The following is a 68,651-nucleotide window of genomic DNA, read 5'->3' as shown; positions in this document are numbered from 1 at the left end:
AGCTCATGAATCATCGAGAAAAATCCAGACAGCAAAGAGGGAGCAGCTCTGTTTTCATGTTTCCTCAGCTCAGACTGAAGGAGGCTGCTGAGCTGTGGTCGCACGGCGCCACCTGCTGGCCGCCTGCTGCTTCCTGTTTCTCAGACAGCTCAGTGAAATGATTGTTGGTGTTTTTATGGTTTAAAGCTGTTGAAATGTTTGAGACTCTTCAAACATTGTTTGGCAGCTGATGAAAAAAATAAACTAGAAGAAGAAGCTGAAGTGACAGGAAGTGCTGAGGAGGTCAGGTTTAGAGGCTGTCACTCAAACTGAACTTCCTGTCTCACCTGAGTCACACGTGAAGCGCTGAGGAGACGATCAGCTGGTCCGTCCTGATGATCAGTTTGAAGACATTCTGTGAGTCAATCAATGAAGTGATGAGCCGAGAAAGTCAGCAGATCAGTTGATGAAGATGAAGATGAAGGTTAGCTGTGACTGAGCGAAGCTGCACCTGAAGTGAAACTGACCTTGCTCAGCTGATGAAGTGTTGTTGATCAGCCTGATTGACGAGCGCCATCTCTCCCCCTCCACAGGAAACATCCTCCTGAACATCGCCGTGCAGCCGTCCATGCCGTGCTCTCGGGTCGGGAAGAACAACGTGATGGTGGTCTGCGTCCCCAACCCGCCCGTGGACGACAAGAACCCCGGCGGCCCCGTCCCCCTGCTGATCCGGGTCAAGACCGCCGAGGACGCCGACGAGCTCCACAAGACGCTGGAGGAGAGGAAGGGCTGAGGGCGGGGCTTTGAGCGGACTGCGCCCGGTGATGTCACGGCGCCGGGTTTCTCCACACACACACTCACCTGAACACACCTGTTCTTAATCGAATCACGTCTCCCTCAGTCTGTCACACGATTGGTCGTCATACTGTGAAATGTTTGTTGATTCTGAATCACGTCGTCGTCGTCGCTCCTCGCCCGGCTACATTCCTCCGGCTCGACGCTGCTGCTGCTGTTTTTATTAGAAGCTGAACGATGTTTCATCAGTGTCAGTGTTTGATTTACTGTTTTAATTTGGTCGTCGAGTGACTGAAAGTGCGAATCCTCTCCGATCGCTCTGCTTTCCAAACGAAGCCCCTGCAGTCGCGGCGCGCGGAGGACGAGCGTTTCTGCTCCGGAGTCTATTTATTGTGTGTGCGGGACTCGGACCCTCGCCCAGGTGTGAACGTTCCCCCTGAAGAGCGTCTGAAGCGGTGTGAAGCAGACCGCGTGTCTTTCTTTCTGTAAACATGGACTCTGTGGTTTTAAGTGTCCTTTGTGTGGCCTTGGGTTCAGCCTCGGAGAAGAGGCGCGCTGTCATCGTCTGACAACATTTGTTAAGACTTCAATTGGGGAATAAAAGGAAACAAAGCACCTCGCCTGCTGCGTCTTCATGTTCTGTGTTTCTCTTACTGCAGAGTTAAAGGTTCACCTCAGAATGTCCTGTAGAAACCAGCCTCACTCAAAGGTTTCAGGCTGTAGACTGTGACAGGTCAAAGGTCAGGGCCGGAGACATGACTGAGACTGAAAGTAGGAGCTGATTGGTCAGTTCAGAGGAGGGAAAACAAACGCGATTGACAGGTTCACGTTCTCCTCAGGATGAACTGAGATGACTGACCCGACTTTGATTTCCGGTCGGAGAATCGTCCCGCGAGCCTCGGCTGAGCTCGCCGGTCTTACTGCAGCACAGGTCAAAATGGACAGTTCGTCCTCATGGTGGCGCCACAGGAAGAGGCTTAGAGCATGGGGGGTTTTTCCTCTGTACAGTGGAAACATGACCTGAGGGGGGCGCTGCTGGAGGAGGAGTCATTTTACAGGAAGTGCAGCCTGAAAACAGACGAGCTTCAGTTCAATCAGAGTGATCAGAAAAGAGGAAGAAGCCACAGCGTCAGTTTTCTGTTAACGTGTATTTCAATAAATAAAAGGAAAGTTTGAGACGAAGCGACAGAAAGATGGAAACATGCTCATGAAGCGTGTGTGTGTGTGTGTGTGTGTGTGTGTGTGTGTGTGTGTGTGTGTGTGTGTGTGTGTGTGTGTGTGTGTACAAAAAGCTTTACAGAGCAAACTGTCCAAAGGTCAAAGGTTTCTGCTATTGATCAGTGTGGATACATTCAGCTGGAGATCTACCAACTACATCATCATCATCACCTTCATCACCGAGGAGACGAGCTGCCGTCGACTCGTCAGACTGAGAGAAAAAGTTCAATCGACAGACGGAGACACTGCGGAGCGACTTTGATCGACGATGGCTTCATCTGAGTGCAAATCAATCACCGATAACGATCAATAACAGCTGACTGTCAGATCAAAGCTCTCACATCATGAAGACACGAAACACAAAATTGATCTTCTGATCAATCAGCTTCATCTGACCAGTATGGATCCTGAACTCTTCAGAACTGATTTCTGATCTGAGAACAGTCGATCAATGACGTGACTGAAGGAAGAGCTGATCGATCAGAATGATCAATAATGAACAGAATTATTGGCTGCAGCTCAGTTAGATCCATAAAATCAATAAATTTAACATCAACGTGAATCTGATCAGTTTGAGTTAAAATCAATAATGGATCCGTTTGAGTTTCATGCACCAACAGAAAACAAACACTCGTCACAGGTTCAGAGTTCAGACAGAAAAAGTCAAACTGGCTTCATTCGTTCGTCGTCTTCTGCTCAGATCTGTTTCCTCACGTTCACCAAAATCAAACTTTATTCGAAAACCCACATTTTTTCCCAAACGTCAAAAAATCTTTAGCAATAAATTCAGAATTCGTTCAGAAGTTTGAAGTTTGTTTGATTCTCTGAGGTCGATTTTCAGACTAACCAACAAACCTGTTCGACGGAGACTGATGGACGTCTCCGATGGACGTCTCTTTGTGGAACTTGTGATGGCCGTTTGTTGGTCTCCAGACGTTCCAGACGTTGGTTCCAGACGTTGGTTCCAGACGTTCCTCCGTGTGGCCGCTGTGGTTGTGATCAGATGAAAAGTGAGCGTTGATCCTCGGCCGCTGGTTTCCGGACAGATCGAACGTTTCTCAGTCAGGTTTAAGGCTTCGGGAGCTCACAGAGAAACGAGGACATCGAACGTCTTTCGCTCCACATCTGGATCCAATCAGATCGCTTCCTTCAGTTTTCAAGTCACTTCCAGTTTGTGAGTCGCAGTTTTTAAAGAAAAGCCGTAAAAAGTCGAAGCTGGATCATTGTGATTTTCTGTGGTGAGTCGACTCGAGTCCTTCAGACTAAAACCAGGACCTGAACCTCCGACAGATCCCACTGAGCTCACGCTCCGGCAGGCTGGACCTGGACCTGGACCTGGACCTGGACTCAGACCGTGGAGACACTGAACATTTTAAAGCTGTTTTTAGACGAACTCTGGATTTAACGTCTGTCCTTCGGTCGTTCAGCTCGAGTCCTCTGAACCTGGTCTGTGGACAAACTGCAGGAAAACCTTGTCTGCAGGTTTGGAGCGTTTCATTAATGTCAAAGGTGGTCCCTGCGGGGCGGGTGGAGACGTGATGTGGAATCAAATCAAAGCAAGAATCAGCTGCGTGACCTCCGACCTGCGACCTTTAAAACACGTCACGTTTAGACTGATGCTGATAAAGAGGCTGCCAGCCAGCTGATCACCAGTCAGCTGATCACCAGCCAGCTGATCATCAGTCAGCTGATCACCAGCCAGCTGATCACCAGTCAGCTGATCACCAGCTGGGCGACAGGAAAGAATCCATTCATCATTTGAGGACAGCGACAGTTTGAATGTTTGGAGCTTCAGCAGGTTCAACTTGTTAAATGTTAATTGTTGAAATGAAAGTTTGTAATTAACGTTTTGGCCGTTTTGTGATTCATCACTGAAGTGATCGGTTAGTGATTAATAATGATCAATAATCAGTCAATAATGTCTCGGTCTGAAACGTTTTCTGGCAGAATTCATCAAATCAAAGTCGAGGTTTTTCTGAAACGGTTCCTCATTGGTCACCTGTTTCTGTGTCTGGATAAAGTCGCTGTGAGCTCGTCTGAGTGACGCCGTCTGTGTCCCGCCTCCTCCGTTCACGTGGCGACAGTGAAAAAGAAAAACATGGCGGCGAGTCGAACGGAATGTGTGGTAACAGCAGAAGCTTCGAGGCGTCTCAGTGAGGAAAGCAGCAGGATATTTACAAGAAAACGCACATTCTTCACTTCCTCCTTCCCGGTCAGAGTTCAGCCAATGCCTTTTCACACCGAGGTCATGTGATCTCGACGCCGGGCCCGTGTCCGTGGAGACGAGCTCGGACTCAGCGGGAACTGAAAAGAAGAAGAGGCACTTCTCGATTGGCTGGTTTGTGCTCGCCGCTCTCTGACTCGTCTCCGGCTGAAGCGGGTGTTCGGTTGTGGTCTCGCTGTGGACGGCGGGGGGCGCCGCTGTCGTCTCAGTGGCCCGATGCAGGAGGCACTTGGTAGTGATGCTCTGAGGGGCTCCGCCGCCACCGCCGCCGCTATGTCATCAGGATGGGCTTCTGCCGCACCTCCAGGATGTCTGACAGACACACGAAGGAGAGCCACAGTGACTACGACTGACTGCGGCCTGTGTGTGTGTGTGTGTGACCTCTGACCTGTGGTGACACTGTGTGTGTGTGTGACCTCTGACCTGTGGTGACACTGTGTGTGTGTGTGTGTGACCTCTGACCTGTGGTGACACTGTGTGTGTGTGTGACCTCTGACCTGTGGTGACACTGTGTGTGTGTGTGTGTGTGAGACCTCTGACCTGTGGTGACACTGTGTGTGTGTGTGACCTCTGACCTGTGGTGACACTGTGTGTGTGTGTGTGTGTGTGTGACCTCTGACCTGTGGTGACACTGTGTGTGTGTGTGACCTCTGACCTGTGGTGACACTGTGTGTGTGTGTGTGTGTGACCTCTGACCTGTGGTGACACTGTGTGTGTGTGTGTGTGTGTGTGACCTCTGACCTGTGGTGACACTGTGTGTGTGTGTGACCTCTGACCTGTGGTGACACTGTGTGTGTGTGTGTGTGTGTGTGTGTGTATGTGTGTGACCTCTGACCTGTGGTGACACTGTGTGTGTGTGTGTGTGTGTGTGAGACCTCTGACCTCTGTGTGTGTGTGTGTGTGTGTGACCTCTGACCTGTGGTGACACTGTGTGTGTGTGTGTGTGTGTGTGTGAGTGTGACCTCTGACCTGTGGTGACACTGTGTGTGTGTGTGTGTGTGTGTGTGTGTGACCTCTGACCTGTGGTGACACTGTGTGTGTGTGTGTGTGTGACCTCTGACCTGTGGTGACACTGTGTGTGTGTGTGTGTGTGTGTGTGAGACCTCTGACCTCTGTGTGTGTGTGTGTGTGACCTCTGACCTGTGGTGACACTGTGTGTGTGTGTGTGCGTGTGTGCGACCTCTGACCTGTGGTGACGCTGTGTGTGTGTGTGTGTGTGTGTGTGTGTGTGCGACCTCTGACCTGTGGTGACACTGTGTGTGTGTGTGTGTGTGTGTGTGTGTGTGTGTGTGTGTGACCTCTGACCTGTGGTGACGCTGTGTGTGTGTGTGTGTGTGTGTGTGTGTGTGACCTCTGACCTGTGGTGACGCCGTGTGTGTGTGTGTGTGTGTATGTGTGTGCGACCTCTGACCTGTGGTGACACTGTGTGTGTGTATGTGTGTGTGTGTGCGACCTCTGACCTGTGGTGACACTGTGTGTGTGTATGTGTGTGTGTGTGCGACCTCTGACCTGTGGTGACGCTGTGTGTGTGTGTGTGTGTGTGTGTGTGCGACCTCTGACCTGTGGTGACGCTGTGTGTGTGTGTGTGTGTATGTGTGTGTGTGTGTGTGTGACCTCTGACCTGTGGTGACGCTGTGTGTGTGTGTGACCTCTGACCTGTGGTGACACTGTGTGTGTGTGTGTGTGTGTGTGTGTGTGACCTCTGACCTGTGGTGACGCTGTGTGTGTGTGTGTGTGTGTGTGTGTGTGCGACCTCTGACCTGTGGTGACACTGTGTGTGTGTGTGTGTGTGTGACCTCTGACCTGTGGTGACACTGTGTGTGTGTGTGTGCGACCTCTGACCTGTGGTGATGCGGTGCAGCGGCAGGGTGACGTAGGTCAGGTGGGAGTAGAGCAGGAAGTAGTCTTCGGCTCGGTTGAGTTTGAGCCAGGAGCCGACGAGCGAGCGGCCGGTGCCCGACAGAGAGCGGGAGCGCAGGTTGGTGGTGGAGTGAAGGTCTGAAACAGGTGAGCACAGACTGACGGTCACACCTGACTCACCTGAACCTGTGAATCGTGCTGTGGCCCTACAGGCCGCCGTGTCGGCTACATCACAGCACCCCCCCACACCTGACTGAAACCAGTGAGACCAGCTCGTACCTTCATCCTCCTCCTCCCTGAAGAACTCCTCGCTGTCATTGGCTGAGTGAGACTTCTTCATCTCTGCGATTCGGTTTCGAGGAACTTTTCGTCTCAGAGACGGAGAGAAGAAGGAGGGACGGTTCCTCTCTGGAGTCGGGGGGGTGCTGAAGGACGTCACCTGGAGGGAGACCGCCACAGTGAAAAGCACGTATCTCCAGTGTGAGGCTGAAGGAACACGAGATCTGACAGAACGTGATGACCAGCTGTTTTTCTAACTGAGCCGATCAGCTGACGCACGCTGACTCTCCGCTTTGCTAAACGTGAAGTGTGTTTTTTCCGTGACAGAAACGAACGAAGGCGTTGTTTCTTTGTGACCTGTGAGGATCCGTCACGACAGACATCTTAAATGATGCATCATCCAGAGCAGCTCATCCATTATTGATCCTGACCTGATTTCAGCTCCGAGGCGTTCGCTGGCGGCTCGGAGCTGCTGAGCTGAAGCTTTCTTCACTTTAGTTTTACATTACGACTTCATGACTTCATTTCTGATTTCTGATTTCTGATTTCATGAACGTTTTACGTTTATTTTGTATTCAGGTTACAGGGCGTTGGTGTGTGTTTGTTGTCCTCACCCTCTCGTGCATTGGGGACACCTGGTCCTCCTCGGTGCCACAGGGGGAGGTGTCGCCCGTCGGCACCCTGCTGACGGCCATCTCGGCGTGACCTTTGCCCTGCGGACCCTTCATCCTCACAAACTCCATGTTGTTGTATTTGTAGAAGCCGAAAGACATCCTCTGAGCCATCTTAGCAGCCACGCTCACCTGCAGCACGCACACACGACAGCGTGCAGTCAAACACACTCTGTGTACAGCCGGGACAGGTCACAGGAAGTCCTGCATGACATTAGCTTCATGCTAACATGAACGAGACAATGCTAACAGTACTAATATATGTATGTTGACATGCTAATGTTAGCATGTTAGCCTACCTTGGGTTTTTCTCATGCTACTGCATCTTTAACATGTTACTGTTAGCATGTAATAGTCAGGAAGCTAACATACATATGTTTAACATGCACATTAGCTTTTCAGGTTTCAGCGTGTTAATCTTCTGGTGTTAGCATGCTGCTGTTAGCACTTGGCTCAAAGCCCTGCTGTAGCACACAGGCTGCAGCTTCTCACCCGGTTGTCGTAGACCTTCTTGAGGGCCTCGTAGCGGATGGAGCCCTGGAAGATGACGCCCTGGAAGGTGTTGCTCTTGTCGCTCGCCACCAGCTCCACACATACCATCTCGCCCTCGCCCACCGTCATGTCACTGAACACCTACACGAAGAAAACAGTAACCTTCACTGTCAAAATGTCCTCGTCTCTGTATGAGGACCTTTGGCTCTTCAGCTGGCGCTGACTTCTCTGTCCGAGTCTACAAACTGGTTTTCTCTCCTCTGAGCACCAAAACACCTTCATTGATTTCCTCTTCGGAGAGAAACATCTGAGCTGATGTTTTTCCCTCCAGTCGACCGATAAAACGAGCCGTTAATGCAGCTCGTTTTAAAAAAGCATCAAGTCACACTTTGTTAAAGCAGCAGCAGCTGATGGATCTGCTCGCCGGGCAGAGCAGGAACCAATCAGCTGCTGACGGGACGCCGCCGTTCACACCTGATCCACTTCAACGATCCTCCTTTGATCCCTTTTTCACAAGCTGACGGACGACATTTCAATTCTCACAGGAAATACCAGCAGCAGAAGAAGTATTCACATCTTTTACTGAAGTAAAACTACTACAGTGTAGAAGTACAAGTGCAGTAAAAGTACAAAGTAAAAGCACAGAAGTACGAGCATCAAAATGACCACAGTACCACAGTTAAAGGTTAAGTGGCAGGTGTGAGTCTGAGTGCGATCACCTCCTCAAAGTTGTCGATCATGAAGAAGATGTTGGGGTAGCTCATCTTGGACTCCTCTCCTTTGCTGTCCATGGCGTGTTTGCTGGGAGACGCGAACACTTCCTGTGAATCACCGCAGACAGACTGAGTGAAGATCAACGAGCCTGAGAGCACGGAGCGAAGGTGAGCGGCTGACAGGTGTGCTGGCCTACCTGACACTTCTTCCTGTGGATGTGGATGTCTCCTGCGTCTGAGCGCGTGCAGACGGCGCACGTCACCACGTAGTCCAGCTGAGGACGGCAGAGTTTCAGGTCACTGAGGTCAACAACCAGCCATCCTCGTCGTGTTTTTGACTCGTTTACTACAGTACGACAGAGCGTGAAGTACTCTGGTCTGCCCCACTGCTTTATGTTTCTTTACCCACCAGGACGGCTTCATGTTGAATCAGTGTGATTCACAGACTTTCACACCACATCGTTAATCCTAATTATTCGGGGTGTCACAGGATTGATAATGAGGTTTGAAGCCATGAGATGAAACGTCCTCTAGCGCCACCATGAGGTCATCGCATTCCTAACGAATCACACTGAGGCTCTGCAGAGGATGAAGCTCGAGCACGCCGGGCTGCGTCATGAGCTCATGTCAGGCAGTATTTGTTCATGAGGTATTAGTACTTCTGAGTACTAGTTTTCAGAGCGGCTCACCTTCTGCAGGATGAGGTTCAGGTAGACGCTCTCCTCCCAGTCGATGTCCGGGTCTCCGAGGCCGGGCAGCTTCTTGGAGTCTCTCCTGTACACCTCCACCTCCACCTGAAACACAGCACACACGCTCCATCAGAGGCAGCTACAGGACGGGAACCGGGACTCCGGAGACTTCCTGTCACGTGGGTTTGACTTCAGAGCGCAGAGACGTGGAGGACGAGCTGCTGCGGGTCGATCCGGAGACGCCGTCTCGGGTCTCCTGCCAACCAAACCCCATTCAGTTTAGGCCTAATTTAATGGACGTACTGTAGTACCAACATCAGCTCTGTGATTCAGTGAGTAGTGTTTGTTTACTAACGTCTGTAAATCGCGCAGCGTCAAGCCGACCTCCATGTTTTCTGCTTGTTTGCAGTCAGCAGCTTCACTTCTGCCGTGTTTCTGCTCACTTCCTGTTAATGGAGCAGGAGGACCTGACTTCCTCTGGACGCGGCCTGTTTAAGACGTTCTGTTAATTTACTTTCCTCCACGAGGGGCGTTTCCCACTCGCAGTGTAACCATGGCAACCATTCACGCGCTCTAAAAGGCTTGTGAGTGAAATGAAAGCTGGCGCGCAGAGACCTCGTATCTCCCTGCAGACCGAACCGCGGTCAGGCCTGTTTAAATAAGGATGTGGAGGGCTGAACGTGCAGTCGGTGACAGTCAGAGACGAAGCGTCCCACCTGACCGACAGACAGCGAAGACAAAAAGAACCACAGAGGAAGAAAACGACGCAGCCTGACGTGAATGGACGAAGGACGACGATGAAGCTGAAGGTCCGCTGTCTGTTTCAGCCGGACCTCACTGAACGACTTTATATCCCGTCGGTGCTTTAATCTACAGCGAAGCATCATATTCTAGAAGATCATCGTGTGTGTGCAGCGTCCTGTGAGAAGCACGTATGTGTGAAAAACAGCCCAATGTGTACGTCAACGTGGACGTGGAGCAGCCACAGACTGAGTGCTTTTACTGGAGAGAGACGCTTTAATGAAGGTTTTCACTTCCTGTTTCACTTCATCTTTCTGTTTGAGCGCGCACACACACATGCACGCATACGCGCACACACACGCACGCACGCGCGCACACACACACACACACACATGCACGCACACACACACACGCACACGCGCGCGCGCACACACACACACACACACACACACACACACTCCAGTCTCTCACGCAGCCGTCTGTGATGCGTTCGTTTTTCTACACGTCTGTGTTTGTATTTACATTTTAGATTTATTTTATTTAAACATTTGAGGGTTTTTAATTGGTCAGAAAAATGGTTAAAAACAGAAATCTGAATGATAAATTGGCTTTATTTTAGTTGTTGACTCGTTGAAATGATTCAGGGAACAAGAAAGTTTGACGAGAGTTTTCCAGGTGTGTGTTTTTTCTGTTTTTTCTTGGTTTTTATTGACGACCTCCCTGTTTGTCTCTCCGTCCTTTCTTGGCTCTTTATTGATCCTGACTTCTTTTCTCACGTGCTGGAAGAGTTTGACGTGCAAACTAAAGGAAGTGACACTGAGCGGGTCGACGTGCACTGAAGGATCTGTGGCGTCGATCCACTGATCGACTGATCGATTGATCCACCGATCGGCTGATCACCTGACGGCTGCAGCTCTACCTGTAGAGCGTAAACGTCTGCTCGTCACCTTTTTGCCCTCCGTGTTGTCGGCGCTGACGTAGGCGAGCTTCCTGCGGACGTAGAACAGCATGTCGTCCTGCCGAGGCGCCCACTTCTCCATGAAGTACGTGGAGAACATCCAGGTCCAGAAGACGATGCGGTCATCCTTAAAACAGCCTGCCAGCACACACACACGCACACGCGCACACACACACACACACACAGAAAGAAAAATAAGATTTAAATGGCTGACGGACAGGAGGAGGAATAGAAACCTTCAGACACATGAATCAGCCTCTCGTGAGCTCGTCACCCGTCTGTCGGTGTGAGTTTGGATGGAAACAGGAAGTGAAGCTTCTCGTCCTGCTCTGAAGACGTCGCGTGACGCTGCTGTGGTCAGACGGCTTCATCGCACTTTAATCACACAGTAATCTGCCCTCATGGTCAATAAAACGCCTGATAAATGATTCACACACTTTTATTTTGAAAAGCGATCGCCGGCACACTGACGGCGAGTGCTTCAGGCGTCGGCGCCCTCAGTCTCCTCAGGGGGCGGAGGATGACAAAGCCCTTAGTTAATACGAAATAAAGACAGACGGCGACTTCAGGACGTCTGATGAACCTGATCCAAGTGAAGCTTCAACAAAAACTTGCTGATCCACCTGTCTGATTGGCTGCCTGCAGGGTTGATCCTGGCTGTGATTGGTTTGTGTGGACACTCCAGTCATCATCGAGCTGGCCAGTTTAAACCTCCTGTAAGAGGACGTATGTCTTTTCTGTCAGATCTTCATCACCCTCATCAGCAAGGCAGCCTGAGACTTCCTGCAGCTCTTCACAATGAAAGCCTTCATTCTTCCCGTTGGAGTGTTTGTCAGAGTGTTGAGCCGTCATCCTGACCGTTGGTGTCCATCTTTAAGACGCGCTGAACGCTCACCGTCCACCCTTTGATCAGGATTAGCTGCAGCGTTTCAGGGTTAATTGACTTGGTCAGACTCACAAACGGCAGCTCAGCTGAGACCCGATGAGCATTAAACAGCTCTGGACCGCCAGGATTTATACTCCCGTTTACGTTTACTGCGGCTGAACAGGCATAAGGTTTGATTATGACGAGACGAACGAAGGGACGTGAGCTCTGCGATGGACACAAAAACAGAAACACTGTGCTGGCATTTGATTGATTTCACAGGCAGAAATGAAATCAGGTTAGTTTAATGTTGGACTTTGAGGATTAATCTCGTTTGCTTTGACCTGCTCAGACTCTGATCTCGTTTAAACACCTGAGCTGGAACAGAAGACGTCCTCTCGTCCAGCTTTCACTAAGACCTTGAAGACACAGTGGCGGTGAGTCCAGAGAACACTGTGCTTCAATATTTCCTCGTTACTTCTGTCGCTGCAGGCTAACGACGACGCTCGCTGCTCTCGTCCTGCTCCTGCTGACGGTTCATTGGGTCTGACGGTGTCCTTTAAAGAGGTGAAGTTTGGTTTTTGGCTGCACATCTGCGAGTGTTGGTGTTTCCAGAGTGAAGCAGCTCTGCAGCCTCCGACACGTTCATGAAAGTCCTGCTCTATTTATAGCTGCGGATCCCATTTTAAAAATACATCACTGTGTTGTGAAGCCGGCGCACCATCGCTCATCATCTGATGAAAGTGAGCTGAATCACCCAAAATCCACCTCTGCTGGCAGAGATGAGAGAATATCAGCAGCCATGTTCGGCCTGTTGTATTTTTCATGACGGTTATGTAAGAGTTGGTGGGAGCTCGCTGACGCTCTGTCAAAGCTCCAGTGACCTGGATGAGAGGATGAACTGAAGGATGGCTGGATGGACTGGTGATGGATGGATGAACAGAAACCCTCAGTGCTGACTGAGCCATCAGGGTTAAAGGTTTAAGGTCTGTCACCGTCAGAAATGAGACAGAAACACAAATTCAATCTCTAACTTTGTCAAAGTGAACTAAAACCAGCTAAGAACCACTAGAGCCTCCTCAGTGAGCCCCTACAAACTGCTGAAGGACTACTAGAACCTCGCAAAGGAACCCTCAAACCTTCTCACTGGCCACTAAAACCTCCCCACGAGCACTACAACCACCCACAGAGAACCTGCTGTGAGCAGAGCCTCCTCCATTATCACCAGAACCTCTTACAGAACCACAAGAGAACCCACTCAGTGATCACTAGAGCAACTGGAAGGCTCTAGAACCACTGCAGTGACCACCAGAACCTCCGAAAGGACCACTGAACTTCCTAAAAGATCACAAGAAAAACCTCAAAGACCTTTAGAATGACCACAGGAAGAACCTAAAACAGTGGTTCCCAACCTGGAGGTCACGACCCCTCGCAGAGGTCGTCTGAGAGGTTTAACCTGGAGACGTCACAGGGCTCAAGACGAGCTCTGAAAGCGTCCAGCAGAGGACATGAAAGACTTAAAGTCCTAAATGGACACGAGGACTCAGAAATACACTGAAGACTAAACAACATGGAGCCAAAAACAAGAACGTTTGTTTCACCCTCACTCAAATTCAAAGACGACTCGGATCAGTTTGATCATTGTTCAGTTCTGTTTACTCTCTGAATGTAGAAATAAATCCAGGCTCCACAGAGCAGACGTGTGCTCCCTAAAGACACCACTGACTGACGGTGAAGCACGGCGCAGGTGAGGCTCAGCTCAGGTGAGCAGGGTTTGATCTGAAGCGTCTCAGGAAGTCTGCAAAGACTCACTTAGCCGAGAGGAACCAGAGAGGAGACGCACAAAGGCAGTGACCATGAAGGCCTCACGGGGCCCGCTTGGATCTGAAGGTGTGACTTCAGTTATGGATCTCTGTGCTGATTGGCTGCTTCCAGAGGCCTGAATCTACACTTCATTTCCAAACAGCGTGAACACATGAGTGTTATCCACACACAGACAGCACAATGTAAACAGATGGGAGGCGTCCCGCCGCGGTCTCCGTCTGTCCGAGACGTCCTGCAGTCCCACACACACACTGTGTGTTTATAGGCTGAAGTCAGGAAGCATCGACTCCCGTTTCACTGAATCACGCTGCATTAAATATTCAGCAGGGTTTGTAACCCTCGTCTGAGAGCGAGTCACACACGGTTATTTTTACCGTACAGTCACACGGCACTCTTCAGCTTGATGAAGAGCACATCTCAGCGTCCACCCACCCATCCATCGATCTGCGTCTCTGAACCACGAGCGGCTCCACGTTACAGACCGATGCCAGAGTATTTATAGCCGAGCCGCAGCTCGCTGTGGAGGACACGCCGGCGTGTTGGGAGGTAATTAAACCTGAATCATTGATGCTGCTGTGTCTCGCCTCCCTGCTGCCTGACGTCACAGGACGTGTTTGATAGTTCAGACAGAGAAAACGCTGAGCCGTGAGAGGAGTCACCTGCAGCCCATGTTTACTGTTTGACCTCATTCACTGAGCTCTGAGAGCACACACCTCAGCTCACTGCCAACAGGTGAAGGTGTCAGGACTTCCTGGAAAGGCTCGCCGCTCTGTGAACACGCCTGGGCTCAGGAGCACTTCAGAAAAACTTCTTTCTTCATGTCTCAGAGTGCAGACGTCATGAAAACATGTTAATGACAAGTGAGCACATGGATTAGATGCTGTGTGGCGTTCAGGTGCCATCTTTATTTCCATGTATCTCAAACGCCCTGGGCTCCTGACACCTGGACTTCTGTGAGGCGTCAGAATAAAGAATGAAGTCAATTTTTGTTGTTTTTTGCTGTTTCCTGTCGTTTCAGAGGTTTCGTTTGCAGCATCGGCTGCCTGCCAACATTCAGACACAGAAGAATCAGTTCTTCAAGCTTCCCGTATCTTTAACACTTTCAGCTCCAGGTCGATTCGCTTCAAACGTGGACGTATGACACCCCCGAACAAAGTGTTTAAGATGCATTTCATCAGATGTGTGTTTGATCACAGACGAGAGACGCAGCCGAGCAGCGACAGGTTTCAGTCAAAGTGACACCACCTGTGAGCTCGTAATCAATCGATAACCCAGAGAACATCGATTGAGTGAAACAGCAGCGATTTAGTCAAAGAACTCAAATTACAGCTGTCGTAAGAATCAATACTTGGATCCTTGTGTTTGAAACGATACGATCTCTGTTACATTCAACAGATCTGAAGCTAGAAAAGTAAAATCTGATCTACAGTCAGATTTTCAGCCCAGCGACGCACAGATGAAACAGCCGGGATGATCAGCTGATGCTCCCGTTTTACTTTCAGCAGGAACACAAACATGTTGGTGTGTTCAGGGACCTCCTCGCTGTGTGAAAACCACCGTCTACTTTCTGCTCACCCTGTTCTTTCTGCTGGGCGACACAAACAGGCAGCGAGTGTCTGTAAAGCTGGTGTTGCCACGTTAACTGAAACACCGATCTCTCTGACTTCATGGGGTCAAAGGTCAACTACAAGGATGTCAACACCTCACTGAAGCATCGTAACCAATGAATATCATCCGTTCATTGAACTGCGTACACGCTCGTTTCCTTTAAGGAGAACGATCAACAGCGGGCACAGAGACGCTACGACAGCACAGCGTCCTCATCCTCCATCGCCATCACCGGAGCCCCACAGGGTTGTGTCCTGAGCCGCTTCCTGTTTACCCTCAACACCAGTGACTGTGTCAGCCCCTCACCCGTCATCACACGCCTCAAATACTGGGACGATGATAACACTGGGACTCGATGATAACAACTCGGCTGCACGCTGCCACGACTCCGCGTCACGCGTCTGTGTCCGTAAAGTCTGAGAACGCGCTGGTTGAGGCTGTACGTTGCTGGATTCATGTATGTATTCTGTCCAGTTTGACAGAGTGGACGGTTCATGACCGAGCTTCATGTGAACTGACGCAAACATCTGGCATCGATAAAAAGACAGACGAAATGACCACAGTAAGACGGAGGTGAGACAAACGCAGGAAAGACCTGAGTCACTGTGGACGCTCTCAGACCAGACTCACTCAGCAGCTGGTAGAGGACCATCAAGGACGGACGACAGAGTCTGAATAAAGAAGCAGCAGCCAGACGCAACAGAGCACCTGAGAGGGGACAAGATGGACTGAGACTGAGACGCACCCGCTCGTCCTGCTTCAAATGTGAAGCTGACGCCCACTCTCCCACCGCCGTGAGGTCACCACAAACTTTAAGCTTCAGCCACAGACGTCATGAACGTCCTGAAACCGGCCAATCACCAGCTGACAGGCCGGCGTGTCTCTGCTCTTCACTGAGGCTGCGACAACGAAGCTGAAGAAGATGAGCGACAAACAGAAGCACGTGTGCTGCGATGAAGTCATGAGTCGTGAACAGAGCGCCATTGATTTCCCCATCAGAACAAAAGAGCCACCACACACACACACACACACACACACACACACACACACACACACACACCAGAGGCCGGAGTTTTCTGTCTGTGGTCTTCTTCATGTGTGTTTCGGATCCAGCAGATTTGACTGATTGATTGAATCAGGACTCATCATTGAGATCAATCATCAGAGTGAATTGATCCACAGTTTCAGCTCTGAAATGAACTTTAAGACGTCATTTAGAAACCGAAGCATCAAACAGATTCTCCCACACAAACATCTGAAGAGTTTCTAAAATCTGTTTTGTTAGAAATTAAACTCCAGCAGTTTATATGAGTTCAGCTGAAACTGATCAGTCCATCGATCAATGATCGATCATCTGTTGTTTAAATGGTTTCAGTGATCTTTGCTGTGGAATCATCTGAAGTTTGATCTCCTCACATGTTTGATTTGCTGCTTTTCCTCTCAGTGATCTCAATGATCTGAATGTGTTTGGAGTCATGTGGATGTTTGGATGATGGATGGATGGATGGAGAAACTGATCAGCAGATTGATCCAGAATGAAAAGAATCATTAGTTTCAGTCCTTTATAAAACAGTTGAGATCAGAGAGAACAGTCACTTTCCTGCACTGAATACTTTTACTTTCAATACTTGAGGTACATTTTCCTCATTAAACTGACGTACTTTTACTTTCAATGCAGGACTTGTACTTGTGACAGAGTATTTTTACAGTGTGGTGTTAGTAGTTTTACTGCAGTAAAGTGTCAGTGTACTGCCTCAATCAGTGGCTCTAAAGGACCAAACAGGCCTTCATCATGTCAGGTGACACTCAGCTTCACTGCTGCAGGTACAAACTGTTCAGTTCAACCAGCAGAAACCAGGTGAGACAGAGCGGATCTGGATCAGTGCGGCCCCTCTTTACCTGCCCGGTAACCGCAGGCGCAACACTAAAGTCCCGATCCTGGCGCGTTCATGAAGCCAGAAAACAGAAATAAAAGAGCTGAGCTGAACGTGAGAGAGCAGACAGCGGCGGGGAAGCACCACGCCGCTCAGCACTAACTGGGCCACGGAGGAGAAAGGACGGACTCACCCAGTCCGCTGATCTCCTGTCGGATGTTCAGTCGGTTCCTCTCGTCGGCGATGGCCTTCAGCATCTGCTGCAGAGAGCCGTCCAGCTCTCCGTTCTCCTCCTCCGCTGGCCCGACAGCCTTACACAAACCGGGGAAGGACGCCATCTCCGAGCTGGGATCATGACAGTCCGGGCTAACAGCTACCGACGGCACCGGTTCACGGCAGCTAACAGACGGCTAAAGGGAGCGCGGAGCAGGGAGGGAGGGGGGAACACCTGAATCTAATCCCGAATTAGACCTTTACTGTGCCGCTGCAGACCTGCCGGTGGCCGGTGCGGGTCTGCTCTGCTGTGGTAGCCCAGAGAGGAGCGGGGACGTCGGTCTGCTGAGGGAGACTCTGGTCCTTCTGTTGTGCAGATCAGCTGGAAACACCCCTCACACTTCCTGTAACAACACGAGGCATTTAAAGAGACAGAGCACCAAATACTGCTCACATGACGGGGCTGGAGCACAGACAGGTGACAAGGAGCACAGACACAGACAGGTGAACCAGAGCACAGACAGGTGACAAGGAGCACAGACACAGACAGGTGAACCAGAGCACAGACAGGTGACAAGGAGCACAGACACTGACAGGTGAACCAGAGCACAGACAGGTGACACAGACAGGTAAACCAGAGCACAGACAGGTGACAAGGAGCACAGACACAGACAGGTGAACCAGAGCACAGACAGGTGACACAGACAGGTAAACCAGAGCACAGACAGGTGACACAGACACAGACAGATGAACCAGAGCACAGACAGGTGACACAGACAGGTGACCCAGGTGACTCAGATTATTTGGTGATTGTTTTTGTTTTCCTGGCTGAAATGAGCCTCCATACTTGCTGTTACTTTCTGACAGGGTCTGTGTTGGAGTATTTGGGTTGAAGGAGTGTGCCAGTTGTAGTATCAGTACCAGTAGAACACCAGTACTGATGCTTCCATGTGGGTAGCTGCTCTATTCTGCATATGTTCACTTCTCCTCCAACCTAAGGCCTCGATAAATGTTTGGATTCTGTCTGTAATAACTTCATGGAATCAACTCGTTACTAAATGTTATCACACTTCAGATCTGTTTAAAGTTGTAGCCAGTAGTTAGCATTGTTGCTGGTCATTATTTTATTTTGTCATATTTATTTTTCAATATGCGTCTTAGTGAGAAATAATTGTATTTGTTAAAAAAAAAAGAATAAAAAAAAAAAATCAGAATTTACCCAGTGTTTCTTTATACAGTAAGATGGATTTGAGTCTGCTTGCCTACTCCGGTGCTTCGCGGGTCATGAATCAGGCGCACCCCTGTTCGAATAGCTGCCAGGCGGTCGGAGTAAGTTGGAGTCCCCGCCCGCCCGGCGGAGTAAAGAGGACATAAATGACAGAAAACAGGGACCAGAGTGTGGAACACCTGCTCACCTGTTCATTGACTGAAGTCTTGGCTCGTTCACCGCACTGTCTTTAGTGTCACAGTCGAGTTTAGCAAGTTAGCACCTGGCTAAGCAGCTAGCTAGCGACGGTTAAAGCTAACTGATGTTAGTTAAACTTCCTTTCGAATTCTTGAAATTAGTAAACGCCGCTTAAATAAACTTAACATCGCGGAGGGTCACACAGGAATCGCTGAGAGGGACATTTTAACCGTATTTGCTGGGCTGGTACTTTGTTTACGTACCCTCTGGTTACGCTTCACCGGTTGAAACGGGATACAGTGAAATGCGTCAAATTCTACGACGGTACAGAAATGAACGGAACCAGACGTGACGGTCTGGTGACTTCCGGGATTATCATCGAAAGTAAATAGAATAAAAGGGCAGTTTAGATTGTGATAAAGGCGTAGAGGGGACACATGAGGAAGAGTCAGCTCACACAATCTGCCTAACGCCGCTGTGGAGCCGCATCAGACACCGCCCGCCCAGGCGGGACCTCGTTGCTGGTGAAACGGGCGTTAAACGAGTGCACCCTTTGTTTGGAGACAAAGGATGACGTCATTGTCTCACGAGCTCCTGGCTGCAGGCGTTTGACGGAAACAAAACGTATTTCACGTTTTTTCTCCGTGATAACTTCCTGCCGTCAGTCTCCTCGAGCTGAACAAACAATATGAAGTAAACTTAATGTCTTAGATTAACCGTTTTCAAAGGATTTAATGTGAGATTAACAGTTTTACGGCCTAGAAATCCTCAAAATACATATAATAACGTAACATTTGACTCTTGTTTTGCAACCTTTTCACTTACTTTTTTTTTATCGTGTCTGACTCAGTTATCTGATGAGGAAACCACAATTTGTACCTTCACTTTTGCGCAAATTGGGGTTAACTATCATCTTGAATTATGACATATCATGCATTACATTAAGGTCAATCAGAAAACTTTCACTTGTTCAAAGTTGTATTTATCAGATAAGTCAAAGTTTTTACCGTTTAAGTCAGATTCATGACACAGGAAGGCAAAATTTTGATTTTAGTGTCACATAATTTTGATTTATTAAAGTCATAATGAATCCCAAACTTGAGGGGAAACCCCTGAATCTGCACCTCAACTGAAAACTTTACCTGTCATGACTTGTACCTGTTACAAAATCTTTACTACTTAAAAAAGTGACAAAAAGCTAAATTATGACTTCAAATGTCAAAATCACTATTAAAGCATAAAAATGCAAACTAAAACAAAACTAACACAGAGAAATAGACAGAAGACAGACGTGATTGACCACAGACGTCCCAACAGTTCAGATTATTTCTGTTGTTAAAGCAGGAAACATGGAGTCTGTCTCCGTCCTTTTGACACAATCATCATGAGTCTTCATTTAAGACAAACGCTGAAGTCTGACTTTTTAAGGACAACATAATGACAAAGTGAAAAGGATGAAATACCAAGTCAAAACTTTGACTTACTTTTTTTGGGCCTACACAGGCTTCCGTAGTCAGTGCTCACGCTGACTTCAAACTGCTGATTATTACGATGGACGCAGACGGAGGATCAGCAGCGACCTTTGCTGTGTTTATTTTGTTAAACATGTTACTTCACGAACATGTGAGCAGATTAAACTCTGACTTTAAGAAAGCAGCTCAGAGTTCAGAACCTCGTTCTGACCTGAAGATGAAATGTTAAAGCAGGAAACTCTGCTGACTCTCAAACACATCGTCTGTGATAAAACCACCTCAAACTGAACCACAGTGAACTCTGACCTCCGTCTCTCCATCAATCAACTCTCCTGTTGTTCACGCTTGTTTTATTACTGCAGAAGAAGAAAAGAAGAGCAACCGGTGATCAGATGAAACCTCGCCGGACGTCCACAGATCGCCGTCCCAGCGGTCCCGCTCTGTGTAGGTCGTTCAGAAGTCGGCCATCTTGATTCCGAGGCGGGTGGATGGGGTCGTGGCGAGGGCGAGGGAGGAGGCCACGGGGGAGGTTTGGTCTCTGATCGTACTCCCCCCCGATGATGCCGGGCAGCGGCGGGAAGGTGGGCAGGGGGGCGGGGTTGAAGATGTCCCGGGGGTAGAAAGGAGGGACGGGGACGTTACGGGCAGATCGCTGAGCGCAGCGACGCTTATAAAGCTGTTTGTAAAGCTGAAGACAGAAACCATGACGTGATGTTAGAACGTGAAAAACCTGAAACGTGTTCAAGTAAGCTGAAGAGAATATTTTAATATTCACGTCACAGCTGCTCAGAGAAGACAAAGACAGAAGGTCAAAGGTCACTTCTGACAGACTTCCTGTGAGGATGCAATGCAGTGACTTTATCTTTGTAGTTAATATCTGCTCACCTCCCTCCAGTCTGTGTGTCTGAGTCCGCCGGGATCGGAACCTGAACCACAACACAGAGGACTTTGTTAACCACCTCACCCACAAACACCAGCAGAGGTCAAACTGGGAGCTTCCCACTCTGACTGGGACTGGTCACCTGTCTGGAGTTACCTGTCTCACCTCTGAAGTCTCTGCGGTACAGGTGTCTCCACAGCATGGAGTCAGCCACCGACGCGTTCAGGTGTCTGCAGACTGAAGACACTCTGACCACAGAGCAGACGTCCAGCAGTCTGAGGACTCTGAGGAGGAGCTCATGAGGAAGAGCAGCCAGACCGAACGCCGCCGGCAGAGCCATCGCTGCAAAGACCACAGACATCACATCACCTGAGGACACGTCTACCTGAGCTCTGGATCTCATGTCAAACTGTCTGTGTTAATCAGCGTCTGTGGGAAATATTTCAGACTGTTGATTTACTCACTCAGTTTAGCTTCATGCTAACCTCAGTGTTCAGGTCAGACTTAGCTTCATGCTAACCTCAGTGTTCAGGTCAGACTTAGCTTCATGCTAACCTCAGTGTTTAGGTCAGACTTAGCTTCATGCTAACCTCAGTGTTCAGGTCAGACTTAGCTTCATTCTAACCTCAGTGTTCAGGTCAGACTTAGCTTCATGCTAACCTCAGTGTTCAGGTCAGACTTAGCTTCATGCTAACCTCAGTGTTCACGCAGGTCACATTCATCATCTCTACATGAAAACAGGCCAAAGCTCAAACTGGTTCTTACGTGCAGATTAGTTTATATCTGGTAACTGCAGTTGTAGCTAACTGGCAAAGTTAATGTTAGCATGCTAACATCTGAGTCGTTCAGAGTGGAAAAGGTTACCTTGAGTACTGTCGACATATCGTTTAGTGAAACTAGTTCCTGAGAACTGACGAACTCCATTAAAGCTGCTCATGGCTCAATATAACATCTGCACGCTGTTAACAAGCGATTCGTTTCACTTGGACCCTCAACTGACTTTCAAACTGAATGTATCCCGTTTCCTTCTGAAGCTACAGTCCAGTTTGAAGCCAACGCTGCACTGAAGGTAACAGACACTTTCATCCAATCAGACATCCACCTGTCGAGGGGGCAGGTGAGTCTTTACCTTCTCTGGCTGCGGCGATCAGCGGGTAGGCCAGCTGGTCTTTGAAGACCCGGGACAGTTTCTTCAGGTCTCTGAAAGCCGCTGCAGCACTTCGTCCTGAACACAACACAGACGAGACATTTTATCGGTTACTCGTGGACGCTCACGCTCGTTTGGTGTCAAACGGACCAATCAGAGCTCTACCTGGCCACTCGGAGGTCACGTAGGTGGAGGCGTTCAGGCACAGTTTGCGGACCAGGTCGACCGTTTCCTTCACGTTCAGAGTCACTGCAGACGGAAGGAGCAGGTTCAGGTTTATGGCCCACAGTCTCAAGGTTTGGATCACGTGTGAACAGCTGGTGTTCAGATCCTTTCCTCCAGTAAGCAGCAACATAAATACTCCAATACAATAAAAAGTACTGCATTCACAGTACTGACTGTACTTCGTTACCTTGCATCACTGCCATTCTCTCATTTTAATGTGCACTCAGCGATGATAGACTCACCGTTGATGACGAGCATGGCGCCCATAGACACAGCCGCCACCACGGCCCGGCTGCCGTCGCACAGAGGATGAGAGTACTGCAGCCTGTAGACTCCAGGTACCGACCTCCAGCCTGCAGGCATGTGAGCGGCCTGCAGCTCGCAGCCCTGAACACACACAGTACATGATACACACAGTACACGCACAGTGCCTTCCTCCTCCTCCTGCAAGGTTTCAGGTCACACCGTCCCTCAGTCAAACCCCCCCCCACTCACTCACCTGAGGAACAAATCCAGTCTCCAGCATCAGCAGGTGTCCGGCCACCATGACGGCGTCACTGGGACTCGTCGTTTCAGCCGAGCCGTAGAGGAGCTCCAGAGAGGGAGGAGCCTGACCCTCCTCTGCCTCGCTGCACAGCATCGGCTCCCAGCCGGAGGACGAGGGTTCAGAGTCCAGCGTGTCGGTGGGCTCCTCGGACTCCGTCGGCGTCGCAGCGCTGCTGCTGCTGCCGCTGGGCTGTTTGTGACAGAGACGATCAAACAGAAGAAAAGTGTGAGAAACAGCTGCTTCAACGAGACACATCGTCCTCCAGCAGCTGGACTGGAGGACGTCACAGAGGACACGAGGTGTGCGTGATATATTCTCCTCCTCCTCCTCCTCCTTCTTCTTCTTGTCCTCCTCTCTCTTCTTCTTCTCTGTGTTTGTTGACGGGTTGCTAACCGACTGGAACAGAGCACAGCACCACCTGCTGTCACAGTGTTTACCTGCTGAGTCAGTGAAAGTAGTTCAGGTTCGTACCATCGTCTCTGATCAGGTTACACTTTCATTCTGAGAGTAATACATAATGAAATCAATGATCAGCCTGATAATCGATCAGTCTGAACGGAGTCCAGCTCTGCGGTGTCAGTGGTGGATTGTGACGCGGTGAGTTCAGTCAGACATGACTCAGCAGAAACACGCTAGCTTCACTGGCAGATGCTGACGACGATGAAAGGATCATTTTCACCTGAAGGCGTCAGTTTGAATTTCAGAGTCCAAACACATTCAAGAACTCGTGTCAGCGTTTCACTGACAAACTCTTTCACTCTCATCCTTAATGTGTTCATCACACCACACACAACCAGTGACTGACTGCACACACTGCATTGTGGGTAATGCTAAGATAGCTGCTTTAGCAGGAGTTTAGCTCATTTCTTTGTCTTCATTGATTTAACTGGATAAACAAACTTCATCAATATGGATGTTTTTCATTCACAGAGAAGGAAAATCAGTGGCTTCACTTAGCTTTCATTTCAGCTAACAGCTAATTTTGCTAAAGTGAGTGTCTGGCAGAGAGCAAAGTAATACACAGGCAGACTGTAGTAGTACACAGGCAGACTGCAGTAGTACACAGGCAGACTGCAGTAGTACACAGGCAGACTGCAGTAGTACACAGGCAGACTGCAGTAACACAAAGCCTTAGTACAGGTAAAACAGATGTCAGTGAGTCAGATATAAGCTCTGACTCACTTCTGACCAAATGTTACTGTTATTTTGTTTTTTAACATGTTTGTTAATGAAGATCTGAGGCTGCAGAATCAGTCACAGCTTTTAAATTACTCCTCAAAACACTTTTACTCGTGTCAGAGTATTTCTACACTGTGTATTACTGCATTCAGTGGCAGTAAGGAAACGATGTGAGCTCTTCTTCCAGCATTTTAATCACACGGTTCCACAGGTGATTCACGCACCTGGTTGGACGTCATGGCAGCAGCCTGTCGGGTCTGTTGGTTCTCTGAGCTGCTGGTCCGGGTGTTGGTGTTGGTGTTGGTGGAGGAGGTGGCGGCGGCGCCGGCGGCTGCTGCAGGTTCAGGCAGGACAATGCAGATCAAGTCTCCGGAGACGATGCCGCAGGCTGACAGCGTCTGACCGGTGTCTGACAGAAGCTCTGAGCCGTTCAGAGACAAACTGAACTCTGTCTCTGCTCTGAGAGAAAAAAAGAAAGTTTCACATCACAGAAACCGTCTACAAAAATCTTCTGAGTAGTAAATAAGAAAATAAACACACATGAATGTGTCCAGACACAGAATGAAAACCTCAACATAAGACACAGAAAGAAAGCGAAGAAACATAAAACATTATCCTGAAACATACGCTGAGGACAGTGTCATATTACATTAAAAAAAGGTAGAAGAAGAAACTGATGACAGCGTTCTTCTTCTGTGCCTTTCTGTTCATGATCATTATTTTAAGTGTGGAGGATGTAAGATATAAGATATTCCTTTAGTAGTCTCCACTGTGGGACTAATAAAGGAATATCTTATCTTATCTTATCTTATTTAGTGACATCTAGTGGCGACTCTGCAGATTAGAACCAGCTAAAAACCTGAAAGTCTCTCTGTGCAGTCAGTGCCTGGTTTGTCTGTTCTGGGCTCCTGTAGAAACATGGCGGCCTGAGGACGAGGAGCTGCTTTCTCTGGAGATATAAAGAACTTATTCTAAGGTAATTATTATCATCGGGTGATTGAACACTAATGAAAACAGATCTGTGATTATTACATCACATTTCTGCCGACGGATCCTCTGAATCCTCCACACTGGACCTTTAATAAGACGCTGTCTTTGTTCGTGAAGTATCTGGTTCCTTGTCTCACAGCTGGTATCTCACCCGAGTCCATGCAAAGGCAAAACCGTCTCCTTGATGTGGTCTATGAGCTCCTTCAGACTGGGTTCTTCTCCCAGCACCTCCACCCTGCTGGTCTGCCGGTTGAGCCGAATCCGGAGCTTCATGCTGGAGACGACAAATGAACGTGAATAGACTTCAGAAGAACATCAGCCATCTTTTCCTCATATATCAAAGCCTGTTTTTGTTTGCTTTTCGTACGCCAACACAAAACCTGACTGAGATTCACTAAAATGTGGTGGAACGTTAATGTAGTTTGGCAGACAGGTGTAGGTGTCGAGTATCTCTGAACATTTTTGAGACTCTGGTGTCCACACACAGAATAATCATCTGGTTTTATGAACTGTAATTTTTAGCAGAACAGCTCAGAAACATGCTAATACACATCACTAAAATGATGGAGTTTGGTGGACAGATGTTTATTTCTACAACAGAACATGTCTGAACATCTTCTTCTGCTCATTGACAGCAATGTCCACATACTTTTGGCCATATGGCATACCTGATATTCTACCTTCATTTGTTTTTACACACAGGACTGACTTCAGTGTTTTTAGCCGGAAGCTCAAATAAGGAGCGCAGGTTTCTCTAAAATTCGGTGAAAAGTCAATGGAGTTTGGTGGAAGATTTCCATTTCCGAAGCAGAGCAGCTGTAGCGATTTGAGTGTTTTTCTCAATAATTATTTTGAGTGAAAACAATCTGCTGGCTGACAATTATTGAGCTGATGGGACATAAATGAAAAAAAAAAAAATCACTAATTTACTCTCTTTTTGGATGAAAGCTACAATGCTGAAAGTACAAAGTTCCTTCAGAAAAGTCCGCTTTCAGTTTTCTGATGAGTCATGGACGTCGTTCTGCAGTTTTGTGTTCGTCTGAATTCAGTTAACAGTTAATCTGTTCTGTAATTCATCGTAAAATTCACATTCAGACATCTTTAATTTAACGTTCGTTCACGTTTCAAAGACAAAATTCGCACAAGACAAAACCATCAACACATGAGCTAAATGTTATAAATACAACAAGAGAAGCAGACTGAAGAAATGTGACTTATCTCAGAGGAAATGGGCCGTTTCGTTTTCGTTTCTTGAACACTGACGTTAGCTAACGTTTAAATGAAGCTGCTGCGTAACAGTGAAGCTAACGTTACTTAACTTCTGCGTTAACTGTTCGACTAGTTTAAAAACGTTTGGAGCAGAAAGACAAACAGAAACAAACTTACATGAGAAATTAAATCACAGTGAATTACATCCAGGCCGTTTGATGGTGGTCCTCTGAAACATCACACACTCTGGAGGTAAACACCGAGAAACTACGACAATATGACTTGTCAAACAAGCACAGCGAAACACACTAGTTCCGCTTTGCGATGTTTCTCTCTCTCTCTCTCTCTCTCTCTCTCTCTCTCTCTCTCTCTCTCTCTCTCTCTCTCTCTCTCTCTCTCTCTCTCACACACACACACACACACGCAAACGGTGGACAAAAAATCTTTTGTTTTGAAGGCCACTTGCCAAACATCCGGCTCCACTCGGCCTTGCTAACTAATTTGACTATAACTACGGCAAGCATTAAGTTTAGTAGTTATTTAACACTCAAACTTGCGAATACAGCATGAAGTTCAGCAAAACTTTGGACACTTTGAAATAAGTAGTTGCAGATAAACAGTAACACAGTGGATAGACGAACTTTTCCCGTTCTGAGTAAATATTCATGCGTCACGCCTAATTATTAACCGCGTTTTGCTGTCAAAATGCTTGCGAGCTTCCGTACTGACTGCTCGTACTTCGCATTAGACAGCCGGTGAAACGCAGCAGTAAATTCCTTAAAGTTAAACCTTTTCTTGTCACAGTAATGAGTCGAAGTTACAACGATGAGCTGCAGTACCTGGATAAGATCGGCACTAACTGCTGGAGGATCAAAAAGGGTTTTGTTCCCAACATGCAGGTGAGACTCTGGATTCACTTTTAGCTGTTAACGTGGCTAGCTGGTTAGCTTCCAGAGCCACAGTTACACACAGTCAGTCCGCACATGTTGGAGGACTTGAACCAGACAGACTCCAGACTCCATTCAGAAAACATGACAATAATAAATAACATGTGTCAAGGCAAGAATCGATAAAATGATCCTGGAAGTCAAGCACACACCAAAGCTCAAACCTGCTGACGTAGCTCTGCGGTGTTACTGTTAGCTACAGAATGTAAGCCGAATGAAAGGGTGGATCCCTCCGATGTAAACAATGTAGAATATATCAAACTACAGTCTACAGTTTGGATAAATAGACATTATAAATCACAATGACTTATTTTTATAATTGAAATCAGCACGATGAATGAGACTGGATGTCGTTTTGAAGCAGATGAGAGACGAAAACACGTTTATAACATTAAATGACATTAACTTGGTTGTTAAATTGTTGTGACCAAAACGTGAAAATACTTTCTACATGGCCTGACCATGAACTCACCACCTCATCGTAGTTTTTCCGTGTATTGACTGATTTTACTGAAGCTTCAGTTTTGATCAGCGTGATCATGAAAATGAAAATGTTTTCCTCGTCAGGTTGAAGGAAACTTCTACGTGAACGACTCGCTGGAGAAGCTGATGTTCGAGGAGCTTCGTAACGCCTGTCGAGGAGGAGGTCAGCTGCTGCTCACCTGTTCGAGCCGCTCACTTCACCTTCAGGTGTGACCTCAGGTTTTCATCTGCTTTCAGGTGTCGGTGGATTCCTTCCGGCCATGAAGCAGATCGGGAACGTGGCGGCGCTGCCGGGCATCGTACACGTGAGTGACAGATTCATGATTCAGGGCTCTTTACGAGCTCTCGGGGGGATTTGATCGTGGAGACGCCTTGAGGGCTTGAAGCCGTGCGTGTTCTGAGCTCTGATCGTCCACAGAGGTCCATCGGTCTCCCAGACGTTCACTCCGGATATGGATTTGCGATCGGAAACATGGCGGCCTTCGACATGAACGACCCGGACGCCGTGGTGTCTCCAGGTTCTAACTTCAGTTCTGATGTTCGTCTTTGAGGTGGAACGTCTCTGTGGGGTTCTCTTGTCCACCCGATGACTCAGCGGCCATCTTTCATTTGTCCTGCAGGCGGCGTCGGCTTTGACATAAACTGCGGCGTCCGTCTGCTGAGGACCAACCTGGACGAGGGAGACGTGCAGCCGGTGAAGGAGCAGCTGGCCCAGTCGCTGTTCGACCACATCCCAGTGGGAGTGGGATCCAAGGGGGTCATCCCCATGGGGGCCAAGTAAGGAGGGGTCCCTCAGGACTGAGCATGGACCACAACGCAGACCTGGTCCACCTGTTTACCTGTTTACCTGTGCTAACCGTGTTACCTGTGTGTGCTCAGGGACCTGGAGGAGGCTCTGGAGATGGGGGTGGACTGGTCTCTGAGGGAGGGTTACGCCTGGGCCGAGGACAAAGAGCACTGCGAGGAGTACGGCAGGATGCTGCAGGCCGACCCCAACAAGGTCTCGTCCAAGGCCAAGAAGAGGGGCCTGCCGCAGGTATCCCATCAGCCCCGGAGCTCACTGTCAAACGCTGCCGTCACTGTGACTCTGATGTCTGTGGATGCTGACGAAGGCAAACTCTGTGTGTGTGTGTGCGTGTGTGTGTGTGTGTGTGTGTGCGTGTGTGCGTGTGTGCGTGTGTGTGTGTGTGTTGAAGCTGGGGACTCTGGGAGCAGGAAACCACTACGCTGAGATCCAGGTGGTGGATGAGATCTACAACGACTACGCCGCCAAGAAGATGGGCATCGACCACAAAGGTCAGGTGTGTGTGATGATCCACAGCGGCAGCAGAGGCCTCGGACACCAGGTGGCCACAGGTAGGACAGCCGCACACACACCTGAGACTTTAGTCCAGCTGGTCGATTTCACTGACAGCCTGTAAATCAAAGTGTTAATAAGTTAATGAAATAGCTCCAGTCACTTTGATCCAGACGTGACAAAATGTCCTGAACGCCGTTGGCAGACGCGCTGGTTGCCATGGAGAAGGCGATGAAGAGAGATAAGATCACGGTGAACGACCGTCAGCTGGCCTGCGCTCGCATCACGTCGCAGGAGGGACAGGACTACCTGAAGGGGATGGCCGCGGCGGGAAACTACGCCTGGGTCAACCGCTCGTCCATGACCTTCCTCACCCGACAGGTAAATCCACCTGGAGCCTCAGAGGACTGCTGAGCGTCAGTGTGTTGATGAAAACTGGTCCAGGAACAGATCTTCACTGAGTCTGAAAAACTTGCTTTCAGGCCTTTTCCAAAGTGTTCGGCACGACGCCGGACGACCTGGACATGCACGTCATCTACGACGTTTCCCACAACATCGCCAAGGTGGAGGAGCACGTGGTGGACGGGAAGCAGAGGACTCTGCTGGTCCACCGCAAAGGATCCACCCGAGCGTTCCCCCCACACCACCCTCTCATCCCCGTGGACTACCAGGTACAGAGCTCCTCCCGCCGTTCGGTTCGTGTCATCAGACTTTAAACTGCTGCTGCAGGTGCGACTCGTTCTTCTTCGTGTGTTTCCAGCTCACAGGTCAGCCGGTGCTGATCGGAGGGACGATGGGAACCTGCAGCTACGTCCTCACAGGGACGGAACAGGGCATGATGGAGACGTTCGGCACCACCTGTCACGGAGCGGTACGAGTCTGTCGGTTCACGTCATGTTTAAAGTCGCAGACGGACAGAAAGTAAAAACTACTTCCTGGACGTTGTCACTTGTGTCCTGTAAGAAGCTCATGTCTCCTCCCGTCTCTCGTCTCAGGGTCGCGCTCTGTCCCGGGCCAAGTCCCGCAGGAACCTGGACTTCCAGGACGTCCTGGACAAACTGGCCGACATGGGCATCGCCATCCGAGTGGCGTCGCCCAAACTGGTCATGGAGGAGGTGAAATCTCTTTGGTCCAGCTTGAAATGCTTGAAACGTTCATCAACACAGATGTTATTATTTAAATATCTGAAAGTTACAGGAAGCAGAAGAACCTTTTGACGTGGCACTAAACGCCTTCCGTACACAGACGATGAAGAAACGTTGTTGGTTTGAACTTCAGTCAATGTTTTTCTGTTTTTTTTTGTTTTCAGGCTCCTGAATCGTACAAAAACGTGACGGACGTCGTCAACACGTGTCACGACGCTGGAATCAGCAAGAAGGCGATCAAACTGAGGCCGATCGCTGTGATCAAAGGCTGAAGCCGCACGACTTCGCCCTTAAAGACAGTTTACAGAGAAGGTTGTCACGAAGAACACGAGAGCCTTCAGGAGCACGAGGCGTTCGCTCAGTCATTCAGTTTCTTTGCTTGTTTTGGTATGAGACGACTTTATGTTGAACGAACTGGAGACAAAGTGAAGAAAATCAGATTGAAAGTTTAATTTCTGACCTGAGAAAACTTTATTTTTTTTGTGTGCGTTCAAGCCAAATCTGTGATGAAATAAAAGTGACCTGTTCAAACTGAAGCCACGACTCGAAGCTTCAGTTCAGTGCTTGAATACCTGAACCTTCACCGTCACGCTCTCATGGACATGAAGCCACACTCAGGTGTTTCCGGTTGAACAGACAAAGCTGGAGTTTGATTTGTGATGATTCGTAAACACTTTATTGGTTCTAACAGAAGGTTTATTACCATATCAAAAGTAAAGCAACACATTTCACCATCGATGGACAAAAGGTTCATTTGGCAAGTTTTTCTTGGATATGAACAAACCTGTTCTGCCCTCGTCTGCTGCAGGTGAGTGAAGCCAATAAGAACTGCCTGTAATCATCTGAATATTGATCAGTAACATCTGATGTTCAGGAGGTCGGTTTGATTCTACTTCAGTGGGTTGACTGAAGGACCAACAGAGCCGACTGCTCATCTGAAAACTGACGTCTGGCAGACAAAGACGTGAGGGTTCGTTCAGGTGGACGAGGTTCAGAGACGTCGCTGAAAGGTGACCCAACGGCACATCCTGAACGTGTTTTAGTGGTCGGCATCAAACAGACTTTAGAAGCAGTAGTTCACTTTCCGAAGGCAGGGAAACACGTTCGCTCAGCTCCATCAAACAGAAATCCAACCTCCGAAAGGTGGAAAACTGTTTGACGCTGTGATTTAGGAGCGTTGGCCTGGAGATACGAGAAGGTCAGAAAACACATCTTCGGCAGCCTCTGGAAATGACTGACAGCACAGACGCAGGTCCAGGATGCTTTAGCCTAGCGTAGCTGCTAACCAGTCCAGCCACAAATCCCCAAATATTTCTCATTTTAATGAATTTTAATCCAATAATTTTGTTTGAGACATTGTTGTTTTAGTAGCAGTTAGCATTGAAGCTTCTTGTTGACCAACAACCACAGAACGAACTCTTCCATGTATCTGCTTCCATTAGCTTGTTCGCTAATGACACATCATAAAACTGAAAACCGGTTCAGAGTTATCAGGTTTATTTTTCTCTTTGATGTCGCTAAGCTAACAGTTTCCCTCACTTCCGGTACAGGGAGCCCTTTAGCCTAGCTTAGCACAGAGTTGTTGATAGTCGCTAACATGCATGTCAAAAACTTTCAGTTAACAGAAACATAAAATAAACCTGTTGGAGACAAATGTCTGGCCTGAATGTCCCTTTGTTAGCGCTTTCCAGAGCTTTAGCGACTCAGTGGACGCTGACTTTTCTTTTGTCAGACTAGTTTTGAGGTCAAGATTAAAGATTATCTGAAATATTTTACATGTAAACGCATTTTATTTGTCAAATATCAGGTTAATGTCAGATTTTGGTTTCGATGCCTCCGGTTCTTTTTACCGACGCCGTAAATGTCGTGGCTCAGTAATTTAAAAAAGTCCACTTCCATCCTGATGGGCTGAATTTTAAGAAACGCTTCATTATGAAATTATCTGAAGGATAAATTTGGTGATATTCTGTTTATTGTGGTTAACAATTCTGGTTACACAACAAACAATGAACTGAACTGATGCTTCGATCAAAAAGTCCAAGTGTGGATTCATCCGGCGCTGAAAATAGTCCCCAACAAAAAACAGATATTTAAGAGCTGGTTTTCACCTTTTCATGGGATTTGATGACGGTCAGAATCATGTGGAGTAACACCTGACTGGTACTTTAAACTAACTTTATTTATATGCCTGTATGATGACAATGCAGCACTTTCAGGCACTTTCTCTGGAGGCAAACAGAAGAATTTTAAAGCAGATGAACGAAACGAGCAGGAAGCCCAAAACATCACAACCTGATCTGAAGAGAGGACACATGAGGGGGGGGGGGGGGGGGGGGTAATATCCAGAGTTTTAAAGAACAGAAGCATCTGAACAGAGTCAGCAGTTAAAATGGATTTGACTTTTTCTCGTCGGTGAAATTGATCCGACGGAGCTCTCATCCAGCTCTGATTGGTTTCCTTTCTGTCTGTCTGAAAGCTCCTTCACAGTAAAGCGTTGCATAATCAATAAGTTGATCACCCTGAATTGTCACAAATGCTTGAATATAAAATCCATCCAGCTGCTTCTGTACATGATCAAACATTAATGAGCTGTACATGAACGAGTCCTATCAAAGACTTCATGGTCTACGGAAGCTCAACAGCGCCAAGAAAAAAAAGATTAAATGTTAGAAAAGAAAAAAAATAAAAATACTAATAAATCAGATTTATGGTAAAACAAAATCAGTTTTTAGACAGAAGTTTGAGATTTACAGGAGAAAGTTCCAAGTTAAACCTTTGACTTAAGTCACAATGAGATTTTCAATGCAAGTCGGTCAACATTTTGAGATACCAAATCAAAATAATGAGATTTACTTATTAATTCAGCAGTAGAAATATTAGTTTAAGTCACAGTGATGAGACACAAAGTCAAAAATAATACTACTCATCGTCGGTAACAGCAGCTTCAGATTTAGGTTTCTCAGTAAAAGTGACAAGACTTCAAATTTATGAGATTTACTGAGTCAAAAGTGTAATAAATAAAAATCAGGATAAATTAAAAAAAAAACCTCACAGCAAGTTATTATGACAGGAAATAAAACTTATGACTTTAGTCAAAATGAGATTTACAAGTTCAAAATGCAAAAGTCTGAAATGAAATTATGGGATTTACAGTTTTACAAAAGTTTATCTTTTGAAGTCATAATTATGAGATCTTTAAGGCAAAATCAACAAGTCGACAACATAAATTAAAATCTGATAAACGAGAATACTACCAAGGAAAACGATGACGTTTTAAGTAACAAATGTTAAAACTGTCAGAACGTTGACTTCGTGCCTCATCGCTGATGTTCTACCAGAGTTTTATCATCTCTAACTTTTAATCCTTTTTATCCCAGTTTTGGTACTGAAGTGCTTCCGTATTCAGGTTCCAGGTGGGCATGAAGATTTAAAAAAAATAAAATAAAAATAAACCCAGGAAATTTATTTACATTTTCTAACATCTCATTGTTTTATTTACACTTTGTTCCTCCATTTTCGGTTCATTTCCATCTGAAGTTCAAACATTTCCAGGAAACTAACATATTCGGTGGATTATAATCCAAAAACTCAGCACGAGGAGCTGATTTAACTGAAACTTGAGTATCTACATCCCATCAGGTGACATAACAAATAAGCTTGAGTGTTTGTTTTTAAATGGAGATTCAGGAGAATCGAGTGTGGATGTTTGCAGATCGAGTCGGGCTCGAAGAACTGAATGTTTCACCTCAAACTGAAAATCAACCTTCATCCAATCAACGCTTCCAAAAACAAAAGCCACATTTTGAATGAAAATAATAAACTCAGCCCTTATTCGTGTCCATTCTGTGGCAGCAGCGACCAAACGAGCTCCGAGCCGACGTGCTGAAGTTTGACTAAAGCTACGGTTTGAACATATTTACCGGGTGTTTGCAGACAGGTCGTCGCCTCCTCTCGCTCATCTAAAAGCCCTTTTCCACACCGCCTTCCTCAAAGCGCTCCACAGTTCCGGTCGTCAGTCGAGCTCCTTGTCCTCTCGAGTCCACGTGGACAGCTCGTCTCGGCGGCGGCTGGAGGGATTGATCCGTCCACCGACCTTCTGTCCACGTCGACGGACTGGGCGTAGTTATGTTCACTTTGTGAGTGCAGAAGCAGCTCCTATGCTAAGGTCCTTGTTTTGTTGTAAGTGGCGTGTTCGGCCGCTTCCTGTGAAGTGTTTCAGTCCTCGTGAACTTCCAGTTTTATTTCCTACAGTTTGGCTCGCTGAAAGAACGCCTGCAGACGAGAAGCAGAGAACGATCAGCTGATCAGTGAATCCCACACCCAGCCGGCCTCGTTACAGGAAGCACACCTGAACGTACCTTAATGTAGTTTTTCAGGACTTTGACGTCCGGCTGCTGGATCACTTGACAAAGTTCCTGTAACATCAAATTCAAAAGGTGAGAAACTGTATCAGAAAAAGACGAGACGGACGAGAGACGGGAAGCAAAGCTTTCACTGCGGTGAGTGTGAGTGAGTCTCACTGAAAGGAAACGCTGCAGGACAGGCGTACCTGTGAGATCTCAGGTGACACCTGAAGGGAGGGCAGATACTCCTGCTGCAAGAACTGGATGAACTCGGGCCCCTGAAACAACAGACGACACAAATATTGACAGTGAACGACAGAAAACACTCCTCTGAAAGTCGAACGTGAAGAACTTCACTTCTTACCCTCTTGAGATGAATCATTTTCAGCGTGAGCGAACACTCCGACAGCGTCTGGAAAACAAAGAGTTCAGTTCATCAGCTGCTAAAATCTCACGTTTGTCAGCCGGACTCTGGCGCAGAGACGTACCAGGACTGTCTGAGCGTCCGAGAGGTCAAAGGTGGGCTTGAGAGGAGCCAGGAAACACGCGGGGACGATGTGTTTGTAGATGAAGTCTGGGAAACCCACCATGCCGTCTTTACCTCCTGCAGGTCGGAGCAGAAGACACCGAACATGAAAGACCAGAGAGACGCTGAGCGGGACAAACAGCAGTGATCTGAGAGGACAGTTAATGGACGTTCTTCCTGTTTCTCACCCCACAGCTCCACCAGCTTGGAGAGGATGATGAAGCAGGTTTTCTGAGCGATGGGGTCGGGGAAGTCCACGGCGCCCTGGATGATGGTGAACACGACTCGCTCGATGTTTTCTGGCCCTGAAAACAAGAACCCAACTCCAACTGTGCTTCAAAGGAAAGTCTGACTTTGACTCATTCAGAAGATCTTCTGCGGTTTCATCAGAGGGAAACACTTAAAAGAGGTCACAGCTTCACTCAGTTCAGGTCTTTGAGGAGAACCAGACTCCATTTAAAAATCTGCAGAATTATAAAATTAATAAATATGAAGCTGGTTAGCTTAGCTTAGCATAAAGACTGGAAACAGGGGGAAACAGCTAGCCTGGCTGACCTCCCAGCAGCTCCTGATCACTCATCAACATGTCTGATCCTCCGGCGCGGCGTCCGCTGATGTCAGTGTGAACACGTCAGAGTGAAACCACGAGAACTTCACCACAAACGGACACTCGTCTCATCTGTGACTCACCCTGATTGGCCATCACCTCGTTCATTCCGCTTCCTGTGACGGTCTGGATGAAGGTGAAGTAGCTCCTCCTCAGCATCTGCTTCTCCAGAGCGGCCGCCTGGTCGTTGTCTTCCGCCGGCCGGCCCAACACCTCGAAGATGGCGAGCACCAGCGGCATGAAGACCTGCTGCAGGAAGGGAGACACCTGCCGCTGCCGTGGCAAGGGGACAAGAAGCCGGCGATTCAGCCTGGGTATCGCTTCGTGAACGTTTAACTTTAGCTGCAATCTGAGCTTGCAGGTTTCGGCCCGTCGTGGGTTTCCCGCCTACCTTGAACTTGGCGGTCATCTGGCTGATGAGCGGGATGAACTCCTGCAGGTCTTTGGCCTCGCAGTCCTTCAACATGTGTTCAGAGGCGGCGGGGATGAAGGGCAGCACCTCCTCCTCCAGGCAGATGATCATTCGGTGCAGGAAGGAGCGCACGGAGCTGCGCAGCACCCCCCGCTGGACGGGACAGCTCAGTGCGGGCAGGAAGGTCTGCATGCAGTCCCTGTAGACCTCCGTGCAGCCGCACTGCTTCACCGTCTGCTTGTTGCTGAACGCTTTGCTGGTGCGACTGAGAGCAGAGAGACGAAGACGTCAGCTGTCACCCTTTAACATCGCTAACAACAGCTCTCACTCCTCTGAGCCCTCATTTAACAGGTGAAGCACGGTCTGGATCTCACCTGGCGAACCCGACAGCGTGGCTCAGACAGTCTGCGAGGGCGGCCTGTCGCTCCTCCTCCGTCTCCTGCAGCAGTTTGGCGAGCAGCAGGCGGAAAGCGTCCATGAGCGGCAGCAGCAGGCTCCTCATCAGAGCCTGTTTCCTCTCCACGGGACTCTCTCCGTTCACGATCAGGACGCCCGCCGTCTCAAACATGAACAGCTGGTCGTCGCTGGTCAGCATCGCCGGGAAGCCATTTTCCTGGAAGCAGAAAACCGCATCGATGTCGAGGTGGCTGTGACATGATGCTGTGATGGACAGACGGTTTCTTCACTCAGATCACGTGTTGTACTTACAGGTGGAGCCAGTTCCAGCAGGTCCTGGATCCTGGTCAGGATGTCCTCGATGAAGGCGTTCATGTGTTTACTGTCAACAGAGAGCAGAACCAATGAAACACCTGAATCCTACATCAACATCCCTCCCACATTAGACGAAACTGTCCAGTCTGAATGAATCTGTGACGGGAACAGAGACGACTTCACGTTTCGTCTCGTCTCGTCTGGAGTTCACTGCAGCTGCTGTCATGATGTGTTCTGTGAGGTGTTTCTGTTATTTTGTCCACCACCCTTAGCTGAGGATGACGAAGCTGGACTCACTGCAAAGACTTGACGAATCTGGAGAAGAGGTAGGCCACTCTGCTGCGCACCTTCGGGCTGCTGTGCCTCAGGCCTCTTTGGTCCAGAAACGCCATCTGATGGCGAACAGGACGGCGGTCAGCGTCATTCGCTCACAGGTTACATCTGACATCTGAACATTTCTGAAACATCACTCACCAGAACGTTCGGGATGTGCTGCGGCTCCACCACGAAGAACTTGTCGTATCGAACGACCGTTTCGAAAAACTCCAGAGACACCGAGCTGTGCTGGTAGCTGCTCACGCTGCAGGACACCAGCTGAGGGGTCAGAGAGGAGAAACACCGCGCGTCAGTTACCGTTTCTCCACGTTCACCGCAGCAGACACAGAACAGACCGGCAGCGTCACGTGACCCACCGTCCTCATCATGTCCTGCAGGGCGCTCGCCTTCGTCGTGTCTCCGGAGAAATGAGCGCCGTGAGATGCGGGCAGGGCCTCGCCGAGCATGTACAGCAGCCTGATGGCCACCTCCACCTCCATGAACGGAGCCGTCTGCCAGTTCCTGCAAACAGAAGCCTGTGAGCTTCAGGGGAGGACGCACGGAAACCACACGTCTGCGCCACATTCACACCTCAGACTGGCCATTTTTACAACTTCACAACATCTGCGAAACTTTTCTGTCGCCTGCTGTCGGCGTCACTTTGACATCCGTTTCATCACATGTGGTCCGTCAGTTCTGTCTGTGCTCCACATTTAAAATGTGATGCACACACCAGCAGGTGAACCCAGACAGACCTGCTCACAGTCCTTCCTCTGCACAAACAAAGCGCTTTCTTACTGCATGGTGTTGGTGAAGACTCGTCTCACGGCCTCCAGCAGCAGCTCAGGAGACACCTGAGCCAGACGGTCCAGCAGCATCTTCAGCTGCTTCCTGTACTCCACGAACATGGCCTCGTCCTCGCCCTGACAAACACAGACCGGAGGTCAGCTTCACGTCCTGAGCGAACACGCGACCGCCAGCCGTCAGTCAGCAGACTCACCTCGTTCTCAAAGTTGTACTCGTCGTCGTACGTCAGCTTCTTCATGACGGCGAGCATGACGGCCTGCGATGGGGGGGGAGTTTTTACTTATTCAGCCCTCAAAGAGACAATCATTGATGAGCAGCATCGTCAGGATAAAGACTCACCTCTACGTTGGTCTTCTGCTGGTCTGTCAGCTGAGGAAGCTGCAAAAACAGGAAGTTAACATGAACGTCTGTCAACCGACGGATCATCGGCTCGTCTCAGATTGTTTTTCTTTGTAAAAACATTGTATTGGTCCAGGTGAAGCTGGCGGCCTCACCTGTTTGAGGACGTGCAGGTACTCGTAGCAGAAGCCGACGATGTTGGCCGAGATGTCGTCGTCCTCGTGCACCAGCAGCTGAAGCAGCAGCGGCACTTTGGCCTCCACGGCCAGCAGCGTCTCGGCCGCCGCCTTCACGTTGCCGGACTTGGCCAGTTTGGTCCAGCTCAGGACCAGACTCTGACCCATCCCGTTCACCAGCCGCGAGAACTTGGCCAGGAAGTCCACGTCCTCCTCCTGACGAGACAGGAAGAGGGAATCAAACACTCTGCGTCCAGGAAGTGAGGCGCAGCACAGGCGCCAGCGTTCAGCGTGGTGCGTTCACAGCCTCTGCTCCACATTCACAAACGGTCAACAAATGGACTTCACAGAACAAACTGATCAGGTGAAGGCCAACCTGCTCCACGTTGAAGAATCCAGCAGACTGCAGGACTTGGCACAGACTCTCCACCAGCTTGGTTTTGTCCACGGGGTCCATCCCTTTGTTGACGATTTCAAACAGGCAGTCGCAGGCCTCCTCGCGGAGCTCCTCCACAGACATCTGACTCAGCAGCAGGTTCACGAAGCTGAAAAGCAGAGTCTGAAAATCAAAGCTGCTCGGACTCGTAAAAACACTTTAAAATGACAAGAAGGAAGAAAGGTGGGAAACGACCAGAATTTAACGTCCACAGAGTCACATGACTTTCCCCATGTGACCTCGACATGTCACGCTCTTTGCTCTGATCAGGTCTGCGGACGGTTTAGAGGCTGAGCTGGGATCAGTGACGCCTGTGAATTAAGACGATCGCTCTGACTGACCGGTCGTTGGCGATGAGGTTGAGGTCAATCCAGGATACGTAGGCTCCCACCACCTCCAGACACTGACAGGTGAGCTCCGGGTGGGACTGCTGGTAGGTCTGCAGGATCTGGAACCAGGACTCCACCAGGTGGGGGATGCACTGCTCCCGCATGCTGTCTTTGATCAGAGTGTTTCGACGCGTCTCCTGAAGGAAACATTCAGTACGATTAGCCGGAGACTCCGAGCTCATGCTACAAAACGCCTGATCCAGAATCAGATTCTGACGTTTGTAGAACAGGATGAAGCATAAAAACAATGACACATTCTGACGTTCGCTGGATGAAACGTCCAGTCCAGCATCACCTATCAGTTCGGTCGCTGCTCAAACGTCTAACGTGTTGGTCATCACTTCCTGTATTCATCTGAAACGACCCGAGGAGTCGGTCTGGTCTTACCTCGGGCGAGTGGAGGATGTCTCTGTCCACCACCTCGGCGTCGATGGCCATGAGCGTCCTCAGGTAGATGTCGACGCCGTGAGGGTTCAGGCCCACCAGAGACAGGATGTCGAAGAAGAACTTGGGCCACAGAGTCAGATACTCCATGATGAAGGTGAGGGCGAACACCTGAGCCGCTTTGTTCCTGATGAACGGCTTCTCAGGATGAGCGTTCATCAGCTGAAGGGGTGAAAAACACGACAGCAGGAGCTTCTCAGGGACAGCGACACATTAAACATCAGTACAGAAGCTCTGAACTTCCCTTAAAAAGGTTTCTTCAATCATTAGAAACACTTAGAAACCTTTTTTTTTTTTTCCCAATAATACAGACGCAGAGAGACTGAACCAACGACATGTTGTGTACATCAGAATCAGAATCAGAAATTGCTTTACTGCCAGGTATGATTTTACACATACGAGGAATTTGTTGTGGTGAAGTTGGTGCAGACACATCTACTAAAAATGAAAGTACAAAATAAAACAATATAAATATATATACACAAGTCTGTTTTTTGTTTGTTTTTTTCTGGAAACACAGTCTGTTTTTTTTCTGGAAAAAAGTCCAAACTGAGCGTTAATGTAACACAGAGTTGTATTTATATCAGTGTGACAGATGAGGCAGAGGTGGAGTGTGAAGAGTGTCGGGGGGGTTCCGGGCCTTGTTGATAAGGCTGACAGCAGACGGGAAAAAACTGTTCTTACAGAGAAACAGACAGAACAACACGTCTCTGAACTGAACACTAGAAGTATGAAGTACTGCAAAATGGAAATACTGAAGTAAAGTACAAGTACTTCTAACTGCAGCACAGGCCACAGGTAGAAATACTTGGGCCCATGACGTCGTGCAGTACCTGACACTGAAGCCACTTCATCAGAGTCTCCCTGATGAGCTGCTGCTGAACTGCACTCAGACCAGCGTGTCTGCAACACAAACAGCAACACGCAGGTTGAGCTGATGGAGTAATCATCATTCATGAGACACTGAGACACAAACCTGTGCTCCTCACCTGAACTTGATCTGATGTTCCAACACTTGGAAGCAGAAGAACTTCACGTGATCGTCGCTGAAACAACAGAAGAAACACGTTTCAACACCTCTGAGACAAACAGCAGCGACGACGATCAGCTGTTCCTCATGGCAGCAGGAAGCGACACAGTTCTGACACTCACTTGTAGACGCCTTTAGCGAGAGCCTCGGCACAAACCTCCCAGCCGTCCTGAGACTCCTTCAGCTGCTCGAAGTACGCCATGGCCTGAAGGAAGACACGCCGACGCCACACACTCACGTCAAATCCGCAGCTTTGCTTAAACTCACAGCACCGATTGATTCTGTTCGATCAGCGTGACGATCGGCGTCTTACCCTCTGCCTGTAGCGGGCGTCGGCGTTCGGGTTGAGCCCCAGCAGGGCCTGCTCGTCCATGACTGCAGCGACAGACTGGCAGGCCATTCGTGGGTTAGCTTTCCTCCAAGGCAGGTTCACTCCTCTCTGCTGCTGTCGGGCAGATTTCTCTCATCTGGCAAAAGGAAAGAAAACCTGCGGTGAAACAAACAAAGCGCGCTCAGCTCCGCTCGCTCTGCTGCAGGACAACATGCATCCAAACATCAAACCGGCCGCATTACACTGACATTACACTGTTTGTCCACTCTTTACCTTCACAAAGGGACACAAAATACAGCCCAGCCCGAGTAATCAACATGTAGTTAAATCAACATCTCTGAGTATCAACAGGTTTGTAATCTCATTTCTGAATACACAAAGCAAAAGTCCAGCAGGAACACATGAGGAGCAAACAGTCACTCAGCAAGTTTCATCCACATTTAGGACAAGTTTAAACCTTTCTTTTCATTTTTCAGATAATCAGCAAAAAGACACATGAACGAATGCTTGTTTTCAGCCACTGAACATGAGTTCACTGAGGTGACCTTTCACCTGAGGTGTGCACACAGCGGACGATATGTGATTAAATCACGTTCTAACATCAGTCAGGATGGAGGGTTTCTCTAAAGTCCTCAAAGGTGGAGGGATGAAAACACGTTTTAACCCAGCTCTCACCTGTGTTTCCCCTGCAGGTAACCACCACCCACCTTTTCAGTTTAGATGAGGAAACTAAGCGGGAAATATTCTTTCATCCAGTGAAGCGAATATATCTTCATCCGGACTCTTTGTGGATTCTGCTTTTTCAAAGATTCACCTTTCAGAATGAGTGAAGCTCAGCTGTGTGATGATCCTCCATGAGACAGAAATCAAACCAACATCTATCACTGCTGAGGGAAGACCTACAGGTGCACTGGGTCACTCTCTGATGGCTCTGACGAACCAATAAATGAACAGTTAAATAACAGGGCTGGGTTACCTGTGCGTGAGACAACGTGACATCCAGGTGAGCTGCCAGAAATGACTCGAGTGAGTCAGCATTGGTTTGTATTCATGAACGCCAACAACACCTCAAATATGACGAATCTGCACTGACAGCTGATGTGCAGCTTTGAATTGAACCGATGGAGGACGGAGAGGCTGAACAATACAGCTGACAGCTCAGCCATCATCCGCCAACCGACATGATGCAACGCAGCGTCAACACTTTGAGCCACGATGTCCCGTTTACGACGTTAACTCCACAAATAAAACGCCTCCACTGGACATTTACGCGGTTTAAACGGTGACAAAACGGGACGCGTTGTGGATGAAGGTGCGACCTGTTAGCCGGGCCACTCCTCAAAAAGTTGACACTGCGGTGCTACAAGCTAACAACTTCACACAGACACAACATAGCGGACTGCTGCTAACTCAAGCTAGCGTTAGCCGACTAGCTTCGGAGTTCGCCTGCTCTAAGTTAGTAATCCTGACCGTGTGGCAATTAACAAAACCCCGACCACCGCCGGGAAGCTTTCATTCACAGCGATACTGACCGTGTGTGATGTGAGAGCAGCTTTATTGTGTTTTTTGTTCTTGTTTATCACGGCTCGGTAACGTTACCTGCTGATGTCTCGCTCGCCTCCTTCAATCACATCATCGCTGTGAAAATCTCACGATGACAAACTCCGCTAACCTTAGACGCTTCTTATCAAGCTAAGCACAGTAAAACAGACGGCACATTCTGGAAAGCTCACCTTAAAGAAAACTTAATTCATCACGTGCTTTTTTTTCTCCCGTCCAGTCATCACGGAGCCGCTAAGGATTCACCAGAAATCAAGTTGCATGTCGGCTACACTCACCAACACACGACAGAAGCGGCGGTGCGGCGTGTCCACTCATTGAGCATCCGGGTCACAGCGACAGGAAGCGATTCATTCATAACGTTGGCGACAAGTCTAGATATTCATGAGAAATATATAAAATGAATATTAGTATATAAATACAATAACTATTTTTTGAAGTGCGACCACAGTTATATGTGATATTTGGTGTGGTACTTGTGCTGGACTTGTCTTCATGCGGACAGATGTTAGCTTACCTTCAAGAGACTGAAGTTAGCTTCCGATTCGTAGAGGGACGACTATTTCTGTGAGCTGAACGATGTTTCTCCACAAAGTTGTGAAACATGGACTAGAAATCAGAGTAAAAACCTTGACTCGATTTAAAACCCGTATTCAAATTACTGAAACTTTTATTTTATGTTAAAGCAGGAAAAAAAAATGACGTTTCAACGTAGCTTACTGATGCCAAAACCCACATGTATCACAACACACACTCAGTTTTACATGGTTGGAGTGTTTAACTCAACATTTTCTTGCAGTGTTAGCTCGAAACCACTCTAATATATCTGCAAGGCTACAGTCACTGGCCAATTAGCTTAGCTTAGCATAAAGACTGGTAAATATCTGGTCTGTATGAAGGGAACAGAATTCAGCTGACTGAAACATTACATCAAGGTGTGACTTCATAGAGGATTATGTGATTTTAAACATCATTCTTCTTCTTCTTCTTCTTCTTCTTCTTCTTGTATTGGGTTAGGGGGTTGGGAGGTATTTTCTTCTGTGTTATATCTGTATTACTTCAATGGTCTGATTTTTTCACTGCATCACATTGCAGTCCTGATGTTTTAATCCTGGTCCAACCATGTTAAGTACTTTGTAACTTTGTTTTGAGAAGTGCTGTTTAAGTAAAGATCATTATTGGCAGTATTATTATGATTTTTCCATACAGAGGATGGATATATGGAAAGTCTTCACCCACAGAGCTCAGAATGGATCATGACAGAATAAACTCACAGTCAAACGGTTTTCATTTCGTTTTATGATATTTGTATTGTGTTGATGCCTTGTGCAATGTTTTGAGTATTTTTAAGGCTCGTCATCAACATAAATAAACAAACATACATGATGAGAAGACACAGCTGCAGGAATTTTTCTCTTCCAAACATGAAACTTTGATTTAACGGCCGTCTTACGAACATGAAACCATCTTCAATGCCTCGTCGGCACGGTGGACCCGCCTCCTGCCGGTCCTCCGTCCATTTGACATCCGGAAGCTCCGCCCTGCTGCTTCCTCTTTTACTGTGGCATTGAGCGAGAGACACCATGAAGGCGTCCGGCACAGTACGTAAAACTCTTTTTTTTAGCGATATATGCGTATAACACACGAAATATGTGACCCGATGTAGCATCATAACGTTATGATTGTCTGATTTCTGCGTTTATGTCCCCAAAAAGTCCCAATTTAAACGGTAATTTGAGTCTTTTTCACCCCGATGCGTTTTGCGACGACAACATGGCGTCCGCGGTACCATGTGGACGACCGTGGCTTGAAATGGGACCGTGTGTGTTTTACAGTTTTAGCCATGTTTGAAATGCTAAACATTCAACAACAACAGAGAAACAGCAACAGGTCCTGAAACAGCTTTATTTAATTAGTTATTGAGGTACATTTTACGCTTAACGCACCGCACGAGCGGCTTTTAGTCTGGTCGTTAAGCTAACTCAGCTCGTATGAAAGCTAACGTTAGCCGCTAGTAATGTGGTTCTAAAGTGTGTTTACCGTTGCATCGACGTGGATTTAAACACGGGACGTGTAGCTGTTACTGAGCGGCTTCTTTAATTTCAGTGAGGTTTGTAAGCTGTCGGTTGTTTGAAGCCTCCCCGCCGTGCAGGGTTAGGGTTAGGCTCGTTGTCAGGTTCGTTTTTGGGGGGTGCTAATTACCGCAGAACATCTGCTTTGCTAACCCGTCCACACGATCGCTGCTCACAGACTGTTTTTGGTGGCTTTAATTCACGGTGTTGTTGTGTGTGGTGAACAAGCAGAGCTCTCTCTTTGGCTGTCAACACTGCAGTGAACTGTCAAAACATGGAGACTCTGAGCTTTCCCATAGAAATGATCCTCGTGACGGAGGCCAGAAATCACACTGATGAAGTATCAGTACTTTACTCCTCACAGGACTTCATTGTCTGTCCTCTTTGTGTTCTTCACTTCCTCTGCACCCAAACCCAAAGGCCATATCGTTCAGTGGTATGTTTTTGTCTGGTGTGCACACAGAAAACTGACCCTTGTCGCCTTTCTCTGCAGTTGTCGTGCCTTTGAAAGTGAATCCAAGGGTCAATAATCATGTCTTTAAACGCCTCGTTATGTTTCATATGATGCTCATGTGTCCTAACAGATGACACTTTCTCTCAATGCAGCTTAGGGAGTACAAAGTCGTTGGGCGTCTGCTGCCCTCGGTCAAGAACCCGACCCCTCCTCTGTACCGGATGAGGATCTTCGCCCCCAACCACGTCGTGGCCAAGTCCCGCTTTTGGTACTTCGTCTCCCAGCTGAGGAAGATGAAGAAGGCCTCTGGAGAGACAGTCTACTGTGGCCTGGTAGGTTTCTGAACCACAGAGACGTCCAGTCTGCATCCGTGGTCAATCCACACATGATTTTAATGCTCCTCAGCTCATTTTCTTCACACATCTGCACCCAAACCCAAAGGCCGTATCGTTCAGTGGTATGATTTTGTCTGGTGTGCAAACAGAAAACTGACCCTTGTCGCCTTTCTCTGAAGCTGCTGTGCCTTTGAAAGTGAATTCAGGGGTCAACATTTAAAACATCAACTGTTTAAATAATGTAAGAATAAAGGTTTTGAACTGACTGTGAAATCAGTTTTCTGATAGCGGAGACGAGCGATGTGCATCAGTCACACCTGAAGTCACTGTTGGCGGTCATGGCGTCTCATGGATGTCAGTCTTTACATGTCACTGGGCCTCGAGGGGGAATCTGGCAGCACAGATTTCCCTGAATGTTGATCGTTCACACTTGACCGGTGCAGGAAATGTTCCTGAACATTTCAGGGATGAGGTGCATGTGTGAAAGAAAGAACAGAGCATCTGCACTTTAAACACAGCTACCTTCAGAAATGACCTGACCTTTCAGGACGACACTGCCAACAAAAAAGTCATTTCACAGCTTTTAAACCTTGATGAGTGACAGAAAAAATGTGCAGAATGTCCTGGTTGTCCTCAGCATTGGCTATATTGATCTGTTAAAGCCGCAAGATGGATTTAATGTTTGTAAGAATATCTGCATTGTTTGAGTAAAACTGACGTCCTGCTGCTGTCGAACTCGTTCAGGTCCACGAGAAGACCCCCCAGAAGGTGAAGAACTTTGGCATCTGGCTGCGTTACGACTCCCGTAGCGGCACCCACAACATGTACAGAGAGTACAGAGACCTGACCACCTCTGGAGCCGTCACTCAGTGCTGTGAGTGCACGCGCAAACACACACACACACACACACACACACACACCCAGGTGGAGTTAACAGGTGGAGTTAATCAAAATGTCCAGTGTGACTCTGATAGAATAACCAGCTGTGGTTCGCTTTAACTGGATTCATGAAAGGTTCAGTTGTCGTTAGCTTTGCTGGTCGTTAGCTTCGTCATTGTGAGCTTGTTAGCGTGCAGATGTTAGCATCACAGCTGCGATGTTTCATCAGTTTCTGGAGGAGTTTTGGTGCCACAGATGGGTGATAAAAACACACCACACTGATTCTGTAAAATATTTTACTGAATGTAATACTAACCTTTAAAAGTTGAAATCCTCCTGCAGGTTTTTAGTGATGTGTACTCGTTATGAAGGATCAGTAAATTAAAACACTTAGTGAAACCTGACTCTGCCTCTGAGCGCGTCCTTGTCAGCCACCTCTTTAAACATGGACCTGTGTTCAAGCTGCTGTGTCGATAAAGTTGTGTTGAACTGTCTCCTGCCTTTCGTCCATCAGATCGTGACATGGGAGCTCGCCATCGTGCTCGCGCCCACTCCATCCAGATCATGAAGGTGCAGGTCATCGCCGCCAACAAGTGTCGCAGACCTGCCATCAAGCAGTTCCACGTGAGTCCTCAGACGCTGTTCGATGTGTTCTGACCCTGCCGTGGTCGTGGGTCTCTCTCTGGACTGTCTCCATGTTTGTCAGCTCCAGATCAAAAACCCGCTAGACAAAAAGCCAGATTCCTCTTCCAGATTTCCAGCTTCCATCTTCAAACCTGGCGGTTCTGAAACTGGCGACAGATTTAATGACTTGACTGCTTGTTAACAGTAAGTTTGTCTGAACCTGAACGTTTCCTGTGATTCCTCCTGCAGGACTCCAAGATCAAGTTCCCTCTGCCTCACCGGGTCCTGCGTCGCCAGCACAAACCCCGCTTCACCACCAAGAGACCAAACACCTTCTACTAAAAGCAGTTTTTTCATTTTGTGCGGGAAAAATAAAAATAATCAAATTGGAAAAGAGCTGTGGCGCTTCCATCATTTTATCTTTATTTAGAGGAAATAAACCTGCTGGTTTAAAGTAAATCTCTGCTCAGTTTATTTCAAGTAGAAACACATTTTTCCTCTGAATCAAAGCGGACATCGATCAGACGTGCAGGGATTCAAAGTGAGTCTGAGACGTGTGTGAAGGCTGGAAACAAAGATGTGAATTTCCCTTGGGGATGAATAAAGCATCTGTCTAAGATGGAAAGTTTAGCGACCGACAGGGCTGAGGAAAACTCTTCACCAACAAAACCAGGGTCTGGAGTCGTCCTCTGGAGTGGTCCTCTGTCAGGTTTTATGGACTTTGTCTTTGACCTGCCTTTGTGAGGCTCAGCGTGACCTTTGACCCTGCTGCAGAGGGGAGCTGTGAAGCCGGTTCCACATGTGTCCACACGATGGCAGCGTTCTCTAAGACACGACGCTGAAGCAGCTGAAAACTTCACACAGGTAACATGATGAGTTCATTCAGCAGGTTTATCTCCTGCTCCACCAGACTCAGCTCAAATTCTGAGCGTTTAAACGATGGTTCCAGCGACGTGCAGCCAGTTTAGAAATACACCCGCACCAAAGATGAGTTTAACTGAACGTATTAAGAGTTTCTGTCCATGTTTCTCAATTCAAATACTAAATTCACGTCTCCACCAACCAAGAAATCATATTCTGGTGCACAAAATGAGATCATTTAGTCATTTCATCCTCATCTTTTATGAAGTTGATCTGAACACTTCCTCTGATGCTGGAAGAATTTTCTTTTCCCTCCATGAACATGAAATGTGCCTCAGGTTCCCTGCAGGTCGATAAGATCCTCAGAATATCTCAACAACTCGCATCCAGCGTGAGCAGTATAGCTAGTGTTAGCATGCTAATGAGCTAAACTAAGATGGTGAACATCATACCTGCTAAACATCAGCATGTTAGCGTGTGTTAGCATTACAGCTTGATATTTCATTAGGTGCCATCAGTTTGTGGAGGAGCTTTGGTGCCACAGATCACAGAGAACAAGACAAACCTAATCCTCGACATATTTGACTAAATGTAATATCACATTCATCAAGTCTGTGTTTAAAAGTGCAACTTCTTCATTATGGTCACTGTGAAACAATAAAAAGCTGTTAATGAATCCTTCAGTGATCAAACACCTGAGTCTGAACTGAAGTGTTGGGTGCAGTCACCAGACGTCCACTGATTTAACGGTCCAATCACAGCAGCAGTTCAAGTCAAGTAATCCATCAATGGATCCACCGAAAATCCACCAGGAACTTATTTTTGGGGTAAAAACACCAAAAACGCGACGGCTCCATCTTTTCAGATGTGATCTTTTTTTGTCTGAACATGTTAATAAATGAAATCTGGTTTGTAAAATGAATACTTGGCTGCAGGGCTAGTTAGCCTAGTTAGCATAGTTAGCTCAACCTGTCAGAGCTGCTAGCACGGCTGCACGCTGCTGTTCAAATCAGATTCAGTGCTGAGCTGCTCCAACCTGTTTAAAGATGGCGTCTGAATGAAGACAGGTATGAGCTGCGCTCCGCTCAGGTGTGCCGGCCTGCGTTTCACCTGCAGCCTGCAGCTCCAAGGCAGAGGCTCATTGTAAGATGCTGTTTGTGTGATTATCAGACGGCATGCTGGGAGCAGGCTGCTGCTGCAGAGGAAGAGGTGGAGGTGCTGTTTGATGGGAGCTAGCTGGGTGTGTGCGAAGGAGACGGAGCAGTGGGTGGCTGCAGAAAGACCTCACTCAGTGATGGAAAACATTCTTTTCAATGAGTCACAGTCATAAACATGTAAAATCATTACAAATCCACGAAAAAAGGCCGAGTCCGAGCTGACTTCACCCGGCGGTATGTGGAGCTCCCTCCAAACCAAACAGCAGAAAAATGGGACTCAAACTGGTGATTCTGATGGTTAATTAAATTCTAATATACAGCCGCATGTTTATGAGTGGGATCCAACTGTTGGTGCTCGCTGAGCAGCAACATTTTCCATTATTTGTGAGCAGCTCTTTAAAGAGCACTTCTGACAGGAAACAGGTTATAGCTTCAGAAATCAGTTCCATACAAAGAGGCTCAGTATAGACGGCACTTTTTTATTGTGGGAATTAAAAGGCTGTTTAGAAATACGTGGAAGCGTTCTGGACTGCACAGAGAGTCGAAGCTCTTCCCAGAGGAGCTCATTGTGAACGTGCCTTCGCCAGAAAGTCAGCGGCTGTTAAATAAAACTGGCCGAGCTCTCGGCCGACGTAAATGTTTGAAATACTGTCGACTTCCTTCGTGAAACATGAGGTACGGGCCGGCTAACGGCGCTCACACACACACACACACACACACACACACACACACACACACACACACAGTCACACTGGTGTGTTTTAAAGTGGCCTTTGAAGACGTCTGGTTAAAGCAGCACTGATCGTCTCCTGCTGGGAAACAATAAAGTTTTCTTCAATCCTTAAATCCACATTTTAAACTGCATTTGTTGTCGTGCAGAACGACACTCAAATACAATTCTGATGTACTCAGTGTTTCCATACTGATTATTATTATTCAAATATTAACGTATATTGAGCTAAAATTAGCTCCAGCTCGACCGGCTACACCAGTAATAGTAAGTTTCAGTAATAACGGTCAGATGGTATTTGAGCTTTATGATGAGGGGGGACAGAATCGAGGACGGACGGGACGTCAGAACTTGATAACGAGCTGAGAAAAGTCCAGCTGTCGGATGAACGACGCTCTGTGAACTCAGCTCTGTGTCAGTCTGCCTCCCTCTGATGTGAACGTCTCGTTCAGGGTTCACAGAAACCTGTTTTCAGACTGAGCTGGTCTCTGGTCAGCTGTTACTTCATCAGGACACGCTGTGGTTACAGTAATGCAGTAATTCTGCCACCACAACGTCTGCTCTTATATTAACTTTTCCCTTGTTCAAAACAATTATCCTCTCCACCTTCCACCTCCTCCACATCCATCAGCACGCTCAGCCCGGTCCGTCCTCGTCTCTACCTGCCAGCTGCTTCCTGAAGCCCTGACACTAAGAGTCTTTATGCCCTGTGGATTTTGTGGCTTGAGGCTTTGCCACTCGGTGCCCACAGAGAGTTCTTGGACGGCCGGGGATCCACAAAGCCTCCCGGCCGCCTCAAGCCTTCGGCCCAGGCCGCAGAACAGTAAACCTGGCAGAGGCCGAGACCAGACTGTGGTCAGGTCCAACCCTCAGAGCCGGAGTCAGGACTCCCCCCTGTGTGAAGGAAGTAAACAGAGCTACAAGAAAGGCCCCCCCGGCACAAAGACACGATCAGACAAGACGAAGCGCTGATCCGCGGTGACTGAGGCATCATTCATTTAAGACCTTAATGCTCAATAAACCCAAATCCCAACTTTACCAACACCTTCGATCAACAAGTCACATCTCAAGTGATGAAGAGGCTTTGAGTTTAGTCTCTTCGTCACGATGAGTCTCATATCACACAAGAATGAGGGTCAACCGAAATGACGTGGTTGGACTTGTCACTTAAAATCTTCAGTGAGCTCTTTAGCAGAGGTCTGAAACTGCTCTTAATCATCGCCGCTAGCTGTTAAATCATCTTCCTAACGCTCCAGCTGGAGGTCAGGATTTTCCCGGATGGTTTCCTTCCAGAGAAAAAAGACAGAGCATGTTTCAAACACAGACTACCTTTCTTCAGCGTGGACGAAAAGCCAGCTCAGCTATCGGGAGCATGGCAGGATCCACAACCTGCTGACTCAGATTCAAAGCGTTTGATTGACTGGCTTTAAGTGTGCCCAGTTTTCTCCAGGAGGAGAGCGAAGCACGGACAAACCAGGACTGAACCCAGACCACGTCTACATTCTGCTGCAGAGGAATGTGCTAAAAGCTCCGTCCACGGCAGCCAAACACTTTCCTTCGCATTAATGTTTCTCAGAACCTCCCACGAATCTTCGGACCTGCAGGAGCCAAGACGACATGTAATCACAAAGATCAACAAACCCTTAACAGCTTTTACAGAGGATCACCATGACCAGCTGCAAGCCAGTTTTCTAAAAGGTGGAAACTCACACACACACACACACACACATGCACACACACACATGTACACACACAGGGTGTTATGAAAGTTTCTGATGCCCTCCACACAGTGAGAGGTTTTGTGGCAGCAGTCAGGAAACAAAGCTTTCTGAAGAACTGAACCGTTTGCACCAGAAAAAAAGTTTGTTTTAAAGCACAGCGTTCAGTCAGAACTGTGACATCTAGTGGTCACCGCTCGGTACTGCAGCCGTGTCAAAGACAGCGTCGGTAAAATTAAAGGATTACTTCAAAGAAATTAGAAAAAACCCAAAAACAAAAACAAGATAACGAGTCTACAGCTACGCTAGCATCTCCGTGCGGCTGCACTGGTTTGAGACAAACGTTAACATTAGCATGCTAACATGCTAACAATGACAATAACATGCTGATGCTAAGCAGGTATAAAGCTTATCAGACAAAAACATGTTCCTATGTGGCCCAAACATCTGAGGATGAAAAGATCTGACTTACATGTCCAGAGTGTCCTGATGGCCTTTATCGTTTCTGTCATCATGTACATTTTTCTGAAATTTCCCCTCGCGGGACAAATAAAAAGGAATATTGATTGAATATTGATTTTCAAAGTTTCAAAACTTCAAACTTATCAAATAAATGTAAAAGTACAAAGTAACAGACCATGGGAAACTCAAGTAAAGTACAAATACCTCAGAACTGTTCTGAAGTGCAGTACTTGAGTAAATGCTCTGCAGCAGCTGATGTTAAAACCAGCCTGCAGACAGAAATCTGCTCTGAACCAACATGAAGGATTCGTCGTCTTCACTTCCTGTTTCTGTCGAGTCAGCTGGTCGTATTCGCTCCGCTCAGACTCCTCTGCGTCGTGCACGCTGCCTGAAGCCTCTTCTTCTTCTTTGGTGGCCTGGAATCGTCGGTGTTGTTGTTCAGGTCTGCCGGACGCTCGCTCGCTCTTCAAACACCGTCCGGTTGTTTCTGGACAGACTTCAGCTGGACGCGTCCCGCTCCGTCGTGTCTGTGCTGTTAATCAACGCGGCCTCGTTACAGCGGAGGATGTTGCTTTAAAGACGGAAACAGTTAAGTGCAGCTCGTTAATCCCATTAACATGCGTGAACCTGTGTGTTTGTTCTGCTAATTGGTCTGAATTATTCAATTTGTCTGTTTTGGAAGTGATGTTTGGACAGCTAATTTGTGGAGGACATTTTCCACGAAGAGAAGAAAGACAGAGCTGCTGTCTGACAGAGTTCAGAGAAAAGGAAGCAGATCGTGGAGACAGAAAGAAGCTGAATGAAGTTCATGAAACAAACCGTCCTTCACTCAGTCAGAGCGACCAGCGTGAGGAAGACGCCCCGAAGTGGACAAACAGGACGGCTTCCAGTAAAGCCAGCGTGCAGATTGTAACCAACTCAAAAGTCCAAAGTGTCTCCCTGGAGTCAGTGTTCGGTTTGTCCACCCTGTGGGAAGACGCTGCCAACAGGCCACGATCGTGTGGACACGTCAGTCTCTCTGTTGATAAAGACAGTTTGTCTGTGGGGATTAAAATAATAAATAATAACCTTTATGTAAAGTCGATGCACCACAGTCCCAAAACAGAAATAACAAATGTCGATGATGACGATTCTGCAAACTCCTGCATCACGTTCAGCCTCTGAATGTCCAATAATTTAAGGTGAAAGACAAACTGTGGACGTTAAACAAATAAAGACGCTCATATTTCAGATCTGTGATTCATTTGCTTTTCATACACGTTGAACCCTTCAGCTGCATCCTGAGCTTCATCATCGTCGTCATGAGGTTTCATTTTTCTTCTCTCCAGACTGAACCGAGACGACAGAAAACAGCTTCACACCTTTTCACGAGTCCACGCCGAGTGTCTGCAGACAGCGGAGGACGGGGACGCCTCTGCTTCCTGTCTCTGCTCAATGGACTCCACTGTTTCTCTGAAAATAAAGGATGAGAGGTGACAGACTGTCCACCCTTCACTTCATCATCCTCTCAACACTGGAGCACATGCAGGTGATGAAGGCCTCTGAAAGCTGACGCACACTGAAGCCTGTGGCTCTTTAGCATCTCTGCTAGTTTCAGCTCGCTGAACTCACGCTGTCCTGTTAGCAGTGGATGCTAATGCTAAAGACCCACTGATGGTGACGCAACACTGAGCCCAGCCTGTTCATTCAATACGAGACACAGAGCACATCGCTTTGCAAGGCATTGTGGGAAACTGTAGCCTGACATGTTGGACTCAAACCAGAACAGACTGATCAGTCTTGAACCTGCTGATTGATCCTGACTGATCACTTCTGTCATCGTTAACCCAGCTGGGCTTTTATGTCCTGGCTGATCCTGGACATGCGGTCCTGCTGGTCCTTCAGGGACCTCCACGTCCTCCCTTTGGGTTCCAGTCAGGCTGAATAATGATCGACGCCGTGTATCCTGCAGTGATGCTGTAAAACACATCCAGCGACAGGAAGTGGGCGGACTGCGGGTCTTCTGGCTGGAGGAGCTTTGCGAGTCTGAGAACGAGAAGAAAATCATTTGAGGAAAGTAAAAGTGGAAATAATTACGCAGGAGTCTGAGTTTTCTCACGCCTGCAGGCCGCACACCACTCCGGGCGGGAAACACCTCCGACCCGCCCACAGGCGTCCGTCCCGAACAGGAAACACTCTGAGGATGTGTTATAGAGCCGCTCTGTATCTGGATGGTTGACGGACGGCCGAGCACAGACGGAACTGACCTGCAGAGCTCAGAAACCTGGACGGAAAATTCACCTTTAATGTGCTGCAGAGGAAGCAGGATTGAGTTTCCATGAATATTCACGCTCTCCTGAGGAGGAATCAACCATTTCGTCAACTTCTCAGCTTTCCTCTGACAACACTTTCACAACGCCAAAGGCATGTGCAGGCTGTGGTGATATTCACGGTTCATGCTCCTCAGAGGATGAACCCTCTCCACGTGAGGCTTCCTCTGGCGCCACCTGAGGACTAAACATCAGATCTTTCATGTTCTACCAGTCAGATGTGTCTCTGTCTCTGAGTCTGGGCTGATCTGAGTGTGATTCTGTCCTCTGATCAGCAGGAATCTGTTTTCTACACCTCGTCGGTCTTTGGATCAGGATCTTAATCTCCTGCTCTTCTGTCTTCATGCAGCTCTTTCGTACTCGCCGTCCCGTGTTGACGTGTTGTCAGAAGTCAGCAGAGTCTCAGCATCCTGGAGCCGGACTCCGAGACTCTCCCTGCTCACAATCAAAACAAGGAAGAGGAGCTTTCAGCGCGGAGCTCCACACCCAGCAAGAGTAACCCGAGCCGGGGTGGATCACACACGCGGCGTCCTGGAGCCTGGAGCTCGGCTGGAAGAGCGGAGCTTCATTACAGCTCTGCAGAAAAACAGAGGTTTACTGGCCGAGACCAAACCGGTTCAAGTCAAAGCTTGAACACTGATCCAGCTGCTGGATTCAGTCGAACCGACTCCAGTTTCAGATCTGATCTAGATTCATATCAGACTCCGTTTTAATCCAAACCAAAGACTAAATCTGTCAGCGGACGTTTGATCACAGATGGCAGCAAACGTTTTACGAGAAAAATGAGACAAATACAAATTTAATCCTGCAGCATCTTTTTCATTCACCTTAAAGTTTTTCCAACAAGCAAACAGATGTTTTACATCTCGAATTTCACCCACAATCCTCCTTCTTCTTGTCCTCGGTCTCTGTTTTATATTTAGAATGAATCTAAATAAAAAGGTTTTCTAAATGCGGTCACATCTGCGTTTATTTCTCTGGATATCATCGGATTTCTTTCTGCACCTCGAGGCTCTCGTCCCAGTCTGATCTGGACCTCGAGGTCTCCTTGAGTTCACTGCTGTTTAATCAGCTTCCACGTTAACTGGTGACCCTTTAAAGAAGATGTCCGTCTGTCTGTCCGTCCGTCTGTCTGTCCGTCTGTCTGTCCGTCCGTCTGTCCTCCACTTTGATCAGACTGAAACGTCTCAACAGCTGCTGGATCACTGTGATGAAATGTGCTTCAGACGTTCTTGTTCCTCTGAGGACGAACTGAAATAACTTCATTGATCGTCTGACTGATCATCTGACGCCATCGGCACTTTTCGAACCTGCACATTAGCATGTTAGCTTGATGGCTTTAGCATTTGGCTCTAAACAGGCTTTCTGTGATGCTAATTAGCAAATAGCAGCCCAGCAACCGTAACAAAAATGATTCAGAATGAAAGTTGTTTCAGTGTCATGAACATGAATCAGGGACGATCAGACGATCCCAGATTTGTTCAACGCAGTTTACAACTGAATCATCTCTGAACTCGGATTCAGTTTTTTCTTTCGAAGAACGTTTCATGTTTTACTGCAAGGAACCACATTCTACTTCCTGCTCTCAGGTCGGTACTTCAAAATAAGATACAAGTGTTGAGCTGAATAAGTCCGAGATCAGAGCGTGTGGAGAAGAGTTAGGACGGCCGGAGGAGACGTCTCCAGTCTGAGTCTCTGTCTGAGCGGACAGTCGCTGCTCCGTCCTCACCTTAAATCTGAAGGAACTCAAAGCCTCTGAAGTCATTCGTTAAATACGTGATGTTAAATCATCGACGGAGGGAGGAGGCGATAGCAGAGAGAGATACCGTATCAGCACAGCCCAGAATAGAAAGATGGGACTTGAGGACGAGGATGTTTTGGGTGGATGTCTCTCACTGATGGAGCTGCTATCAGAAAATCAGTTTGTCCACATGGTTTCTAGTAAAAACTGGGTGTATTTTCAGCCTCAGAGGCAAGAAGACAGAAGAGACGCTTATCTGAGGACAAATCACACGATTTAAAGACTAATTATTGCTCTGATTTCAGCGCCGTGACTGAGCTGCAGCTCTGTCACAGACACAACATGTGAGCTGCTTTTAACTCTGTGTTTCTAAAATAAGATCCGCCTCACATGATGATGATGATTCTTATTCTCTGACCGCTTCAGTCACTTTTTTACACACAAACACATGAAGAGTTTAGAAAACCTGATGTCTGGTTCTAAGTTTAGTGAAGGATCTGAAAACTTCCTCCACTGCTGCTCTTTAATACTTTAAGGTCTGATTGTGAATCTGACTTGAAGCTCGCTGTAGACCGACGGGCGACCTCGGCTCGTGACCTCTGACCCCTCCTCGGGCGGCGGGTGTGGACCTGATGTACGTGCCTCTCACAGTGTTTCCAGCTGGGTGTGTGATCTCAGCTGTCATCACACTCCTGGACGAATATAAATACACTCCTTATCACCTCATCAACCAATCAAATCGGACCTCTCACCATGATGTCATACCCAGAACGAGGTATTAATAAAGTTATTCAAACCTGGACTCTGTAAACGTCCTGACAGGAAGTATATCTGCACTCACCTACTAAACGGCAGACTTACGTAACTTCTTCCACACGACGTGAATGTGGGTTCATGTTGACGTCAGTGAGAGTGGACAGGTGCTAACAGGAAGTGAATCTGACAGGAAGCACGCGTCAGTGCTGTGTGTTCAGACTCTCAACCCATTTGGACCAAACCTGGTTCAGTTTTTCAGTCATTCAAAGCAAAAACATCTAAAGATGAACTGAACAGCAGAAATGAGGAAACATGCAGCTGTTTAAAGATTCATGGTTTCACAGTTTGATGCTGAGCGACAACATGAAGGTTTCATCTTTATTTCAGTGACTGTGAGGAAAAGTGCCCTTTAAGGTTCGTCCTGTATTTTAAAATATCATGATTCCACATGGAAACCAATTATAATGACACACCAACAGTGGTGTGGACTATTGAAAACCCAGGTTTCAAAATAAAATCAATAATTATAACATAGAACATAAAATCTAATTAAAAATGTACTGAAATCCATTCACTGGAACAGAATGTGTAAAGCAAATTTCAGTTCTGTAAGAAAACGGGAAAAACGTACATTTAATACTGAAAGGAGTCGAAGTGGTGATCAGAACGCACTTCCTGTACGGCAGGTGAAACAGAATTAGAAGAAAGAGAAGCCGAGTCTTCAGCTGAGCTGAAAACACTGAACAGAGTGAGCGCGAGCGCTGCCTGACGTCCAGGATTCAGCTGAAGTTCAAGCACTGAAAGCAGATGAAGTGGAAGTGATGACGGAAAGCTGGAGCTGTCAGTCTGTATAAAGCGACAGCAGCTGACCTGGGAGCAGCTGCAGAAAACTTTGCTTTATCGGCTGGCTGCCGCTCGCTGATCACAGATCAGCCTTCAGGAAACAAACAGCGTCACCGTGCAGCAGCAGTGCAGCTCGCCTCCACAGCACGGCGTCCGGCGGCGTGACGTCTGCAGAGGATCCCCCCTCTGCTCTGGACCTTATGAATGAACAAGTGTTTCAAGTGGAAATTGTTATTCTAACCACATACATAAGTGTTTCAGGGCTGTTATGGAAAAGTAATTGGTGCAATTACAGAGGGGGACATGTGTCAGAGGGTCGGGGGCTTTCCCAGCACACAAAGTTTCCTCTGCAGAGATCTGCTGCAGCAACATGGAAACAACATCTGACTTCACATGGAGGCAAAGTGCAACCAGCAGCTGCAGGAAACAGAGGTGCACAACGTGATTCTCCACTGTGCTGCTGGCCGGACAGGAGGCCTAAACGTGGGGTGACGAGAACCGGTCGAGTCCGTCGAAGCTGAAGTCCAGAGCTCCTGCAGGCTGGAGGCTCCTGGATGGTCTGAAGGACGTGAACACAGGCTTTCTGAGCATGAAGGTGCTTTTAAAGACAGACATGTGGAGGACGGAGATCAGCCAGAGGCCTGCAGAGATCTGAGGGATCTTTAATCTTCACTATGTTTGTGTGACAGCAGTGCTTTTATTATCTGGTTTTCAGTTGCACTTTTGGATTATTCTGTTTAAAAGTCAGATTTTTTTTTTTTTACTTGTTTTTAAGCTTTTCAGCCTCACAGATGTGTCATCCAGACTGAAAAACCATCAGGGTTATATGGACAGTTATCTGTAAGCACATGTCTCAGATCTGACAACAGAGCTGAGGCCACAGACTAAATGAATTTTAGTTTCATTTACAGAAATAAAGACTTCCAGCTGCTGTGGCACAATAAAAGCTGCATTATCTCCAGCTCCAGGATCAGTTCTGTGAACCAGCATTATCTTTGTGGTCTTGTGTGTTTTCTTGGAGGTCTGTCCTCACCTCTGATTGGTTTTCCAGACTCCTCTCCCTCACAGATGTTGTGGGTATATGGCTCATGAGCTGACCTTTGACCCTGCTGCAGTCTAAAAATAAACCTGACAGACCAAATAAACATCTGTGCTGCAGGTCTGGATTTGGCACTTCTCACCGCGTGAATGTCACCGGTGGGAACTGAGATGATGGAACCGCCCATGATGGGAACAAGCAAAGCAACACCCCTGTGTCTTTGTAGTCACAGTGGTCATCATGGCGATATGACTGCGTTCACAACTACTTCAGGTCTGTGAGAAAACAACACAGTGTCGTCTGCAAAAGGCAGAATCATCAAGCACAATGCTGCAGTGACCAATCAGCTCCACGCACAGTCCTGACCCGATGGTGCTGTTCATCCTGAGGAGAACGTGATCGTCGAGCTGCTCGTCAGCTGGTCACATGACTTCATTCATGACAACGCAGACCCAGATCAGGCTGTGATTGGTCAGCTGTGTGCAGGTGAGGAAGTGAGCAGCACTATGATTGTGTTCCAGGAGGGACGGTATGAACAGGTGAGACGTTTCAACGCCGGCCGCCTTCAGGTGTGAACAATCAGAGCAGCTTAAACACTTTTACTGTCAACACGTCGTCCAAACGTCTTCTGATCGAGCTGCTCGTCCACTTAAAAACACTCATCAACGTTCCTGAAGGGACATTAAAAAACCTCCCAGTTCAGCAGGTTAATGGTGAACAGTCTGTCAGCCCATCGTCACTCAGGATGGTTCGTATTTAATTCAGCTCCAGGAGCAGCAGCTGCTTTAGAAACGAGCCTCAGAACGGTCCAGTACCAATTCTGTCTGATCACTGTTGGATTATCGTAACGATGTAAATTTTGTGATGCCAAGAACTTATTTTATGAAGCTCTTCAAGTATTAATATGCTGAAAATCTCCTGATTGCTGGTTTTCACCGAGGTGGGGAAAATGAGCTCCACTGCAGCGTAAATACGACTGAAACAAGGAGTTATTCTGCTGCAGAAGAAAGACTCCATAGACTGGTTTACACCTGAACCACCACATGTGGCTCCTCTCTCTGGATCCACATATTGGCTTTGATTACTGTAATTGGTTCTGAGGCCCAACAGAGACCAGAAGGACCAGTAAAAAGTACCCTCTCACTAAAGCCATTAACCCTGTCATAACGAGCTGGGGGGGGGGGGGGGGGGGGGGGGGGGCAGTGGTAAAGTGGCTCCCAATTAGCTGGATGAAGAAAAGCCGAGTGGCCTCTTACCTCCATGTTAAAGGAAATAAAAGTGGAGAGGACGAGGCACAAAAGAGTGTCTGTAACAGGAAACTGAGCGCTGCCGGCGGCCAATGAAAACACTTTGCCTCATGTCCAAATCAGAACCACATGCAGGTGGAAAAAGCAGAGAGAGCCGCAATAATCAGGAGGTTCTACTTCCTGTCTGCTGATTGGGGGGCGGCCGCTGGGAATAGAAGCAGCTGGGGGTCTGACAGCCAATCAGCATGCTGGTAGAGTCACACTAACGAGCCAATCAAATTAGTGCGTACGGTAGCTTGGTGTCACAAGTCGAGGGAAAACAGGGATTTTTGGCTGGTGGTCACTTCTGAAAAGAAAAGTAAAAACACTGGAGATCAACCTCCGTTAACTTGATTATTTTTAATTCACAGTTTCATATTTAAAGGAATCCTGCAGAGTTTTCACCTCGAGAAGCGCGATGGAGCCGTTTCTCTATGAGATGTACAGCAGTAACTCTCCACGAGGCAGCTTGAATTCCAGACTTTTATTTTTAATATTGTGTCACTAAAACACATTTAGAGTTTGAAAATTGGCAAATTTGGCGCCACCAAGTGGTCACATGAAACAAGCCGCCGTGAACCAGAGTTCACTGACTCTGGAAGACGCAACAACACCTTCAGATCCAACATGTGGTGCCTTTGAGTGGAGTTCCTGCCGCAGCACTGGTCCAGGGTCAGTCTGGAGGTGATGTCAAGTCAAGCTAAATTTAGCTCCTTGCAGATTAATGAGCTCCTCGTGAGGTATTTCCCCTCTAAAAATACTCGTCCAGGTGGAGTCTGTGATGAGCCGTGACTCGCAGGAAGACAGATGTGTCTGTATCTGAGGAAGAGGAGGTCAGGTTCACCCGGCTGAGCTCACTTCATTTCTTTCTGTGTGTTCAAAGGACTTCAGCTTCACTCTGAGACTGGTGTGTTTAAACCTGGAGCTCCATTAAGAAAAAGCACCGGCTGAGGGACTCCATGTGGCCACACAGACGGCGTCTGGTCCACCACGGTCCAGCAGCTCCTGGACCGTCAACCTCAGGACGAGCTGGAGGGAAAAACCATCCATCATCATGCACCTTCGTCCTGCTGCTTCACAGCTGCTGCACACACCAACCTGACACACAGACCCACAAGCTTGCAAACTGCCAGTTAGCGGGCTAGCTCAGTCGCTCCCTTGACACTAAGTTTCTGTGTAGACTATGATGAATTGATCATATATGTACGTGACAGTGGATGCTAACACAGCTAACAGGCAGCTTCCTCTGTTTGTACGCCCTCAGCACTGTGACTCTTCAGTGAAGTTGATCTCGAGGAGAAACCGGATTTATTTTGCCATCGTTGAAATGAATCCATTTGACTGCTTTAGATGCTGGAGTTGAGCTAAGACACACCTGACTGTTTAAACTGCACAGCATTCGTTCTGAATGCATCTTTCTTCGTCTTCGTCGCTCAAGTTTCTAATAAAAAGACACACGTTAATAAGAACATAACAGAAAACCAAAAACAACATCAGCACCATTCTTCTATCGTATCTGTCTCACAGCTATCGACGTCACTCGGCGGCCAAACAGACGCTGAAATCATATCCAGAATGTCCAAGTTCATAAATTACAGGAAGAATCCACAAAGTTCTCAGACGTTCAGGCTATGAGAAGGTTTATTTTCAGCTGGATTTCTGTCAAACATTTGCATTTTATATTTGAACAGTTCACCTGTCATCTAATGTCTTGATTTTTATTCTTTTTAAAAATGTATTTCATGTAAATGTAAATCCTCCTGAGGATCACTGAAGTTTCGGTGCCCATTTATCATAAATACACTAATGAAAATCCTCGTGAGAATGAGTTTCCCATGAGACCGGGCTCTTGGTTTACATGATAAAACTCAGTGTGTGTCTGACAGAGCAGGACGGTCTGTGTTCAGGGATGAAGGCGAGGAGACTGATGTGAAAACCAGCGACGTGGGCAGATTTAGACGACTCTGTCTCGCTGCGGGTCAAAATTAAAGAGGTGTCACAGTTCATCAGCGGAGTCTGGGAAGTGTCACCTCACACTCACTTACTGGCTTCAGTGACAGTAAAGACGCTGCACGTCCCTGATCTGGCTACCTGTCCAAGTATTCCACATATTCATGATATTAGCTCAGAGAGGGAAGCGAGCGCAGGATGGCTCCCGGCTGTCTGCAGGGGCTCAGACTAACTTCTGGGAAATGAGGTATTCAGAGGAGCTCGGGATTAAAGAACAGACAATCGATAAGTCACCTGGGAAGCTGCAGAGGACGTCCAACAGTCGATCGTCTTACATGAGCTGCGACAGATGAAGAGCAGAGAAATGACAGGGGGGATCTTTCATATTCAGCTGCAATGCAAACGCAAAAATGAACATTTAAGAGCCACAATGTGACACGTTGGAAAGTCAGATGAGAGAAGGATTTCAGTTTCATGTCTCAGTGCAGAGATCAGCATCAGGATGTGTTTGTGTGAGCACAAAGATATATAAAACTGTTGGTGTAGTTCTAGTAACATAAACACGAAAATCAAGCCAACAGATTAAATAGATGAAGTATTTACATAGTTCCAAGACATGCTAATTAGCTTAGCACAACTGGAAGAAAGTGGAAACTGATAGCTGGTGTAGCCACAAACACAACTAGCACACAGCTAGCATAACTGAAACTGAAACTTTGATTCTGGGTTATTGCAGATTGTCTGATGTGGTTCTTTATGCTTCAGGCAACATAACAGCTGGTCAGAGTGACTGACAGGTGTTAGGGTGAAAAGTTGACTGTCAGTCAGAGAGGAGGGCCAAACAGACAACTAGACACTCCTCCTGACTTGGGGGGGCACTGTTGGCATCACTGTGGGTCAAACTGAAACATCTCAACAGCTGCTGATGGACTGTGTGCAGATGTTCTCAGTCCCCACAGGATGAACCCTGATGGCGTGACGCTGACTTTTCCTTCTTTTTAGCTAAAAATCTCTGCTATCTGATGTTCTTTCATGAATTTTGGGTTCATGACCTCCAGAGGATGAATTAGTTTAGCATGTTAGCCTGCTGACATGCTAAACCAAGATGGTGAATGTCATACATTAGCATGTTAGCATGTTGACACTGGCATTAAAGCTTCACCGCTGTGATGTTTCTGTAAAGTCAGACCAATGTAGGGGAGTAAAAACGACAATATTAGAACTATAAAGCAGCAGAAAATGGAAACGCTAAAGTCACATACAAGTACCTTAAAATCATCCTTGAGTGCAGTACGTGAGTACATGTAATGACGAGGCTGTGGTCCAGCGCCTCACATTCAGAGTCTTGCTGAGGGGAAGCTTCAGGCCCATCACTCAGCAGCCGCCTGCCTGACTCTTTCTTCTCGGGTCGCTGCAGCCTGAAACAGTAACTGAAACCAGGGCTGGAAGAAGAAGCTGAGCATGTACGGTTGAAGTGCTGTCATGAAATCTGAGCTCTTAATTTTAACAGTACAGAGCAATAAAGTGGACCATTAATACGGCCCCCGCCCTCCACTTCACCACCGCCACCACCTCCACTTCCCCTCCTCCCTGCCTTTTCTTCTTCTCTGGCCCGTGCAGCCTGCGATGGTTTTTCCAGCGTTAAACGCCGGCCAGCAGCACCTTTGATCCTGCTCATCTGCGCGTGTCTCGGTCTGCCCACACTTTTCCCCTGCAGCCGTCCAACCGGCCGTCTCGAACGGCTCCGTGGAGAGCGTTCAATGACTGAACCCAGATGAGGTGAGGGACTCCTCCAAGCCGCCCCGGGGCTCCAGCATTCATCCCAAATGCTTTTATCAGCTGCTAAATGGGACTCGTCCGCTGAGCCAAATGACCTAATATATATCGTGCCGTTTTTCTCCTGCTGTAATACATCAGCGCGGAGCTGATGGAGTGGCTCTGTTTACAGTACGACTGTTCTCAGCTGCCTCTCAGGGATGAAAAACGCACTGTGAGATTTTATTGGTCCTGCTGGAGAAATTGTCTTTTCCATTGGCCGCTGCCTTCAGAGATCAGAGGCTGCTCTCACAAAGATCTCTCAGAGTTAAACCAGCCTCAGCTCCACTGGTAGATAAGCCAAACGCAGGCCTGGCTATCTTCAGCACCTCCGTGCTGTTTGCTCCCGACTGGAGCGATGAAACGTCTTGACAAAGAGGGTTTTCTGCTTTCTGTTTCTCTCGCTGAAGTTTAAGTCCAGTATTGGTATCTAAACTCAAATATTGTGAAACATTTAACTGCTTGAGCCTCGCCTGTCTCCGTTTCATGCTGTCCAATCACAAGAGACGTGCCTTTAATCAATGGTTAAATGTCATTTTGTTATCACTGATCAGTCCAGACCTCTAATCCTGAACAGAAATCGGATGAGGACTTTGAGTGATGACAGCCTCTGATTTACAGCTCAGACCAGGACAAAATAAAAAAGCATAAAATATCTTAAAACCCAGCCGTCAGATCTCCATTGAATCTCCTTCCTGCTCCTCAGAGGATGAATCCTTCCTCTTTAATGACCTCAGGACAAACATTACTGTAGTTAACTGTCGTCATATTGTTTGCACTGTGCGTCAACACTCATCCTGTAAACTTTAAGGCTTTTCCACACAGTGAAGTCTGAATGGAACAAAGCAGCAGAGGCTGAAGTGACAGAAGCCTCATTGTGGAAATGAAAGCATGAGTTCATGAAGACTGGCAGCATCGAGTCCTTTATCTCAGAGAAAACTGAACCAGGATCAAACCAGTTTCACGCTGCCCTCCTTTCCAGCGTTCCCCGTCTTTTCCACTCACTTCCAAATGTCACTTGGCTATTAGCAGCAGAACTGACGGGCTCTGTGTGTTCACGTCTCTGGATCCTGAAGACCAACGCCGGCGTCCTGAGCCCACGTACAAACAGCTGCTGCTCATTTTCAGTCCGGTCACAATAGATTTAAGTCACGTCTGTGTGACCCAGATGACTTCAGAGGATCTGAGTCTGAGCAGCTTGACGACGTAAAAATACTTTGAGGCTGCATCAGGATGATATTGATCGCCTGATTGATTACCTGATCTGGTCAGACGTGGGAGGCTGCACAGCAGCAATATCAGAGAACACAACAAGCCAAATATGGACTCTTAGAGTCTCAGGCTGGACCAATCAGAGCAGAGCAGGAAATCTGGTCTGAGTGCGCTTTAAGAACGATGAAGGTGCCGTTTGTTCCTCTAACAGGTGCAACATAATCAGCCTGAGAGTGAAGCCAATCAGCAGGCCGACGTGTTTCTGAGACGACGACGACGATGATGATGATGATGATGATGATGATGATGATGATGATGATGATGGTGATGTATGAGTGTACGAGTGGCTGAAAAAACCCAAAAGACGTATTTCTAATAGTGTGAGCTGCCAGATGAACGTGTGCACGTCGTGTCTTTACGTGAGCTTCAGCTCTGCTCTCAGAGAATCTGTTCCAGCTGATGTTTTCAGTGCTGTGGTGAAGCTTCTCGGGATGAGCCATCCGCCCGGAGGCTCCGCCGATGTTCGACCAACCAGGACGAAAAATCAGCTGTTTTTCTGCAGTGATGAAGAACGATGTTTGAGATCAGACGGTTTTGTTTTATGCACAGCTGACTCTTCAGAGGATGAATCAGGGAAATGGGTCATGATTAATAGTTAGTAATTAACTGAATGTAAGTCGAGCACTTATGTAAGTTTCCTGTCCAGAATATATAGAAACAAGGACAGCAGCTCCGTCCAGGCTGCAGCGTTTGTCTTCACTTTGAAGTTCAGTCTTTCTTTTTGTGTTTGTAGAAAAACTTTTACGGCTCACCTAAAGGCCTCGCTCTGGTTCTTGTGCTGTCTCATCTGCAGCAGCGAGACATTTCCAACCAGCCCTGAATGTTTTGTAATGTGACCTCTGACGATTGTGTATTTGTAGGTTTTACTTGACCAGCTGTTGAGTGAAATCTTCAACATCTCATTTCCTGCAGCATGCGTTCATTTTCCACATGAAGTGTGTTTCTGAGAGGCCTTCATGTTCCACCAATCAGAGATGACAGCTGGCTCGGTCCTCACCCGCCGACTCGCACCGCTAATGGAGGCCACAAAGAGTCCACAATGAAAAGGGAGCAGTGTTTGGTCGCTCTGACTGCACCTCCTCCTGAGAGAGCGAAGGTCCACACACAAACAAACCATTTGGATTTCATTTAGATTCACCAGCTCCGAAGGAGATCCTACTAAATCCTGAAGAGAGGAAGGAAACACGGAGGGACCAACAGGGTCGAGGTGAAGGGAGGTTTATGAACGAGTCACTGAAGGGATGAATAGGAATATTTTCCTGAGCCGGTCTTTAATTGAAAACACAGGAGCAGAAAGCTACTAAAGAACAGACTCAAAGATTTTTACAGCGTCGCACTGGATGACGTCATGCTGAGAGGTGAGGCCTCAGGTGAGCCAACAGAGGGTCTGTACAAGCAGGAGGCATGGCCCAGGTGCTTTACTGCAGGCAAAGTACTAATACCACACAGGGCAAGTACTCCTCAAAGTCCTCAAAGGTCATCAAAATGTACTTAAAGTAAGAAAAGTCAAAGTAGCCAAAGCAGAAAAATGCTAATGGGACTCGCATTTGGGAAAACAAGTTTTAGAAGCACCAGCAGGTCTAAGGGTCAGAGTCAGGTTCAGGGTCAGGGTTTGGAGATCAGAGGTTTGGGTAAAATCTGATCAGGTTCAAGAGGTCCATCATGTCTCAGAGAAACAGCCTTGAAGATTTCCTCTTTGCTTTGTGACCTTTAAATCATTTCAGTTGTTAACACAAACATCTCCTCGTATTAACACTGATACCAGGCAGAAAGTCACAAACCACCATGCTGTTAATTACCCAACAGGAGACGAAGACGACATGAATTCAGATGGCGTTAAAGTCACTTCTCAACAGGTAGCTGCTGGGACTGATGGTCACTGAAGACCAGGACGCTGCTGCGTGCGAGCAGATCTCACATTGAAAACGCTCATGTTGATTGTTTGCTGAGTGGCTGACAGCATGTGAACGAGTGCAGCAGTGACTTCCTGTGTTAATGAGCGGCAGGCGAACGGGGTCCGCCAGCAGACCAGGAGCTGCTATCGGCCCGCCACGAGGCATTTATTTATCAGGGAAGTCTGGAGCCACTGGGTGCTAATTCGACCCCGAGGGACAGTTTGTAACCTTGATGAAGATGCGGTGTGAAAAGTTGTTTGCATGAGTCAACAACAGAGTGGGCTGCTGGGAAAACCTCCCATTCCTGAGGGCGTTCAGGGGCTTCGTGTCAACGGTTGTGTTCACTCGTTTGCACTTAGTTTGATTAGTCAAGTTATTGAAGTTTACTTTCATGGTGACTTTAACGCAGAATGACAGAGTAGCACATCCTTTACTGCAGTATAAGTACTAATACCACACTGTAAAGAAGAAGCAGGAACCATCAAGTGTTTTTACATGAAAAATATACTACTACTGAAAATGTACTACGGTACTGGAGTAAATGTACTTTGTTACATTGCAGGGCTGGCTGTAAGTGAAGTTGTTGTTCTTCCGTCATCCAGTTGATTGTAAAAAGAAACGCTGACTCTGCGTCACATCGCGGTGACGCTTTGATGCTTTGAGATCAAAGCTCGCTCCTTCCAGGCTTCCACGCTGAGGCCGAGCTGCAGGTGATCAGGTAGAACCCATCAGTCCCGTCTTGTCGGTGTTTGTTGTTGGAGGCTCGGCTGCAGGACTTTGTGCACCTGTGGCCGCTCAGCCTGCAGCCTGTTATTGGTCTTAAGACCCGTGGGAGACGAGCGGTGGCCCGAGCCGGTCCCACCCAGCCTTCCCACCGGGCTGTGCTGATCCAGATGTCAGCGCATACCAGCACTACAACAAAGAGGCCAGGATTTACCTTCAATCCCCCGACCTGTTGACAATAGCTGCCAGTGCTACTGTGGGAATGTGCTCTGTTATGGTGAGACCCATCAACCCATGAGGCCCCCTCAGACTCAGGTTCTCTGGGTGGGATGAACGCAGATCGCCAGCTGATGTGGACTCACTAGAAATTTAGATTTGTTTCATTCTAAGAGCAGAAAGACGTCAGCTAAAGCGTTTTATTAAGACGCAGCGGTGAGGGACGCTGCGATGGGCTTTCAGCTGATACGACTGATGCAGCACTGATCAATTAGCTCCTTAATGACACGTCGCACATAAGAGACTCTACAGAGCCAAAGTCCTGAAAGATGACTCTTCTTGCAGGTTTGAGATTGCTTCAGAAAATCTGATTTTTGTATCTGTCATGCTAGCAGCGAGTCTCTGTGGTCCGTCTGTCCATCACTGTCGTCCAGAGTGAGACGTCTCGCCAGCTGTTGGATGATTGTGATGAAATGTGTTTCAGATGTTCATGTTCACCTGAAGATGAACTGTAACACCTTTATTGATCCTCTGACCGTTCATCCAGCGCCACTATCAGGTCAACATGTTAATGTGTCCAACACTTTGGTTCATGACCAAATACATGATGAACTGCTGACATTTCCCATCAGCCTCTGCTACACTTTGTGTTTATCATTAATTAGCAGATGTTAGCATGCTAACATGCTGCGAACCGTGAGTTCATTTAGGATCCAGCGATCAGTTTTTGGGTCATGAATATTTCCACCTGCAGCCTGATTGGTCGGATCGTCCACTGTGACGGCACTGATGCGATGTTCGAGCGTGTGTGTTGATGCGTGTGTGTGTGTTCCTGCAGGTGTGCATGGCCGGTTGGAGTGCGTATGTTTACGTACAGGGGTGGAGGTGCTATGGGAAGGTTTCTGGGTTGATCTGTCCGATCTGTGATACACTGACTTACTGTCCTGGGAAGGGAACTCCAGGCACCGATCAGCCAGCTTTAGGGCTTAGTTCCTCTAATGTGCTCCAGACTTCAGAGCCGGCCTCCCCCTTTTGAGGCCGAGAGAGGCCTGAAAACGCCCCATCAGCACATCCGCCGCCTGGCTGCTGTCCAGCTGCTCCACTCTCTCCACCTCAAGTTATTTTCACAAGAGTCCGATCCTCCAGAGCAGTGTCCTCT

General features: G+C 47.8%; 6 protein-coding genes and 2 non-coding genes across 10 annotated transcripts in view; 5 read left to right on the top strand and 3 right to left on the bottom strand.

The window, feature by feature from the left end:
- nup50 (nucleoporin 50) overlaps nt 1-1,394 on the top strand; it is a 7,010-nt gene extending 5,616 nt beyond the window's left edge. The window contains exon 8 of the mRNA XM_076722010.1: nt 573-1,394. Within this exon, the coding sequence (XP_076578125.1) occupies nt 573-772 (200 nt within the window). The 3' untranslated portion in view covers nt 773-1,394. The remainder of the gene's footprint in view (nt 1-572) is intronic.
- Nucleotides 1,395-1,903: 509 nt separating this feature from the next.
- Nucleotides 1,904-17,428, bottom strand: kiaa0930. The gene is made up of 10 exons (XM_076722011.1): nt 16,984-17,428; nt 10,609-10,757; nt 8,921-9,025; nt 8,429-8,506; nt 8,238-8,339; nt 7,519-7,659; nt 6,970-7,158; nt 6,356-6,515; nt 6,059-6,214; nt 1,904-4,528 (listed from the first exon to the last, which is right to left on the bottom strand). Exons 1-10 carry the CDS (start codon nt 17,126-17,128, stop codon nt 4,488-4,490), a joined length of 1,266 nt encoding a protein of 421 aa, XP_076578126.1. The 5' UTR covers nt 17,129-17,428; the 3' UTR covers nt 1,904-4,487.
- A 1,689-nt stretch (nt 17,429-19,117) lies between these two features.
- On the bottom strand, nt 19,118-26,354 carry fbxo7 (F-box protein 7). 2 transcript variants are annotated; one of them, XM_076721901.1, is made up of 10 exons: nt 26,235-26,354; nt 25,000-25,122; nt 24,083-24,317; nt 22,632-22,868; nt 22,375-22,519; nt 22,073-22,156; nt 21,890-21,985; nt 20,926-21,102; nt 20,766-20,806; nt 19,118-20,568 (listed from the first exon to the last, which is right to left on the bottom strand). In XM_076721901.1, the coding sequence occupies exons 2-10, from the start codon at nt 25,119-25,121 to the stop codon at nt 20,269-20,271; spliced, it is 1,437 nt and encodes a 478-aa protein (XP_076578016.1). In that variant the 5' UTR covers nt 25,122; nt 26,235-26,354; the 3' UTR covers nt 19,118-20,268. The 2 variants fall into 2 exon arrangements, with proteins under 2 accessions (XP_076578016.1, XP_076578015.1); XM_076721900.1 differs by having other exon boundaries at nt 19,123-20,568; nt 20,917-21,102.
- A 428-nt stretch (nt 26,355-26,782) lies between these two features.
- rtcb (RNA 2',3'-cyclic phosphate and 5'-OH ligase) lies at nt 26,783-30,465 on the top strand. The gene is made up of 12 exons (XM_076721899.1): nt 26,783-26,956; nt 27,572-27,650; nt 27,725-27,792; nt 27,906-28,005; nt 28,108-28,264; nt 28,367-28,523; nt 28,684-28,843; nt 28,990-29,165; nt 29,267-29,455; nt 29,545-29,655; nt 29,780-29,899; nt 30,094-30,465. Exons 1-12 carry the CDS (start codon nt 26,864-26,866, stop codon nt 30,199-30,201), a joined length of 1,518 nt encoding a protein of 505 aa, XP_076578014.1. The 5' UTR covers nt 26,783-26,863; the 3' UTR covers nt 30,202-30,465.
- A 1,408-nt stretch (nt 30,466-31,873) lies between these two features.
- Nucleotides 31,874-42,661, bottom strand: xpot (exportin, tRNA (nuclear export receptor for tRNAs)). Of its 2 annotated transcripts, none has more exons than XM_076721897.1 (25): nt 42,529-42,661; nt 40,778-40,931; nt 40,587-40,669; nt 40,424-40,480; nt 40,268-40,337; nt 39,378-39,596; nt 38,943-39,127; nt 38,542-38,710; nt 38,145-38,381; nt 37,990-38,028; nt 37,844-37,906; nt 37,642-37,766; nt 37,221-37,365; nt 37,003-37,122; nt 36,826-36,920; nt 36,526-36,595; nt 36,192-36,430; nt 35,797-36,082; nt 35,489-35,678; nt 34,987-35,103; nt 34,761-34,876; nt 34,637-34,684; nt 34,479-34,550; nt 34,288-34,344; nt 31,874-34,201 (listed from the first exon to the last, which is right to left on the bottom strand). In XM_076721897.1, exons 2-25 carry the CDS (start codon nt 40,862-40,864, stop codon nt 34,175-34,177), a joined length of 2,916 nt encoding a protein of 971 aa, XP_076578012.1. In that variant the 5' UTR covers nt 40,865-40,931; nt 42,529-42,661; the 3' UTR covers nt 31,874-34,174. The 2 variants fall into 2 exon arrangements, with proteins under 2 accessions (XP_076578012.1, XP_076578013.1); XM_076721898.1 differs by having other exon boundaries at nt 40,778-40,951; nt 42,529-42,617.
- Nucleotides 42,662-43,892: 1,231 nt separating this feature from the next.
- rpl18a (ribosomal protein L18a) lies at nt 43,893-47,113 on the top strand. Its single transcript, XM_076722342.1, has 5 exons — nt 43,893-43,956; nt 45,034-45,213; nt 45,961-46,090; nt 46,610-46,719; nt 46,969-47,113. The coding sequence occupies exons 1-5, from the start codon at nt 43,939-43,941 to the stop codon at nt 47,059-47,061; spliced, it is 531 nt and encodes a 176-aa protein (XP_076578457.1). The 5' UTR covers nt 43,893-43,938; the 3' UTR covers nt 47,062-47,113.
- LOC143315569 (small nucleolar RNA SNORA68) lies at nt 44,829-44,959 on the top strand. Its single transcript, XR_013076139.1, has one exon. It is a non-coding gene; the product is annotated as a small nucleolar RNA SNORA68 (small nucleolar RNA).
- On the top strand, nt 45,304-45,434 carry LOC143315567 (small nucleolar RNA SNORA68). Its single transcript, XR_013076137.1, has one exon. It is a non-coding gene; the product is annotated as a small nucleolar RNA SNORA68 (small nucleolar RNA).
- Nucleotides 47,114-68,651: the final 21,538 nt, after the last annotated feature.

The sequence above is a fragment of the Chaetodon auriga genome, chromosome 22, assembly GCF_051107435.1.
Source record: "Chaetodon auriga isolate fChaAug3 chromosome 22, fChaAug3.hap1, whole genome shotgun sequence".
NCBI lineage: Eukaryota > Metazoa > Chordata > Actinopteri > Chaetodontiformes > Chaetodontidae > Chaetodon > Chaetodon auriga.
Note: the sequence above shows the minus strand (reverse complement) of the source record. Positions and strands in the feature narration are given on the sequence as shown.

Coding starts and splice junctions, on each gene's coding strand:
- kiaa0930 (XM_076722011.1), bottom strand. CDS start 17,128: ATGGCGTCCTTCCCCGGTTTGTGTAAGGCTGTCGGGCCAGCGGAGGAG. Junction 10,758..16,983: donor ACAGGAGATCAGCGGACTGG/GTGAGTCCGTCC, acceptor GTGTGCTGGCAG/GCTGTTTTAAGGATGACCGC. Junction 8,507..8,920: donor TGAACCTCATCCTGCAGAAG/GTGAGCCGCTCT, acceptor TGCCGTCCTCAG/CTGGACTACGTGGTGACGTG.
- fbxo7 (XM_076721900.1), bottom strand. CDS start 25,121: ATGAAGCTCCGGATTCGGCTCAACCGGCAGACCAGCAGGGTGGAGGTG. Junction 22,520..22,631: donor AGACTGGATTTGTTCCTCAG/GTGAGTGAGTGG, acceptor GTGTGTGTTCAG/GGCTGCGAGCTGCAGGCCGC. Junction 20,807..20,916: donor AGACTTCAGAGGTGAGACAG/GTAACTCCAGAC, acceptor GTTGTGGTTCAG/GTTCCGATCCCGGCGGACTC.
- rtcb (XM_076721899.1), top strand. CDS start 26,864: ATGAGTCGAAGTTACAACGATGAGCTGCAGTACCTGGATAAGATCGGC. Junction 27,651..27,724: donor TAACGCCTGTCGAGGAGGAG/GTCAGCTGCTGC, acceptor ATCTGCTTTCAG/GTGTCGGTGGATTCCTTCCG. Junction 29,166..29,266: donor TGACCTTCCTCACCCGACAG/GTAAATCCACCT, acceptor ACTTGCTTTCAG/GCCTTTTCCAAAGTGTTCGG.
- xpot (XM_076721897.1), bottom strand. CDS start 40,864: ATGGCCTGCCAGTCTGTCGCTGCAGTCATGGACGAGCAGGCCCTGCTG. Junction 37,907..37,989: donor AGCAGAAGACCAACGTAGAG/GTGAGTCTTTAT, acceptor CCCCCATCGCAG/GCCGTCATGCTCGCCGTCAT. Junction 34,202..34,287: donor TCCTGAAAAACTACATTAAG/GTACGTTCAGGT, acceptor TCTCGTCTGCAG/GCGTTCTTTCAGCGAGCCAA.
- rpl18a (XM_076722342.1), top strand. Junction 45,214..45,960: donor AGACAGTCTACTGTGGCCTG/GTAGGTTTCTGA, acceptor GAACTCGTTCAG/GTCCACGAGAAGACCCCCCA. Junction 46,720..46,968: donor CTGCCATCAAGCAGTTCCAC/GTGAGTCCTCAG, acceptor TTCCTCCTGCAG/GACTCCAAGATCAAGTTCCC.